Below are 72,089 nucleotides of genomic sequence, written 5' to 3'. Positions count from 1 at the left end.
CATTTCACCCCAACTGGCCCCTGTCTCTCCAAACTTCCTAACAAGCTACAGAGTTGTTCCCTGCCTGAGTTTCCATCTGCTTCTCTGTGGCTGGAAAAATGGAAAAACACCAGGATATTTCAAAGAGATCAGAACACAGCCAGAGCTGTGTAAGGCAGCACGTACCATCTGACCCAGCCAATCAGAGTCTCAGAAACCAACAGAGAGCTAGCAGAGGAGAAAGCCCAGGCCAAATCCCCAGCATCCTGTTTAAGCCACTACCATCCATCATTGCCATTTGCCAGTGACTAAGTGTCTGCTGTGTGGCGGGCTGACAAAGGAGACTGTCCATGAGAGGGGCTGGCAGGAGGCTCTGTGACAGAGCTGTGGGAGCACTGGTCGGCGGTAATGTGTTGCCTCAATGTGTGAGCCTGAACAGGTGGCTCTCCCAAAGTGGGCCTCATGTGTGTGAAAGGCAGAATAATGCCCACTGCCGCCACCAAAGACATCTATGTCCTGGTCTCCAGAATCTTGAATATGAAAAAGGAAGCATGACTCAGAGGGCAGAACCAAAAGAAGAGAAGGAAAAGGAACTTTGCAGATGTGACTAAAGTCAAGGACTTTGAGATGAGATTATCTGGATATGCAGGTGGGTGTAACCTAATCACATGGCTGTAACCTGATCGTGTGGCCCTTAAAAGTGAAGAAGGCTGCACGAGGCCCCGGGTTTAAAAAAAAAAAAAAGTGAAGAAGGCAGAAGAGTGGGTCAGAGAGATGTGACATGAGAAGGATTTGATTTACTGTCACTAGCTTTGAAGATGGAGGAAAGGAGCTATGAGCCAAGGAAGGCAGTGGCCTCTAGAAGCAGGAAATGGCCCTCAGCTCACAGCCAGCAACAAAACAGTGACCTTGGCCCTATAACCACTGGAACTGAATTCTGCCAACAACTCAAATAAGCAGGAAACTGATTCTCCCCTAGAGCCTCCAGAAAGAAATACAGCCTGATGACACCTTGATTTTATTTTCACAGACCCATATTGGACTTCTGATGTGCAGAACTATAATAAATTTGTAGGCATCTTTTTAAGCCCCTAAATTTGTGGTAATTTGTTATAGCAGCACTAGAAAACAAATACATACTATATGATCCTGAGTAAGTCACTCTTCCCAGCTGGACCTGGGTTTTACTGTCCATCAATTGGAATGGATGGACAGGGTGATCTCGAAAGGTCTGGCCAGCTCTCAAAGACTGACTGCTCTCCTGACATCCAACCTCCCCCACAGCCATGTCCCCAGTTCCAGGATGGTCTTGGGTTGAAAGTTGTTAGAGAAAAAACAGAAAAGAGTAAAACGAAGAGAAAACTAATCTTTAAAAAGCCCAAAGGTGTTTCCTAAGGCACCTACTACCTAAGGAAACAAACAGAAAGATTTCCTGTTTTGCTGCTTGTGAATTCCTTGATCATACCCAGAAGAATGAAGTGGGAAGTCTGGGAGAACCGGATGAAAGCTCCAGTATCACCTGGTAGGGGTGTCCAGAGCACTGAGTTAAGAAGCAGTCCAGGGCCTGGTGGTGGGTAAGGAGCAAGGTACTAATTACGAATGTCTGCCTGGGGCAGGGGATTAGCAGTAGAGACTTTTATGCCAGGTTTGCATCGTCATTAATTGAAACTAATTTGAGGAATCCATTTCATTTTCTCTGTCTCTTCTTCTCCTGCCTCTGTTTCATTTTCCAGAATGAATATAGTGGGTCACTAGCAAGAAACATATCCAATCAGCCAATCAGAGTGCAAATCAATAAAATAAGGAAACTCTAGCTCTACACAACTAAGCAATTTAAAGTATACGGTTTAGACGATGAATCTGGCTTGCTGTTGTTTAATGGGCCAGGCAATTGTACTTCTGACCAATTCCCCTTCCTAACTACCTACATCTTAGCCTTTACTGCTAGATGTCTCCGTTCTCTCTTGAGGTTCACCTTGTTTCTCTAGTGAGTTGGAAGGGTACTAGGTCTCTAGAGATCCACTAGAACAGTGTCTATCAAATTCTCACTTAACTTCCTCCAGGTCACCCTGAAAGTAAGTGACAGAGGCAAGATCTGAACCTGATACTCCCAATTCCAATGAAGTTCAGAGGATAGGCCCTGGAGCCAGGCTGCCTTCATTCAAATTACAGCTCTGCCACTTACTTTCTGTGTGATCAAGGGCGAGTTACTCTCTTTGGACCTGTTTCCTCATCTGTAAATGGAGGTGATGACAGTCCCTCCCTAACAGGATTGTAGTAAAGCCTAAATGAATTAATACAAGTAAAATACTTAGAGTTATGCCTAACTTATAGTAAGCACTCAGTAAATGACAAGTATGATCATTATGACATCATTCAGCTTACTGAGCCAGTCAGAGTTTGGGAGGACAATATAGGGTGTGGCAATGCCAACATTTATTACTATACTCCAATAAACTGTGTTTGTGAGTACACGTGCCTATTTTCTATGCCAGTGCCACGCGTGGTAGTGTAAACCCAATCAAGATATCCTCTTTCCTTGGAAGTATTTCCTTTGTTTGCATATTTCAATCCATAGAGGAGAAACAGAGGCAGTGTTTAAAGAAGGATTGGAATATGGCTGGGAAAATATCTGAGGCTGTGACTGGCCCTTATCCCCTTGGTCTGTCACCCCCAAAGGCCCAGGATCTGACCCAACCACAGGCCCCCAGAGTCTCTCATTTGTTTTGTGTCTCTAACACCTCACCACAGCTCAGTGGTTCTCTGGCTGTTCTCTGGGACTCCCCAGACCTTTTGAGGCATGGAGCGTCAGTTCTGAGGTCCGGAGAGGTCAGTGTGTGGAAGACTTCATGAAGCACGACTTGTAACCCCCACAGCATGATTCATAAACCAAGGACAGCTGGGAACAGGAGGTCCCAGTTGGGGCAGGAAAACACTTTTTGGTTTTTTCAGTTGTTACTGCAGAAGCACATGATGTCCTGCCTTGCGTGTGTCTAGAGGGCTGTGCTGCCTCGCGTGTGTCTAGAGGACTGCTGTGCCGCCCACAAAACCAAAGAGCATGCCATGCTCAACCATAGACAAACAAACATCTGTTCCACATCCGCATCTTCATTTTACAGACGTGTGAGGGCATGGCCCAGAGAGGAGAAATGCCTCCATCAAGGTAACTCAGAGGGTCTCCTGACCCCCAGAGAACCATTCTTCCCCCTCCCACCTCCACCCCATTCAGGCATCACCAATCCTTCCAAAACAGGTGCCCACTGCAGTGGCACCAGGCATCATAGCAGATGTTCAAGGAATCTCTGATACTTGTGCGACTGCGCAGGCTTCACCACCACACCCTGGAGCTTTCAGGACCTTAGTATTCACTACAGACGTACGGGAGACGACTCAGCCCCCAGGGGCAGCAGGATTTCAGTTGGTCCAGAAGAAACAAGTGCAGCTGCATGAGTAAGCGCGCAGCCTGGCCCTCAATCAGAATAACAGTCCCTGAAATTTGAATGGATTTGGGGGGTTTACACCTTTCATCCTTTCACTCAGTAGGTATGTATGAAGCACCTACTGTTAGCTGGGCCCTGTGCCAAGAGCTGAAGATGCCTCAGAGATGACGATATACAGGCAGTCCCTACCCTCAAGAAACTGGCATAGGGGAGAGAAGGGAGCAAAAGAACCGGCAACTGGAACAACTACGTCCTCAGGAAAGGGGCAGATAACCAGCAGGAGGGAGAGTGAAGGAAGGCTTCTCTCCAAGATTCTTTTCTCACGTCCTTTCTCGTTTGCTTTCTGCAAGCAAAACAAACACAAAAACAAAAACAAAAATGTTTTCCCCATTTCACTGATGGAAAAATAAGGATGGTAAAGCGACTAGTGACAACCAGGACTGGAACCCACCACTCCGGACTCCAAACTCCTGGCGCCTTCTACGCGAGGCCTGGACAAAAGCGGGACAGAGAAGCAGCTGTCTTGAGTCGTGCAAAGACCCAAATCCAGCGCAGCGCCCAAGCAGGTGCTCAGGCCCGGGCGCTGAACCCTGACGCTGGGCCTGGAGAGCCAGGAGGTGGCAGTCTGCCCGAGGAGGCTTCCAGAGAAGGCAAAGGCAGGGGACCCGGAGAGAAGCCTGTCTCCTAGTGTGGCTGGGGCTCGCCCACCCAAGCTCCGCCTCCCCCAGGCCCAATATTCTGTGCACGAGGTGGCTCGAACTTAGGGGTTGACAGCGGGAGAAAAGGGAGGAGGGGTTGAGGGGAAGAAATGCAAAAGTGATGAAGAGGGAGACATGCGGGAGGAGAGAGAGGACATAAAGAAGAGAGCTGGGAGCCCTGGGGAAGGGGCCGCACGAAAGCGAGGTCGCGAGTCCGAAAGGATCAGCTCTGCCAGAGTCCCACAAACAACCCGCCGGTGGCCCCACTCACCCCAGATCCCGGCGAGTCTGCGGAAATTTCCCAGGGTAGGGATGGCTCGATGCTTCTGAGGGTCCCCAGAACCGCACGAGATCTGGAGGCTGGAAGCGACCCCCAGGCCTGGAACCTCGGCTCCAGGCAGCGCCCGGAACTTGCCCCGGCACCTCCGAGCCCCGGTACGCGCGGCTGGCTCTGGAATGCGCGGCCGCTGGGGACCGCCCCCGGAACGCCCCGGCCCGGGGCCCCGGCACACTCGGCTCAGCTCCTCCTCCAGCGTCCCCTGCGGGCTGCGGAGAGGAAGGAACCTGAGAGGACAGGAGAGACAGGGCGTCTCGGGCTCCCCTCCCACCTTGCACACACTCGCTGCGTGGCCTTGGACAAGTCACTCGGCTTCTCGGGGGTCTCCGCTCTCTGGATTGTAAACCGAGAGAGTTGGCCTAAAATGTGTCCTCCAAGACCCTTCCAGCTGTAGTTTAGACATGGGAAAGAAAGTCTAGCAGGTGGGTTTGGACGGAGGAGCCCGGACTCAGATCCTGCTTTGCAATGTCGGTAGTGTGGGGTCCTTCGGAGGCTTTGCCTCTCTGTTTCATTCTCTGTAAGGTGGGAAAGGTAACACCTGTCTCCCAGCCCTGCTGTGAGGATTGGTTTAGAGGACCAGTGTGAAGCTGGTTGGTTCTCTGCCAGAACATGACTTTGAGCATCCTGTTTATTTTGTGATAACAATGAAATAGCCCAACTCAACGTGATCAACAGCCCAATAGAATCCAGAGGTTTCCCAGGCCACTGTGGGTGGCCCAGCTTCCACTCAGGACATTGCCAATTCTGCAATCTTCTGTCTCCTCCATGTGATCCATGGAGTGCCATCTCGGCACCAACATTTTTTAATTTACAGAAGTTTTCTTTTTTTTTTTCTTGAGACGGAGTTTCGCTCTTGTTACCCAGGCTGGAGTGCAATGGTGCGATCTCGGCTCACCGCAACCTCCGCCTCCTGGGTTCAGGCAATTCTCTTGCCTCAGCCTCCCGAGTAGCTGGAATTACAGGCACGCGCCACCATGCCCAGCTAATTTTTTCTATTTTTAGTAGAGACGGGGTTTCACCATGTTGACCAGGATGGTCTCGATCTCTTGACCTCGTGATCCACCCGCCTCGGCCTCCCAAAGTGCTGGGATTACAGGCGTGAGCCACCGCGCCCGGCTAGAAGTTTTTTTTAATCTTACTCTTCTGAAAAAAGGAGCCCAAGCCTTGAATATCAGTGAGACCCTGGGCAGTCTTGGAGCCCAGTCGTGTTTTGGAGGGTTTGGAAAGAGCCATACTGTCTTCCCCAGGCCTAAACTTGATACGGTGTGGGCCCTGAACTTAGAACTTACTCCCTGCTGTTTCCTCTGATTCAGGGATGAGGTCAGCAGAAATTAGCTCTAAATCATCATTATCAGATACCATCTTCTTAAGCCAAGGACAATGAGGATAAAGGGGATTCACATGGGAAATGATTTGACAAAAACCCTAAGGGTTGTCACCCAACAACATGTTTTATTCAAAAGAGATAATGTGGGATCCTAAAAACAAGGACAACCCAATTCTGAACAGTTTAATACAAAACCCTCATTTAATAGCAAAAAAAAAAAAAAAAGAGTTGAAGGAGGACAGTTTTTTAATTTTTAATTTTTGAGACGGAGTCTTGCTCTGTCACCAGACTAGAGTACAGTGGTGTGATCTTGGCTTACTGTAACAAGAGGACAATCTTAATACAATGTTTTCCCTGGTTAGAAGAGTTCCTTTGGGTGGACAGCTGGTAACTCCATGTGCCCTGCCATGAACATTGACTTCCCTCTGAGACAAGGGGTAGCTTAGGACTGGAGCCAGCTAAGGCCTAGTCTCCCTTTCCATTTAGCAGTTTATTAGTATCTCTTTAACACTGACTTGCCCTGGGACCCTAAAAGAATCCAGAAATAAAGTTTGAATCCCCATGGGATCATACCACGTTAAATCAGCTGCCTTGACTGGACTGATTTTGCTAAGAGAGCACTGAAGGGAAGAATAATGAATGCTGTGTTGGGATGTAGGAGAAGGGAAAATAGCCAATTTCAGCAATCAAGTTTTTGTTACAGCAAAAGCCAGGGAAGACTCACAACTTCCTTGGTCCTCTATTACAACTATTCCAAAGAGAAAACCATCAGGATCCCAAAGAAATAATACTCTCTCAGAGAGCCCCTGAGAGTGGGGGCAACTCATACAGAAGAAGTTGTAGTCTAATGACATTGGCTTCCATCAAAACAAGGCCTTGGCCAGGCGCGGTGGCTCAGGCCTGTAATCCCAGCATTTTGGGAGGCCGGGGCAGGCGGATAACCTGAGGTCAGGAGTTCACCAACATGGTGAAACCCCATTTACTAAAAATACAAAAATTAGCCGGGCATGGTGGCAGGCACCTGTAATCCCAGCTACTGGAGAGGCTGAGGCAGGAGAATCGCTTGAACCCTGGAGGCAGAGGCTGCAGTGAGCCAAATTGCCCCAGTGCACTCCAGCCTAGGTGACAGAGACTCTGTATCCAAAAAACAAACAAACAAGTCATTGCCTAAAGGGACACCCATTAGGATGCAATGCATAGCAAACACCCTCTCTAGGAATCATATCTACACAAGACTTTTTATTTTCATTTTTGACTTGTACAAATATATTTATTTAGTTGTGGGGAATACTATGATATATTGTATTAGAAATCAGAAAACCAAAATTTTGAGTCTGTCATCCAGTAGCTAAAGGATTATTAATGTCTCAGTTTCCTTACTTGTAAAAACAATAAAATGAGACCTATTCCTCACATCTGGTACAATTATGATGAGTAAAGATTTTATTCATGTACAGCAGATCCCTGAATAATATCCTTCCATTATAACGTTGATGAGGAAAAACAATTGGTTCCCCGCTGGGACCATTGTCTGTGTGGAGTTTACATAGTCTCCTCATGTCTTCATGAGTTTTCTTCAGGTACCCCAGTCAGTTTCCTTCCATGTCCCAAAGATGTGCATGTTAGGCAAACTGGCGTATCAAGGTGGTCCCAGTGTGAATGACTGTGTGTGTGTGAGTGTGTTCTGTAATGGGATGATGTCCTGTCCAGGGCTGGTTACTGCCTTGAGCCTTGAGCTGCCAGGACAGGCTCTGGCCACCCGAACTCTAAATTAAAATAAGCAGGTAAATAATTTTCTTCCTTATTTTTACTAATCTTTCTTAAATGTATGTATGGCTCACAATTATTTCAATGTTCAATACTGGAAGTGTTTTAGTCTTTATTTAGAAGTTTGGTGGTTTTTGTTATCAGAAATATGCTGTAGGAACTTAACTCTTCTTTATGTCCATTTGTCTATGGTAAAATTGGTTTCCTTATATATAGCTTCACTTAAAATCAAAGTTTCCAAGAACCTACCAAGGAGGCTGAGTGAAGAATTACTGTATTCCTTTATTCGAAGCTATTTATTCAATATCTCCTACACATTCTAGGCACTAAGGAAGACAAATTATCTTTATTTATTGTGCTTACATCTAGTGGGAAAATATTCACAAAAAAATAAGTAAGCAAATAAATAAGCAAAATGATATCAGTTTGTGAAACCATGAAGAAGATAAAGCAAAATGATGTGAGAGTGATGAAGAGTGTTTTATCGTGGAGATTGTAGTCAATCTGAATTTCCTAAATAGTTTATGTCATCAATCATCAGTGATTATGTTACTCTGTAATATATCAGCTTAAACATAATTTCCAAGGTCTCTAATAAACTGAGAATTTAGATTGATACTAGATCAAGGAAACTGATGAATAATCTTAGCTGCTCAGATAATTTCTAAGAAAGAGGGAATGCAAAAACATTGGTCACCAAGCATGGTATTATACACCATTTGCACACCTTTGCCTCTTATTTTTATATGTTTGAGAGTTGATAAACCTTTGGATTATACTAATGTATATGCTTTATTTTACCACTTAAAGAAATGCAAAAAGGGCCAGCACAGTGGCTCACACCTGTAATCCCAGCACTTTGGGAGGCTGAGGTGGGTGGATCACTTGAGGCCAGGAGTTTGAGACCAGCCTCGCCAACGTGGCAAAAGCCTGTCTGTACGAAACATACAAAAATTAGTCAGGGATGGTGGTGCATGCCTGTAATCCTAGCTACTCAGGAGGCCGAGGCACAAGAATCGCTTGAACCTGGGAGGTAGAGGTTGCAGTGAGCTGAGATCGCACCACTCCACTTCAGCCTGGGTGAGAGAGCAAGACTCTGTATCAAGAAAAAAAAAAAAAAAGAAATGCAAAAGGGATGTGTGTCCACAGGAGACATTATAATGATTGCTTTTGACCTATGCTGGCCTGCTAAATGTTTGTATATTTCTAGTCATACTCAGTTACTTGCCTGCCATTATCTCTGTGAGGAAATAAAAGAGGAAACAGAAATTGGTTAAAAGTTGTAATTTATATGGGTCATTGAGACTATACTAAGAAGTGAAATAGCAAAGAAATAGGAAGGTGCATATACAATTATGAGTGCAACTTGGCTTATTAAGGGAAAAGTGAGTAAATTTTGTCTGGAAGCAAAATGAATGTACCAGACTATGAAAGATTAGTAAATACATATGTTTGTTTGTTTGTTTGTTTTGTTTTGTTTTTTTGAGACAGAGTCTTGCTGTGTCGCCCAGGCTGGAGTGCAGTGGCATGATCTCAGCTCACTGCAGCCTCTGCCTCCCAGGTTCAAGCAATTCTCCTGCCTCAGCCTCCTGAGTAGCTGGGATTACAGGTGTGCACCACCATGCCCAGCTAATTTTTTGTATTTTTTAACAGAGACAGGGTTTCACCATGTTGGTGAGGCTGGTCCTGACATCAGGTGATCTGCCCACCTCGGCCTCCCAAAGTGCTAGGATCCCAGGCATGAGCCACCATGCCCACCCCCTCAATATAGACATATATTTGAATGGGCAAATTGAAGTTTCAGGAAAATAACACTTTGTTTTCCTTGACTTACAGTACCTGCAAATAATGAGTGTGGAAAGAGACAATGAAATATGTTAAAGTTGTGACTCAACTAGCTCTGCTTTAATGGGCTTACTCATAAAACTTTTAAAAAGGATTGTGAATCCTTTACTGGCAATTGTTATATTAATGCAATAATAGAATTTAGTTTTCTTTTTCTTTATGTTAAAATGACAAACTAGTTTTAGACTATTCACTTTGTTCTTAATAAGGGATAGTAACAGTTATTTCTAATTTCTATGTTATCTGCCCAAATAGGTGATGTATATCTAATCAGAATAAATTTCTCCACTTTATGCTGACTTTGTCATGCCCTTGACAACTCAAAAACAAAACAAAACAACAAAAGTTCCTCATTTCTGAAATAGCTGAAGTTCCTTACAATAATACCTTTAGTTGTGTTTACTGAGTGTATTGTCACTCTGGTTAATAGATAGCCAAACTACAATCTTTCATTGTTCCTAGGCATCTATGCTTCTGTCTTATGCTAGCGATAATTCTTCTTTGAAAACTCTTTTTAATGTTGCATTCCCATGATCAGTTCCAGAATTTAGAAAAAATGTAATTTTTACATGTGATTTTACATGTCAAACCATAGTTGGTGCTTCTTAGATGGCTAAAATACTAAGGATTTAGCATTTTAATCTCTCATATTATAACACATGATGTGTTGTTCATAAGAAGGATGCAAGAATTAATTAGGTATTTTGATATGCTCCATATTTCTTTCTTTTCTTTTTTTTTGAGACAGAGTCTTACTCTGTTGCCCAGGCTGGAGTGCAGTGGTGCAATCTTGGCTCACTGCAACCTCTGCCTCTCAGGTTCAAATGATTCTCCTGCTTCAGTCTCCCAAGTAGCTGGGATTACAAGGGCATCATCACATCCAGCTAATTTTTGTATTTGTAGTAGAGACAGGGTTTCACCATGTTGGCCAGGCTGGTCTCGAACTCCTGACCTCAGGTGACCGGCTGCCTCGGCCTCCCAAAATACTGGGATTGCAGGTGTGTGCTGCTGTGCCTGGCCTGCTCCATATTTCCTAATTGGCTCAATAATGTTGTCAGAATTTCATCATATATTAAGCCCACAAGATGTCTAATAAAAAAAGTTAAGTCTTATCTTCTTTATGTTACTTTTTAAAGTAAATTTGTCCTTGTCCCCATGTCCATAGTATACTCTTACCCTTGAGGAAACACTGACAAAATCCACAACACAACAGATTTTATTTTTCCCTATTCTGATATAGTTGTTTACTGTAATAAATCAATAGAGTCTTCAGTTTAATCAACAAAAGATGGTTTTTATTTTTCTTCCATGATTGCCTAAGAGTCTGTAAGCTAAAGAGTCATCAACACAGGACAGCCCCAGAGCCTTGGTGAAAAAGATTGTACCAGATGCTCTTAGCTGAAATAGACTTACAGGGCCAGACTTCTCAGTATTCGCTGACTTCTGACCACAAGTAGCCATCTATAGACTGAACCACAGCACTGAATCAGGATTGCTAGGACTCTTTAGTCCTGAAGCAAAAAGCCATGGAAGTATACTGCTGATCCAAGACTTGTGAGTCAAGAATGAATCACATGAGCCTAATAAGCCAACAAGGGAAATGTAATCATGATTATTTGTTTTGGAATATGGTTAGATTGTTTTTAATGTCCCATTTTCTGATAAGTACAAAAGAAAATCCTTTCTTCTTGATCTACTGCTAACCCTCAATTTAGCAAACAATGCTTACTGCAAACTGAAATAAAATATTTTTAATGATACATTGTTTCCACTGGCCTGTCAGAATTCAAGAATAAATATCTTTACTGAGTCCTTGGCTATGTAATTATTTGAACAGATTCAATGAATCTGCCATCCTTTTTACCAGATTGTATTGAAAAATCAATCATATGATCAAAGCCATCCAAAGAGTTATATTTGAGAATAAATTCATTTAATCAGCTATAATCATATAACCATTAAAGAAGAAGTGCTGTACTTCCTGTGTGGAAGCGACGCTACAAAGCCTTCCAAGGAAACTGGTCTGGCACCTATTATTTGGCTTACAGGGTTTCAGCATTGTGCTAGTAACGTGCATTAAGCTTCTCTTGCATTGTTTTAAAGAAATATCTAAGACTGGGTAATTTATAAAAGAGGCTTAACTGGCTCATGGTTCTGTAGGCTGTACAGGAAGCATCACTTACAATCATGGTGGAAGTGAAGCAGGAGCAGGCACGTCACATGGCGAAAGCAAGAGCAAGAAAGAGAGCGGGGAGGTGTCACACACTTTTAAATGACCAGATCTCAAGAGAACTCATCATCATGAGCGCAGTACCAAGGGGATGGTACTAAACCATTCATGAGAAATCTGCCACTATGATCCAGTCACCTCCTACTGGGTCCCATCTCCAACAGTGGAATTACATTTCAGCGTGAAATTTGGGCAGGGACAACATCCAAACTATATCATAATGCTTACTTACCGTCATGCCAGCAAATTTAGCAAACACTAAGGACCCTGAGAAAAGAGAAAGTCACTCACTTCCAAAGACTGCATATAAAATCAGATGGAAATTAATGTCTTGGCTTTGGTTTTCTGATTTTGGAATAAATGAGCAAAGAAAATAAATTTTAAAATATAAATTATTACTTTAGAAAAATATTCATTTGATGCAAAAGAAAGCAGTCAAGGAAGAATAAGCGTGAACATACTTGAAAGATAGAAAAACAAAAAGTGAAGTAGCAGATGTAAATCCAACTATATCAATAATAACATTAAATGCATATGGATTAAACAGTCCAATCGAAAGGCAGTGATTGCCAGACTGGATTTTAAAAATGCAAAGATCTAACCAATATTCTGTCTTCAGGATCTAACCTACATTCTGTCTTTAGGAGGCACACTTTAGATTCAAAACTATATATAGATTGAAAGCAAAAGAAAGGAAATACATATATATAAACATATATATAAGGCAAACAGCAACCATGGGAAAGCTGAAGTAAAAATAAAAAAGATTATAATTGAGCTGAAAAATTTCTATCACTTAGTGACGTCGTAGCCATTGTAACATGATAGCACAACACATTACTTATGTGTTTGTAGTGATGCTAGTTTAAACAAACCTACTACATTGCCAGACATATAAAAGAACAGCAAATACAATCGTGTATAGTACATAATACTTGATAATCCCAGCACTTTGGGAGGCAGAGGCAGGTGGATCACGAGGTCAAGAGTTCGAGACCAGCATGGCCAATATAGTGAAACCCAGTCTCTACTGAAAATACAAAAAATTAGCCAGGCATGGTGGCAGGCTCCTGTAATCCCAGCTACTCAGGAGGCTGAGGCAGGAGAATTGCTTGAACCCAGGAGGCAGAGGTTGCAGTGAGCCAAGATCACACCATTGCACTCCAGCCTGGGGGACAGAGTGAGACTCCATCTCAAATAATAATAACAATAATAATAATAATAAATGACTATGTTGCTGGTTTAAAAAAAGAAAGAAAGAAAGAAAGCCAAAGTGGCTATATCAGTAATAGAAAACGTAGATTTTTAAAACAAAAAAGGCCTGGCACAGTGTTTCATGCCTGTAATCCCAGCACTTTAGGAGGCCAAGGCAGGTGGATCACTTGAGGTCAGGAGTTCGAGACCAGCCTGGCCAATATGGCAAAATCCTATCTCTGCTAAAAATACAAAAATTGACCAGCCACGGTGGTGCTCACCTGTAATCCCAGTTACTCAAGTGACTGAGATACAAGAATTGCTTGAACCCGGGAGGTGAAGGTTGCAGCGAGCCAAGATTGTACCATTGCACTCCAGCCTGGGTGACAGAACGAGACTCTGTCTCAAAAACAACAAAAACAAACATTACTAGAGATAAAGAAGCACATTTTGTGTTAAAGAGTTAATCCATCAGGAAATTATAACAATTATAAATATATGCACTAACAAAAGAGAAAAAAATAACATAAAGATTGATAGAATTTGGGGAAGAAGTAGACAATTGAACAGTTGTCAAAGATCCCAATATCTAACTGTCAATATTGTATAGAACAAACAGGCAGAGGATCAACAAGAAAGCAGAAGAACTGAACAATACCATATACACTCTAGACCTAAAACACATCCATAGAGCACTCTACCAAACAACAGAGTAATACATACTACATACTCTTCTCACATGTACATAGAATACTATCGAGAATTGGACATATGCAAGGCCACGAAACAAGCTGCAATAAGTTTAAATAGACTGAACTCTTGCCAAGTATATTCTCCAATCATGATAAAGTGAAATTGGAAATCAAGAACAGAAAGAAATTTGGAGTATTAACAGATATATGAAAATAAAACAACATGCTATCAGTGTATCAAAGAAATAATCACACAAAAAATATAAAGTACTTTAAGATGAATGAAAATGAAGACACAGCTATGGGATGCAGCTATGGGATGTAGTTAAAACAGTATGTAGAGGAAAATTTACAGCTATAAATGCCTGCATTAAAAAGGAAGACAGGGCCGGGCACGGTGGCTCACGCCTGTAATCCCAGCACTTTGGGAGGCCTAGGCGGGTGGATCACGAGGTCAAGAGATCGAGACCATCCTGGTCAACATGGTGAAACCCTGTCTCTGCTAAAAATACAAAAAATTAGCTGGGCATGGTGGCACGTGCCTGTAATCCCAGCTACTCAGGAGGCTGAGGCAGGAGAATTGCCTGAACCCAGGAGGCGGAGGTTGCGGTAAGCCAAGATCGCGCCATTGCACTCCAGCCTGGGTAACAAGAGCGAAACTCCATCTCAAAAAAAAAAAAAAAAAAAAAAAACTTTGATTCATGCCTTCTATGTGTGTGTGTATATATACACACACAAATTATATTTTTAACATTTTGAAGACTATACTTTTTTTTTTTTTTTTTGTAGTGATGGGGTTTTGTCATGTTGCCCAGGCTGGTCTCGAACTCCTGGGCTCAAGCGAACCACCTGCTCTGGTCTCCCAAAGTGCTGGGAATACAGGCGTGAGCCACCACTCCCAGCTTAAAGACTATACTTTGACAAACTATTTGAAGAGAACACAATGCTGAAACAGATTTCAGAGTTCTTAAACTCATACCATTCTTCCCAACTGCCAAGAATTCGCAGGAAAAATGAGATAATGCAAGATCATGTAGTTCAGAATTTTTGAAAACTGAGTTTGAATTCTGGTTCTGGCACTTACTAACTGTGACCTTGATGAAGTATTTAATGTCTATGAGACTCTGTTTTCCCTTCTACAAAATGTGAATGCTAATGCCTACCTTAAGGGGCTTTAATGAGGATGAAACAAAATGAAGTTAAATCATGAATGTGAAAGAGCATGTGCTTGGTAAATATTACTTATTTGAAAAGACAGTATATATGAATGACATGCTCATATATAGGATTTTTTTCCTAGGCCCTAAAGTAGAGCCTTCATACTATGTACAATTCTTTCCTTCCTGAATTTTCACTAAATTGAAACACTGCATGTCCAAAATTAAAGGGAAACATTAAAAACAATCTAATCCAAATTCTCCCTTTTACAGATGAGGAAACTGAGGCTCAGGGAGGTTGAGTGACTTGCCAAGGCCACCAGCTGACAATTGTTAGAGCCAAAGTATGAACCCAGGACAGCCTGACTACTGAGCCTAAACTCTTTGTCACTCTGCACTAACAATTTTGAGTGGGGCCTGGTTTTATCACGTTCCTCCCTAAGTTCAAATTTCTGGTTACAGTATTTTTCTTTCTATCAGCAGCACCTAGGTACAGAATAAGTTGAATGAATGAATAAATGAATAAATGAATAATGATGAGAGGTCAAGTAAGACTCCTCTTTCCAGTTCTGAAGTTGTGCCAAAGGCGAAACTGTAAGCTTGAAAAACTATTGTATTAACTCACAGAGTTCTTCAGAGAAACAGAAGTGTGTGTGTGTGTGTGTGTGTGTGTGTGTGTGTGTGTGTCTGTAGAGAGACAGAGAGAGAGAGAGAGAACAAGAGAGATTGATTCTTAAGGAAGTGGCTTGCATGATTGTGAAGGCTAGCAAGTCCAAAATCTGCAGGGTAGCCCAGCAGGCTAGAAACCCAGGGAAGACTTGATGTTGCATCTTGAGTCTGGAAGCAGTTTGCTGGCAGAATTCCCTCTTCCTAGGGAAGGTCTATCTTTTTCTTAAGACCTTCAGTTAATTGGATGAGGTCCACCCACATTATGGAGGATAATCTTTGCTCAAAGTTCACTGTTTTTTGTGGGGGCAGGGTGGGGGTGGGCAGTGAGGACAGAGTCTTGCTCTGTCACTCATGCTGGAGTGCAATGGCACTGTCTCGGCTCACTGCAACCTCCGCCACCCATGTTCAAGCGATTCTCCTGTCTCAGCCTCCCGGGTAGCTGGGATTGCAGGTGTTAGCCACCATGCCCGGCTAATTTTTTTTATTTTTAGTAGAAACAGGGTTTCATCATGTTGGCCAGAATGGTCTCGAACTCCTGACCTCAGGTGATCCACCGGCTTCAGCCTCCCAAAGCGCCAGGATTATAATCATGAGCCACTGCGCCCAGCCTTAAGAGGCAAGGTCTTGCTCTGTCACCCAGGCTGGAATGCAGTGGCACAATCATAGATCACTGCAGCCAAAAAAAGATAGAATTGTAAAAAATACGATGTTTAGTCTAGAGATGGGAGGACTCATGTAGACAATGGAGAATCTGAGCAAACCTCTGAAATATGCCTGGGGCAGAGGAAGCTGACCTAGAGTCAGAGAGTGTCAGCTAAGGAGCAGATCTCAGTTCATCCAGAGAAAGAATGTTTTTAAAGAGCTATCTGAAAATGGACAGAACAGGCTTTCTTGGGATGTCATGGGTTCCCTAACACTGGAGGTATGGAAGCAGAGAGATGTCACAGAAGGGTTTCATTGAGACAGTGGAAGACTGGGAGAAGGGGCAGGGAGTGTGTCACTGGCACAAGGTAAAGGTACTACACAGAATTAAACCATGGCTTCTAGTCCTGGCTCTGTCACTAGTTTGCCATGTGATCTTGAAGAAGTTCCTTCCCCTTTCTAAATCTTCAGGCTCCAGAAGTGAAAAGAAGAGAGTTGAGTTAAATGTTCTCTGGAGTCACTTGTACCTCCAAAATTTTTTTAAAGCTAAGGCTCAAGGATCTTAAGATTACTACAGTTTTGAATTAAAAGCAATACCTATGTGGGGGTGACCTGTTTTGTCTCACTGATGAATCTGTCCTGGCTGGGACATTAGCTCCCTGCTTACAGGCCCCTAAACAGCTCAATTCTTCCCAAAAGTCAGGCAATAAGCACCAGGACTCCTGAAATTACTAGTCTCCCTCCCTTCCCCTTTTTTCCTGAAAAAAATTCCCAAGGTTCCTTTTGTTCCATAAATCCTTGGCCAAAATGCCTTCTTACTGTTTGGGGGACGCTCCACTCACTTGCTAACTCAAAAGAAATAACCAGCCTGGCACGGTGGTTCACGCCTGTAATCCCAGAACTTTGGGTGGCTGAGGCGGGTGGATCACAAGGTCAGGAGTTCAAGACTCAGCCTGGCCAAGATGGTGAAACTCTGTCTCTACTAAAAATACAGAAATTAGCTGGGCGTGGTGGTGGGTGCCTGTAATCCCAGCTACTTGGGAGACTGAGGCAGAGAAGTGCTTGAACCTGGGAGGCGGAGGTTGTGGTGGGCCAAGATTGTGCTGCTGCACTTCAGCCTGGGTGACAAAGCAAGACTCTGTCTCAAAACGAAAAAAAAAAAAAAAAAAAAGAAATAACCTTCTAGACTGAAAATAAGATGCAGGAATTTTTATTTTAATTATAACTTTTGTATTATGGCTGAAATACTTCATTGAATTAATGATTAGGAAGGATGGTAAATGATGACATTTCTCAAACGTGGAATTTGAGATAGAACAAGGTGCTAAGCAGACAGGGAGGAAGAAAAGGAAATGGAAGGATTCCATTTTATAGCTTTGAAGTGGAGTGATAGCCATATGGTCTCATTAGTGTGGTTATAATTATTTGAATCAATTCTCATGGCTTAATTCCAAAGTGTTCAATTATTACACAGTCATGTAGCTAGAGATAATAGAATGTCTATTACCAGCAGATATCTCTGTTCAGTCAGCCTAATTTTTGAAGTAAACTTTGGTCTCAAATATATATATGCATTTGCCTATACTATATTTTTCAAAAAAGATCATTTACTCGAACAAAACATTTATTGGGCACTTACTGTATAGCAAGGATTTTATAAGCATTATACTACTGTTCTAGGGTGAAAATGTTATTAATCCCTATTTTACACATCAGAAAACAGAGGACCAAAGAGGACTGTTAACTTGTCTAAGGTTACCCAACCAGAAGTAAGAGAACTAACTCTAAATGTCTTGCATCTGAATGACTCTTACTGAGTTAGGTCCTCTCTGTGACTCTTTTTCTCCTCACTGAAATGGAGTAATTCCTGATCTAGCTAAGGCACAGTGAGATGCACAGGCACAATGAGAACTGCAATGCACATTGCATAGTGCACAAGCAGAATCAGACAACTAGCTACATGGTTATGAGAGAAGGTAGAGACAGAAATTGTGAGAATAAAAGGGAAAAATTATCGTTTTGAAACCTATACAGTACATCTATATTTAAGAGAGTATTCGTAAATTTTACTTACTAACTTTAAGCATGCACTTAAGTTTTATTTTTGCTTCCAGATTCACCCTCTGCACACTTCTCCATCCAGCCTTGTGAATAGGAAGTTCATCTGAATGTACCCCATCAGAGGGCCTGGTAGCAAACACTGCCAATTCCTGCAAAAACCTCTTGGGCCTTTTCCACCTCAGTGTTTCACAGACTTCCAATTGCCAGTATCTGTATCTTTGTGTCTGAGAGCTTTTCCCAGAACCACAGAAGGTTGGTCTGTCAGTCCAAAAGTATCCAAGAATTAACCCTTTTCTCCAGGAGCAGCCCTCAACCAAAGATATTAGGGGTACAAATACCCCAACTCCCTTACCCTTCAGTGGAACAATTCTGAGAGGTGTGTTTACATTGCTTCCAGAGTTTCTCTGTGCAACTAGGCTCCAGTCACCCTCTATGATAGCTGGCTTAATAACACAATCATAACAGCTGCCTTCACTTCTTTATATCACTTCCTCAGTTCCCTACTGGTGTACCCTGAACCTCTGAACCTCTCAAATAAATGACTTGCACTTAAACCCTTATCCCACTGTCTGTTTCTGAGGGAAACTAAGATAGATTTCCTTGATGTCTAGCTTTCTGGTGAGCTCATCGAAGAGGGAAGCATCTGCAGGAGCTGAGGTGTTTTGCATTCTGCCCCCCAACCCCTACCCCAGGGGCTGCAAGGCTGGCTCTGTGGCCCAATTCCTGTCAGGGGACCCTCTTCATACAGCTCTATTTGTCTCCAGAGTCCAGTAACTGCTCCCACCCTTGCCTCTTCAGGTCTTAGGCCATAAACAGCACCCACCGTTACTAGCCCCGAGGACTATAGTATTCCTTTACATTGCTCTCCCCACCACCCACAATTCCGCAAAAGTTCCTATATTAAACTTTCTTCAAACTATCTATTTTAGCCCATCGTCTGTTTCCTGTTGGTACTGTGACTGATTCAGCTGGTTTAATGACTTCTGGGTTTGCCCTCAGAGAAGACAGTTCATTATGGGAACATGCAGGGAGCGCATGAAGCCGTGAATAGGATAGTGGACGTGGCAGAGATGGAAAGAGAAGTATACAGTGTGGCAGAGGTTAACTGTTACAGTGGTGGTAAGGAAAGCACAAAGTATCCCCAAACTTAGGAGCCTAAACATTTATTATCTCACAGTGTCTGAGGGTCGGAGTCCAGGAGTTGCTTATCTGGGTGGTTCTAGCTCAGGGTCTCTCACAAGTTTGCAGTCAGGCTGTCATCTGGGTCTGTAACCATCTCCATACTCAAGTGGAGCTGGAGAATCCACCTCTGAGCTCACTCGCTGGATACTGGCAGGCCTTCGTCCTCACCAGCTGTGGGCCAGAGGCTTCGGTTTCCTGCCACACGAGACTTGCTATGGGATTGCTCACAAAATGGCGGCTTGCTTCAAACATAAAGGGGCTGTTGTGACAGAGAGAGAGGGGAGAGAGAGAGTTCCAGCAAGAGAGGGCCCAACGCAGAAGCCACAGTCTTTTATAATCTAGTCTCAGAAGTGTCATCCCATCACTTCTGTCGTATGCTGTTGGTCACACAGATCAACCCTGGTACACCAGGGTAGGAACACCAGAAGGCAGTGGCCACTGATGGCTGGCTGAGCGGCTCACTTCCACCAGCGCTCAAGAGTAATAAAACATCCCATTAAACTCTCAGATGGCAGCTGAAAGTCTGAAAGAACTTCCCAGGAATAAATGGTAAGAGGGGCAACAAAGGAAATCTCAATTGTCCAAACAATTTTTTTTTGAGACGAAGTTTCACTCTTTGTTGTCCAGGCTGGAGTGCAGTGGCACTCCAATCTCAGACGGCTCACTGCAAGTTCCGCCTCCTGGATTCAAGCAATTCTCCTGTCTCAGCCTCCCTCCAGAGTAGTTGGGATTACAAGCACCCGCCACCACACCTGGCTAATTACTGTATTTTTAGCAGAGACAGGTTTCACCATGTTGGCCAGGCTGTTCAACAATTTTTTTTAAGAAGCCAACTTAGTGCTGCTCATAAGTAAAGCCGGAGAGCCAGTGTAACTTTAGACAAATGAATTCCTCTCTCTGAACCTGTTTTCTCACTTGTTAATGAAAGGATTGGACTATGCTCCATGGCCTAATAACCAATACTTCCATAGCACTGATAGCACTGACAGTGTGCTGCCCTCTATCCACTTTACTTATATTAATGCATTTTACCTTCACAGCACAGGGAGAAGCTCCTGTGGAGAGCCCTTGGCCCCATTCTAAACAGGCTGGGTTCTCCCACATCCGCATCGCCTCAGCCTGAGCTGGAGCACTGAAGATGTGATTAATGTGTTTAGCAACTGACTGACTGGCTCTTTCTCTGGCCTCTTGTGAAATATGCCTTCCTCTGCGGTCATGACCATGCTTTGGGAGTTGGAACAAAATAAACAAGAGACTAAACAAGTTAGCTTCATTTCCTTCTCTTAAATATAAAAGTGTCTAGTCCTTTCCTGGATGTCTTTATTTTGACCTCAGAGAGAAGAAATAGTCTTTGGTAATTTCTGAGGAAATAAACCCTCAGTGGCTGAATTTGGTCAAACTGAGAAAGGAACTGTCCACTGGCCCAAACAGGACCTCCCTATTGCCTAACTTCAAGCTGTCCCCTCCTATATGGCAATCTACGGGCATCAGGAAATCCCACAGGCTCTATCTTCAAAATACAGCCAGAATCCCTGGTCCATGGTACTATCTTCTTTTGCTTGGATCACTACTGCAATTTGCTAACTGTACCCTGATTCTATCCTTGTCTCTCTACAGTCCATTTCCAAAATGATGTCAGGAGTGACCCTTGTAAAATGTATGTTAGATCACATCACTGCTCTGCTTGAAATCCTGCAATGGTTCCACATTCCCTTCAGAGAAAAACTCAACATCCTTTAAATGCCCTTTGAGATCCTACAAGAGTGCACCCCCAGCTCCCATTACCTCTGGGACCTCATCCCCTAAATCTCCCCCTCCCCGCCGCTCACTCCCTAACAGTGACACAGGTCTCCTTGCCGCTCCTCACTTATGCCTTAGGGACCTTGTTTAGCTCCTTCTGAAAGGCTCCTTTCCCAGATATCCACTGGGTTCTCGCTCTACCTCCTTCAAATCTTTGCTCAAACCTTACCTTTTCAAGAGGGTTACCCTGACTACACAATTTAAAATTGCAACCTTCCTTTCTCCCCGCATTTCCTATTCTGCCTTCTAAAAGAAGGAATTGCTTAAAGGTGAAAAAGAAAAAAAATTGTTTTAGTTGCCAGCTTCCATATGGCAGCAAGTTCCAGACAGTTGAAAATAGTATTCATCCACTCAACAAACACTTATCGAGGGCTTGCTCTGTGCCAGGCACTGAGTTAGGCAGGAAGTCAGTCTTCAGTTCTATTCTGCTCAATCCAGTGAGCAATACACTGGTGCTCTCCTAGAAGCAAGCATTGGGGTTGGGTGGTGAATTGTGCAAGAGGGAAAGTGAGAACATTCTTTGCTTTGCCAAATTTTAGTCAGGCTTCTGAATCTTCTGTAGCCCCATCTGTGCACTTCCTCAAAACAAAGCGGTTTTGGCAAAGAACTCTAAGTCAGTTTACTGAGAACCCCCCATGACTGGGTTCCTCAACCTCTACCATCCCCCAGATGCTGTCTGATTACCCTGGCCTGTCCTCAACAAGAATCCCGTTAGGCGAGTTTAGCCAGAATCCCCCTCACTCCTGATGTTTGCTCTTAGCAATTTTCCTTCCAGTGACCCCACCGTGCTCTTTGTCTATACATTCCCACTGGCCCATGCTATGTTGGGAGTCGAGCCAGCCCAATCTCTCTCCTCTACTGCAAGACCCCACTGTAGTGGTCCCTATACTTATCACAATTGTCCTGAATAAAGTCTTCCTTCCTGTGCTTTAACAAGTATCTTTGAATTTTTTTTTTTTTTTTTTTTTTTTGAGATGGAGTTTCGCTCTTGTTACCCAGGCTGGAGTGCAATGGCGCGATCTCGGCTCACCGCAACCTCCGCCTCCTGGGTTCAGGCAATTCTCCTGCCTCAGCCTCCTGAGTAGCTGGGATTACAGGCACGTGCCACCACGCCCAGCTAATTTTTTGTATTTTTAGTAGAGACGGGGTTTCACCATGTTGACCAGGATGGTCTCGATCTCTTGACCTCGTGATCCACCTGCCTCAGCCTCCCAAAGTGCTGGGATTACAGGTGTGAGCCACCGCACCCGGCCCATCTTTGAATAATTTTTTCTTTGCCAGTCAAATGTAAAAGCAGGAAACTTGGAACCAAGCCCTGAGTTCAAACCCTAGCTTCATCTCCTTCTGTCTTAAAATAAGGGGAGTGGATTAGTTAATCTCTAAGGTCACTTCTGGCTTTACTGTTTCATGATTTTACCCTAATTTCACTGAGAGTTATAGCCCCTTGTTCAGTGTGCGTGCCCAAAGGTGAGTGAGGACAAACATGCAGAAGAAAAAGAGATGAGTGGAATAGAGAGGCATGCGTTAGAGCTATTCAGGTGGTAAAATCAAAGGAAGAAGCCACCAAGGAAGCTCCCAGGTGTTTGGCTGGGGCAGTTAGGTGTGGGTAAGGGTATAGCTACTGTAGGAGCCAGGTATATGGGAAAAAATGATCTCTGTAAAAAAAAAAAAAATCATAGATCGAACGTAGTCAGGCACAATGGCTCACACCTGTAATCCCAACACTTTGGGATGCCAAATTTGCGGAGAATTGCTTGAGCCCAGGAGTTAGAGACCAGCCTGGGCAACATAGCAAGACCCTCCACCGCTACAAAAAAATTAAAAATAAGCTAAGCATGGTGGCATGTGCCTGTAGTCCTAGCTACTTAGGAGGCTGAGGTGGAGGATCATTTGAGCCCAGGAAGTTCAGGTTGCAGTAAACTCTAATAGCCACTGCACTCCAGCCTGGGCAACAGAGCAAGACCCTGTCTCAAAAAAAAAAAAAAAAAAGTTCAAAGTTCAGTTCCATTCAAAAACAAAAACGATTCAAAATATTTTCCCAGAATGAAAACAGCAGCCTTTTGCCATGTTTACACTTGGGAAATAAGCTTTAGCCCTGCCACAACCACATTCCCTGGGCAGAGCCCCCGCAGGGACTAGTATGGATGTTGATGAAACAAGGGCTTCTTTTTTCTTCCCCCTCTGTTCACTTACTATGACTTTTAGATTAACCTGCAGATAGATTCAACACAGGAAAACCTGTCATTAATATAGTTTTCAAGTAGCAAACCACAAGTGAAGAAGGTAGCTAGGGCAGGTGGCCAGCATTGGTGAGAGCAGTTCTCCAGGACTCCTAAACTGTAGAAAACCCTGAGTCTTTGAGGTCAAAGCCCAGATTCAGTTCCCTTCATAAGACCTCATTTGACCAAAGTCTGACTAACTCCCAGCTTTTTCCATTATTATTATGGATTTACTCTGAAGGACTCTTTAAAAAAATGAAAACCAGTTTGGGTTTTTCATATCTGGGATATTTAGGAACCATTTTTTCCATGTGCTTAGTACTTCATAGCTCACAAAGTGCTTTCACAGCCTGGATGATTTTTTATTTTCACCAAGCCAGGGATTATTCTTCTCATTCTATGTGTCTTGAAACAAGACTCGGAGGTGTAAGTGGCTTTTTCAAGATCACATAGCTAGAAAGTGCCAAAACTATCCACTCAAATTTGATAATATTCCAGGTAGGCACAATAGTGGGAAATGGATATCTCATACACTTATGATGAGAGTGTAAATTGGTCTAGCATTTCACAAGGGCTCATTGCCAGTGTTTATTAAATATGGTTATCCTTTGATTTGCCTGTTTAACTTTAGGGTCTCTGTGTTAGCCTGAGCTCCCCCTAGAAAACAGCTCAAAATGAGCTTGCAGGCAGGAAGCCAGTATTGAGAAGTGAATGAGAGTGAGTCCAGGGCTAGGAAGAGTGAAAAGCAACACAAGGCTACATTATCAAGCTGATCACCACTGTGCGTAACTAGAACTCAATCCTGCCAGAACCCTTTAACCATGGGGAATGGGCCTGAGAGAAGGAAGAGGGAACATTTATTTACAGGCTCACATCCTAGACTGGTGAAAAGTTACTCCAAGGAGACTGAGGCAGGAGAATTGCCTGAACTCAGGAGGCGGAGGTTGCGGGGAGCCGAGATCGCGCCATTGCACTCCAGCCTGGGTAACAAGAGCGAAACTCCGTCTCAAAAAAAAAAAAGAAAAGTTACTCCATAGACTGTTAACTCTTCCACACTACCATGTTTGTCAGAGGAATACAAATAATGTATTCATGTATTAATTATATAGTTATTAATAAAAAGATTAGGGGAGAGCCTGGGCCTGGAAACTGGAGTTGGCACTGGAACACAGATCTCCAAAGTCAAGTCTAATTTTCAGAGTCTGGCAGATAGGGTTCTGTGGAACTGGAGTTATCAAGAATAGAATCCAGTTCCCTTGAACGCAGAGAGAGAGACATGGCAACAGAATGTTTCCATTTTCTGCCACAAGTGACTCCATATTCTATGGCAGCCTGGGCACAAAATATCTGATATCCTGCCAGGCAGTGTTATCAATGGTCAAAAGGGATCAGAGATAAGGCCCACCATGTCCAGTTCCAAGGTCAAAGACAGAAAATTAAACAAGTGATTGTCAAAAAGCAGTACTTTTCCAATTTAGTATGCATGAGATTCACCTGGGAGCTTGTTAGAAATTTAGATTCTTGGGCCCCACCCCAGACTTTCCGATTTGAGTCTTGGGCAGAGTCTTGAATCTACATTTATAAATCCCTCAAGTAATTCTTGTGCAGGTGACCCAGGACCACACTTGAGAAACACTGCCTTGGGGCCCAGACTCTGAGCCTTTGAGGACAGAAAGTATCTCATTTATTGCTAGTTCCCTCCCCAGTACCTGGCAAGTAGCAGGGATAAGATAATTGGCCACTGAATTATTCAAAATCAGTGCTCTAAAAAGTGTCTGTTTAATATGGAGTCAGCGCAAGTCTGCAGCCTTTCTGTACCTGCAGGCTCTGGGACTTCATTTTAACAGCATAGCCCAGAAAAGGGAATTTAAACTCCGCAGAGACTAGTTTATAAACTAGAAAGCCAACGAATTCATTAACATAAAGAAATAACTGCAAATCAGTTGGCTAGTAATATATTTTCTCCTAGGAGCAGAAGCCACCTATAAAATTAAATTAGCGCCAGGCTATTGCTTGGTGAACAAGAAATGACTTACTTTTAGGCGCCATTGGTAAAGCATGACACAAATTGTGAGATTAGCACTGTATAAGTTGAAAAGGTCTATATAAATGTAAGGTATTACTAACATCACCATATTAGAAAATATGCTGGAGGCAGTATACATAGGGGTCATGCCTGCAAGCACTGGGGTCAGACAGAACAACATTCTACCTTTATCTATGAAACCTGATAGAGGAGTCACTGCACTTCCCTGATCCTAAGTTTCCTGCTCTGTAAAATAGAAATAATATTGCCACATGCCTTATGGAATTGTAAGAATTAAATTAGACAATGTATGTAAAGTTTTGACACAGTGTGCTGCACTTAAGTGCTCAATAAATGTTAATAGTATTCAGTTCCTTATCTTCTCAATCACCAACTCTAACGTCAGACAGGTAATAATACAACACTACTACAACTATAAAAACAGACCAGGTGGCAGGCAACAGAGGCTCCAGTTTCTGCTAGGCAGTTCTAGACAGTCATTTTACATGCTGTGGAGTCCTAATTAGAAGGGAGTCAGGCTAGTAGGACCAAGGGAAAGCAAAAAGAGCAGATGCACTATAAGTCTGCCTTTCTTCATGGTGCAGGACACATAGCCCTCCTGTGCAAATAATTCACAATCTTCCTGCACCCAGCTATCACGAGACACCTGCAAGTTAGCTCCCTGCAACCTTGGAGTTATCAGTACTGCACAGCACCCTGCAGTCCAAGAACGATCCCATAAAATCTCCATCAAGCCTTTGTTTCCTTGAAATCAGCTCCTTTCTGGCTGGTCTGCCCATTGCAACCTTTCAACGTATTTTCATTCCTTCTCAAATAAATCTGCATTTCTTTACCTAAAACTATCAATAAATTCTTTTATCACCCACGTAATACCAGTCTCACATAGTAGCTGCTCACCCAAGACACAGACCTAAGCCTTAGTTTACACATTAGAAAAATGTAGACGCCTACCAACATTGTTCATTGATTTCATTCCCTCCTTTCGTACTTATTGGAGGTCCACAATATAGGCTTAGACCTAATGCTAACGATGTACTCAAAACCTGCGTAGAGGAACTTACAGCCTAAAGTTTCAAATGAGATAATGTACGTGAAAGTTCCCTAAAGGCCATTGGGAAGACTCAGAAGACAGCTGCTGGTGTGACTATTGTCTTTCAGTCCCCACGGAGCCCTGTCCCTTTGAGAACTTCCATTTGTCTCCTGGATGCTCGCCTGGAAAATGGGGCAGGGGAGGCCGTCGTAAATAACACAAAAGAGCAGCTTTTCATTCTGGAAAAAAAAGAATAAAATGAGCTCACTGAACCTGTATGCATCTAATCTGCCGAGTTCAAACCGAATGACAAAGGGCCGTGGACACTCAAGGAAGCGCTGCGGGGCAGGCCCAAGGTTGGGGAGAAAACTGGGATCCCAGCTGCGCACGCGCGCTCTGGTTTCAGACGCGCTCATAGCCCGACGAGGTGGAAAGCCTAACGACAAAGTCTACGTAGGAAGACGTAGGGAAGGCGGCGACGAAGACGCTGGGCTTCGGGTCACGTGATGCGGCGGGAGTGTCGTCGGCTCCTCCCTCCCCAAGATGGCGTCCTTGCTGCAGTCGGACCGGGTTCTCTATCTAGTCCAGGGAGAAAAGAAGGTTCGGGCCCCGCTCTCGCAGCTCTACTTCTGCCGCTACTGTAGCGAGCTGCGGTCGCTGGAATGTGTGTCTCACGAGGTAACGGAGTCGTCCCATAGAGAGTGGGGGTGGGGGGCGCGGCGTTCATCCTAGTCACTGCCACCGGCAGGCTGGAGCTGTTTTCCTTCCTCACTGATTGGCTATGTTTTCCGTCACTCGGCTTTGCCTGAGGTTTAATTTGCTTATAATTTGTCACTTGGAAAGGAGGAGCAGCTTCGGGTGGGGCTGAGCGGATCTTCTGGTTCTAGAGCGGCCTCTGATTGGACAAACTTGACTTAGGGACCGTGCCTGTCTCCGATGGGGCTTATTAATTGGGTGGACTACGGAGAAAGGTCTGGGAGTGCTTAAGTTCAGCCCACTTGAGGGGCGAAAAAGCTCCTTTCCACTATTGATTACCAGGATGGAGGGAGGCGCAGGCATTCTCATTCATGGCCCTCCCATCCTGGAAGTTCTGCTCCTCTTTTGTCCAGAAACTGGGCCGTCATCGAACTTCCTTGCCCTGTACCTGACTCAGGCCAAGGCCTGCAGCCGGGAGGTGGCTGGGGCGGAGTGAGTTATGTGAAAAGCGCTCAGAATAGAGCATGTCATGTAAGAAGCTGAAACTGTAGTTTATGGATCTGTTCTTCACTGGCACAAGTGGGCGTCCGAAGTTGGATTGCTCAAAAAGAAGACCCTGGCCAGTAAAAAGTCACCAAATAACAAAACCCCAAAACTAATGCAGTGCTTGGCACATCTTGTTTATTCAATAAGCTTTAGGGATTAAAAGGCGAGTAAAACATGAAATGTGCTGTTTAATAAGCCATAATCTAGTAAAGAAAAAGCTAGTGGTAATGATAGTTGCTGCTTATTCAATACTTGCTATATACTATGTGCTTTATGTAATCTTCTCTCCAAACCAATAAAGTGGATACCTTTTTTAAAAAATTTTTTTACAGGTAAAGAAACAAATACAGAGTGTTTGCTGTAAATCACGCTGCCAGTAATTTAGGGGTGGGAGGGAGGACCTGGATTTGAATCTAAACAGCCTGACTCAGAGTTTTTTTTTACTGAAGATCCCAGGACTGTTAAATTGCATATGAAAACCACATACTATAAGCCATTTTATGTATTATTAATTATTACTTTACTGAAGATACTTTTCATAATAGGAATAGTCAAGAAAAGCAATTAAATAATACAAGAAAAATCGTATATATTAAAATATGGCATTCATTTTTCTTCTCATCTCCATTAGCACTTATGTGTATCTCCTTGATGATTCCCTAATCCAGCTCCACCTCCAGAATTTATTGGATCATATTCTCCTATGGTGAATAGAGTGCTCAGTCTCCATTATCTATCTCTAAGGCTCTCTTCAATTAGGACATCCAGTCTGTGATAGCATCTTTTACAGCCTGATGTGTACCTGTGGTGTGGAGGCCATTAGAGTTTAGGGAAAGATGAGGTTCTGAGGGCTGGGGGGCAGGCCATGAAGTTCTAACGGAGAATCTGGTTCTGAAGCTGCATATGAACAGACAAGCACAATTTAGAAAGGGGGCAAAAAAGAATGACTTGTATTTTGCCTTGTTTGATGAATCAGTGCAGATATTAGTTAGCATTACTGTATTTTATGTTCCTGGAGATTATTTGAGCAACAACTTTATTAATCTTTTCAAATTGGCCTGTTTATAGCAGATGATGAAAAAAGCCAGTTTCTATCATAGTATTTATGTTCCAGTGATTGTCTTTTCATTTGCAGTTGACTAGAGTTCTATAATTTTCAAATAAGACCTACATTAAAGAAAATAATTATTGACTTTTAAAAAATAAAATGAATTTAATTTTTAGACTCCAGTTTTTGAATTAAATACAGTAAGACTGTCCCTTTAATTTGTTTAAAAATCTCTGGGCCGGGCGTGGTGGCTTACGCCTGTAATCCCAGCACTTTGAGAGGCCGAGGGTGGTGGATCACGAGGTCAAGAGATGAGACCATCCTGGCCAACATGGTGAATGAACTCCATAGAATTCTATGATAATCTAATGAAGAGATTAATAAAATAGTCCAATTTGTAAAGTTGTGATCAAATATCCTTCTATCTAGCCTCGCTTTATATGACTGTAGAAACGTGACCATACTTTAATTGTTAAAGGAAATGTTTTAAAGATTTCTCATTATTGAAGTAAGTTATAGAACTCTAGTCACCTGCAAATGAAAAGACAATCACTGGTACATAAATACTATGATAGAAACTGACTTTTTTCATTATCTGCTATAAACAGGCCAATTTGAAGAGATTAGTAAAGTTGTTGCTCAGATAATCTCCAGGAACATAAAATACAGTATTGCTAACTAATATCTGCACTGACTCATCAAAAAAGGCAAAATACAAGTCATTCCTTTTTGCCCCTATTCCAAATTCGGCTTGTCTGTTTATTATCCCGTCTGTACAAAAACTACAAAAAATTAGCTGGCCATGGTGGTTTGCACCTATAGTCCCAACTACTCAGGAGGCTGATGCAGGAGAATTGTTTGAACTCAGGACTCTGAGGTTGCAGTGAGCCGAGATCAGGCCACTGCACTCCAGCTTGGCAACAGAATGAGATACTCCGTCTCAGAAAAAAAGAAAAAAAACTCATTGGTTGGCTATAACTGACTATGTAAATATTAATTTATGCTTTTCTTTAGTGAACTTGTATTACTTCCATAATGAGAAATCTTTTAAAAATTTTTCTTTAACAATTAAAGTATAGTCAAGTTTTTATAGTCATATAAAGCTAGCCTAGATAGGAGGATATTTGATCGCAACTTTACAAATTAGATTATTAATCTCTTCATTAGATTATCATAGAATTCTATGGAGTTCAGTTGGAAACTGTAGATTATTAAATAAACATCTTTTAACACATTAAATCCTGATGAGAGGGAATAGGAAAGATCAGAAAAATAGAAGGGTTTTTTAAATCCAGAAGGCAGAAAAACAAAAACAGGTGCCTGAAGAATAAACCCTAAGCTGAAAACAGTCTGCCTTCTGCTACAGTATAACCTATTTTAAAATTCACTGTTTGACAAGACATATACACAAGTTAAGCTGAGTTTCTCCTCTCTTTTTTTTTTTTCCCTTGTTTCTTCCTAGGTGGATTCCCATTATTGTCCCAGTTGCTTAGAAAATATGCCATCGGCTGAAGCCAAACTTAAAAAGAATAGGTAAGACCTGGATCGATTTTTTTTTTCCTGTTTTCCTCAACTGTTTTCTAAAATATCTGGCTAAAAAGACACAGGGAATTAACTTTTTTAACCAGCTGTTTTTCATTTTTAAGCTTCACTACTGCCAAAGATGAAATGCCCTTTGATTTTTGAAATACATTTTCTACTTTAAAACAGTTGTATACTTTAGAATTATTGTGAAAATAGTAGAGAAAGTTCCCATCTACCTCACATCCAGTCTACCCTGTTGTTAACATTTTACACAAGTGTGGTATATTTGTTACAATTTATGATCCAGTATTGATATATTATTACTAAATAAACTACATTTTATTCAGATTTCCTTAGTTTTTCCCTAGTCTCCTTGTTTTCCAGGATTCTTTTCAGGATATCACATTATATTTAGTAGTCACGTCTCCCTAGGCTCCTCTTGAATGTGATAGTTTCTTAAAATTCCCTTGGTTTTGATGACCTCAAAAGTATTGCGTGCTGGAGAGGTATTTTATAGAACGTCATTCCATTAGGATTTGCATCATGTTTTCTTCTCATCAGACCAGGGGAATGTATTTTGGGGAGGAGAACCACAGAGGTAAAGTACCATCTTTCATTATGTCATGTCAAGGGTAAATACCGTGAATGTGACTTACCACTGTTGGTGTTAACCTTGATTATCTGGCGTGAGCTAGTGTTTGTCAGGTTTCTCCACAGTGAAGTTACTGCTTTTCATTCTTTTTTGTACTTTACTCTTTCGAAGGAAAATCACTGTCACAGACCATACGTAAAAGACTACAGAATTTTGTTCCCCTGTCCTTGAGGACTATCTGCATAAATTATTTGGATTAGGAATTCTTTTGCATGGAAGATCTGTGTCTTCTCCCCCATTTATTTATTTTTTAAATCACTTACTTATAGGGCAGTGGGATCATGAATATTCATTTTACACTTTGGATTATAATCTAATTCTACTTTATTTATTTATTTAGTTAGTTTGCTCTAATTATTTCAGCTTTGGCTATTGGGAGCTCTTTCAGTTGACTCCTAGAACCCTTTGGCATACCCCCGTCATTAGGGGCAGGGGAGAGTTCTGTTCATTTTTACTTGATCATTTTCTTGCCAGTACTACAAGATACTCCAGACTCATCTTGTGTGTATATTGTGTGTGGGCGGGGGGCGATGTGTGTTTGAGATAGGGTCTGGCTTTGGTGCCTAGGCTGAAGTGCAGTGGTGCAGTCTTGGCTCACTGCAGCCTCAGCCTCCCAGGCTCAAGCAGTCTTTTCACCTCAGCCTCCTGAATAGCTGAGACTACAGGCACAAGCTACCACACCTGTCTAATTTTTGTATTTTTTGTAGAGACAGGGTTTTGCCATGTTGCCCACGCTGGTCTCAAACTCCTGGGCTCAAGCAGTTCACCCATCTTGGCTTCCCAAAGTGCTGGGATTACAAGTGTGAGCCACTCGCTGTACCTGGCCTCATCTTGTATATTCTTTGTCTCAGCCTTACAGTTGTTTCTCCAAGGAGCCTTGGTTCACTTTATTGGAGAATAGTCTTAGAAACCAAGGTGTGGCTGCTAGGCATGCTTGTTTCTCCTGCATGGTGTTTAGTTTTTAGCTTGAAGTGAAAGTCCTTTTGCTATTAGTCATACCCCCTATACCCTGATGGATGTGAACCACTATTATTTGTCTTTCCTGCCTGAGAAGTAACCCCTGATAACCGGATACTGTTTTGTATGCTTTCTACAAATTAATTTTTATCATTTAATCCTCAAAGCTTCCTTATAAGGTGAGTACTATTATTAACTTCTTTTGATAGTATCCGCATGGGAGACTATAACAGATAATGCAAGTTATGTTATAGAACAGAACTTCAAGGCAAGTACAGGACCACAGGAGAAATAATCTGTGGTGGTGAGAGAGTTAAAAGCATCAAGACATAGGGACCTCCTAAAGAAGAAGTTGGCTGAGCACTAGGGAGAGTAGTGTTTAAGGAGAGAACAGAAAGCCCTGGAAAAGTACTACTTCTCAACCATTCCAGTTCGATAGCATTGTTTGGTATCTGTTTCAGCTCTCTGGCACAGCAGTCAGTTATTTTCTAAACCAGTTTCACAGCTTCTTGTGTTGTGATTCTAAGTTTTCTATAGCACACGGGTCTGTCCTTTCTGAAGGCATAAGCTGTGACTTCAGAATTATTGTGAAGAATTATTTCTCTTTTCCTCAGAAATCTTTATGATCAATAGAGACATAAAAAGAGTCTGGAATAGTAAACTCCATCTGTTAACAATGATTCTCTCTGTGGAGTAGGATTGGGTTGGGCTCAAATTCTTACTTAGGCAATAATTGCATATTTTTTAAAAATAATGAACATATAGTACTTTTGAACTGTTAAAACAAAGTTGGTAAGAATGTTGTTGTTTTTTTCTCGAGAGACACTTGTTTTTATATTTGTTCTCTCTTGAATTCCTAACACCTGGAACAATGTCTGGCACATAGTAGGTGCTTGATAAATATTTGTTGAATGAATGGTTGTGTTTGTCATGTCACAGATGTGCCAATTGCTTTGACTGTCCTGGCTGCATGCACACTCTCTCTACCCGGGCCACAAGCATCTCCACACAGCTTCCAGATGACCCAGCCAAGACCACCATGAAAAAAGCCTACTACCTGGCATGTGGATTTTGTCGCTGGACATCTAGAGATGTGGGCATGGCAGACAAATCTGTAGGTGAGTGAGGTGGACTTTAACATGAAATTTTGTGCAAATGACAGTACTATAATTGCTCTTAGGTAATTATTTCTGTAACCTGTTGGGGCAATGAGAGCTAAATTCAAAATATTTTTTCATTGACTCTTCTGTGTTCCCATATTTTCACATTTATAAACCTTAGTGTTTTCTTGGTTTTGTTTTTGTTTTTTTCTTTTTGAGACAGAGTCTTGCCCTGTCACCCAGGCCGGAATGCAGTGGCATGATCTTGGCTCACTGCAACCTCTGCCTCCCAGGTTCAAGCGATTCTCCTGCCTTAGACTCTTGAGTAGCTGGGATTACAGGCATGTGCCACCGTACCCGGCTAATTTTTGTATTTTTAGTAGAGACAGGGTTTCACTGTGTTGATTAGGCTGATCTAGAAATCCTGACCTCGTGATCCACCCGCCTCAGCAGTGGATAAATAAATAAAGTGCTAGGATTACAGACATGAGCCATCATGCCCGGCCGACCTTAGGGTTTTATCTGAAATTGGATAAGATTTAGTTTTCTTAGAGTTGATAAAATAGCCTTTATAAATCTGGTACTTTCTTGTGATCAGAATATTAATGCTCTTCATGAAAAGCATTCATGTTAAAACACATAGATAAAATTAAAAGGTATAAATGACAGACTAAGAAAAATAGGTATATAACAGGCTAAAGATGAATATTCAAAAATGAGGAACCTTATAAGTCAATAAGAAAAAGACTTAGTAGAAAAACAGGCAACAGATATAAACAGCAGATTTCATAGTAGAAATAAAAATGGTCAATAAATATGCAAAAAGATATATTCAGCTTCCCTAGTAATCATGTAAATGCATATTAAAACTTCCATTTATTTGGCAGAACATTTTTAATCCGGTTGTGTCAAGTGTTAGCTGGAACATGGGAGAATAGTTCTCTCATACGCTACCATCTTGGACACCAATTTTAAAACATTTATCAAAATTTTAAATTGCTTATATCTTTCTACGCAGTAATTCCATGTCCAAGTGTCTGGAGCATTCAAACATGTGCTCACAAGCATGTCCTGGAGCATTCAAACGTGTGCTCAAAAACTTTTACATATATATATAAAATGTTTATCAATGAAAGAGAAAAATTGTGTATGGTTGGATTTAAGGACCACTTAAGGCATTATATACCTACATCATTTGAGTGTTTGAGTGTTTTAGAATAGAGATTGCCTTTAACTTCATCAGGAAACTTTCTTTTTACAAATTCCGTGTTTATGGTTAACATCAGAAAGTGGAAACATTCTCTGTATAGTCAGTTCAAAATCTTGAGTTGCTTTTGATTTAAGTGATCCAGAGTTTAAAAAAAATGAATAAAATCTTGAGTTGCTATTAATGCTTTATATAAGTAGTAGCATCACTAACTCCCTATTGTTTTCATTCTGAAGTTTCATTGTTTTAATTTTCTAAAAATATTTTAAACTTGTAAAAATTCTCATTTTGGGATTTTCATAAAAAGTACAGATTATTGACTAATAAATGGGGAAGCTTATAACCAACATTTGACATAACTAAAATGAAGACAGACTAGCTAAAACCTTTCTATAGATTTACACAATTTGAAAGTAAAATGAATGAAGTTTCTTTAGATTCAACTATGTTCTTAAAAATTAATCCTCGATGCTATTGAGTTTGCTCTTTGGTTTAGAATGCTTTGAGCTGTTGATGGTTTTTCTTACTTTGTACATTGAGTTGAAAAAATACATACTCTTTTCTTTGTTTTTTTTTTCTTTTTTTGAAAAATTAGAAATTCTACGATACACCCATTTCTTTTTTTTTTTTTAATAAAGACGGGCTTTCACCATGTTGGTCAGGCTGGTCTTGAACTCCCGACCTCAGGTGATCCGCCTGCCTTGACCTCCAAAGTGCTTGGATTACAGGCGTGAGCCACCACGCTCAGCTCATACTCTTTTCGAAAACGGGAAATTAAATAAGTGTATCTTAGTTCCTTAAAAATGCTCATTGGTGAATAACTACCTAAAGTGTGACTGAAAATAGAAAAATTCTATAACATCTTTTTAAATTGCCAGTAAATATTTGCGTGTATGTTTTAGTGTCAGTATAGGAGGTAAGTTAGTTTATCAAAGAAAGTAAGTTAAATGTTAAAAGCAACCTCAGAGTGGCATAATGTAGGCCTCAGTGAATTAAAGTATTGTTTTTTCATGTTTGTATTTTGTGTCTTTTTATCAAGTAAAAGAAACAGCCCAGAAATCCAAGTAGATTTCTCAGTTTGTTACTCTGTTAGTGAATGTTTATGCTTTTTGGATTATGAGTCATGAAGACTGGAGAATTTATATTTCAGTACTATAAACTTGTGCTGGCTTCTAGAACTCTATCTCCTCTAGGGTATCTTGACAGTGATAATTGAATACCAGGAGCTCTTAAAGAGTACGCATAATTTCATTTCCTCCATGATGTCATTGGCATCTCAGAAACCCCAAAGCCACTTAAGTTAGAACTGTTTATTTATAAGTCCTTGTCTATAATGTACAGAGAAAAACTCACAATGAGATCATTTTGTATCCCAAATTGCTATTTAGAATAAATTACCAGTTCAGAAGAAGCAATTAGATAAAATATTCAGATGTTTAAAAATATCACAACTGAAACATTTCTTTCACATAATTATTTTTCATGATTGCCTTAAGTGAGGCAACTTCTAAAATATTAATATTATACGAAAATGTTATTTCTGCCATTTCTTGCAAGAGGATGCAATGTCACCTTCAGCAAGGTAATTGAGTCCTTTTTGTTTTGAAAAAAGTGATTTTATATAAAATATGTATATTGATGTACTTATCACCCAATTTAAGAAATGAAACATAGCCAAAACAGTTTAAGCCCTTTCCCCTACTGTATCTGTCTTCCTGTCTGCCCGCTAGAGATAATAATCACAATCCTGAATTCAGTGTTCATTAGCATCTGTGCATGTCTTTATACTTCTTCACATATGTATGTAGCTACAAATAATATTTTTCACTATTAAGCAAATGGAAACATACTGTATGTTCCTGCTACAACTTTATCAACATTATGTTTCTGATACACAGTTGATTCCTATATGACTCACCACAGTTTACTTATTCCGCCTTCTCTTGATGAACATTTATGTTGTTTTCATTTTCTTTGCTTTTGAAAAAACAGAGCTGCTGGAGTCAATCTTTTATGTGTTTCCTAAAGCACAAGGGTAAGGGCTTTCTATATAACTAGAAGTAAAATTGCCAGTCATAAGTTGTGTACATCCTTAGCGCTCCAAAATGGTTTAGCAGTCTTTGCTCCCAGTAGTAACATATGCGTAAACTACCTGTTGCTCCAGTGCCTTGTCAGCTCTTACTCTTTTTGGACTCTAAAGTTTTTCCAGACAATGGTTATGAAATGGTATCTCATTATACTTTATTTTTTCCCTTTATTTGGTTAGCTTTATCAAGATATAATTTATGTATAATAAAGCTCACCAATTTTAATGTAGAATTCTGTGATGTTTGATAAATGTATAGTCACATAGCCACCACCATAATCATGATGGTGGCTATTTCTATCCCCCTAGAGTTTCCTCATGCCCTTTTGCAGTCAGTTTCTTCTCCCCGCTCCCTGGCCCCTGACTAGACTGATATGCTTTCTGTCACTAGAATTTTGCCTTTTCTAGAAGTATATATACTTGGAGTCTTATATTACATAGTCTTGTATCTCACTTCTTTTATTTAACATAATGCTGTTGAGGTTCATCCGTGTTTCTTCTTTATACTCTCCTTATTGTTGAGTAGTATTCTGTTGTATGGACATACTTTGCTTTATTTATTCATTCTCCACCTGATAGACATTTGGATTGTTTTCGGGTTTTGGCTTATATGAATAAAGGTGCTGTGAACATTTGCCTATAAGTCTTTGTGTGAATATATGTTTTCGTTTTTCTTGAGTAAGTGCCAAGGAGTGAAATTATTAGGTCGTAGGATAAGTGTATGTTTAATTTGGCTACAAGCTGCCAAACTTTTTTTTTTTTAATTTATCTATTTTTAAAGTAGAGTTGGGGTTTCTCCACATTACCCAGGCTGGTCTTCAACTCTTGAACTCTGGTAATTCTGCCTCAGCCTCCCAAAGCGCTGGGATTAAAGGCATGAGCCATTGCACCCGGCCAATGCCAAACTGTTTTCCAAAGTGACAGAACAATTTTGGATCCTCACCAGCAAATTAGGAGAGTTCTAATCCCTTGACAACCCTTGATACTGTCAGCCTTTCTCATTTTAGCCATTCTAACACACGTACAGCAGTGCGGTTTTAATTTGCATTTTCTCAGTATGTTTATTTACCATCCATATATCTTTGGTGAAATGTCTGTACAAATCTTTTCCCTACTTTTTAACTGAGTTGTTGTTGGTGGTGGTGGTGGTTTGTTTTGATTTGGTTTTTTAAACTGAGTTGTAAGGGTTCTGTATTGTGTGTACAAGTCCTTTGTTGAATATATGTTTTGCAAATATTTACTACCGGTCTGTGGCTTGCCTTTTCCTTTTCTCAGCAGTGTCTATTGAAGAACTCAAGTTTATAATTTCAATGAAGTCTAATTTATCATTTTTTAAAATTGTATAGTTTGTGCTTTTTGTGTCCTATTAAAGAAACTTTAGCCTAACCCAGTGTAACTAAGATATACCCATGTTTTCTTCCAGAAATGCTGTAGTTTTAGCACTTATATTTAGGTCTTGCTCATTTCAAGGTAAATTTTATATAAATGTTGTGAAGTAAGGATCCTTTCGTTTTTTGTTTTTTGTGGGGTTTTTTTTTGGAGGGGTATGTGGATATTTCATTGTTGCAGCACCATTTGTTAAAAGTATTCATTATAGTTTTACTTTCAGTACTTTCAGTTTTCTTTAATAAACTTTTCCTTTGTGATTTATGCTGTGTATTTCTTACGTAAGAAATTCTTCTCTAAGCCAATGTCATAGAACATAGAAAATGCACAGTATTACAGATAAGAGCAAAGTCTCTGGAGTCAGACTGAGTTTGAATCCTGGCTTTACCGCTTACTGTCCATGTGACTTTGAGCAAGTTATTTAACATCTCTGAGCCTCAGTTTCCTCATATATGAAATGAGACTAATAAGAGTCCTTATCTCAGTGAGTTGTTATTAGAATAAAAGAAAATGTAATACATTTCAAGTGCCTGGCACAGAGGCTGTGCATTGGTGGTGGTGGTGGTGATCATTATCACCATTATTCTATGTTTTTTTAAAATTTTGTTCTGACCATTCTGGTATATATAACTTATGTTTTAAGTTTCATTTTATGGCCTGAAGAAGACTTGTTTTATAAAAATAAAATTATCAAATTGTGAAAGTCTTATTTAATATTCTTTTATTTTGTAGCTAGTGGCGGTTGGCAGGAACCTGAAAATCCTCACACCCAACGAGTAAGTAAAGGGTCATCAGAGAAAGGGATAAAAATCAGAAAAAATTGAGTAAAAGACTGAAGATATTAGATTTTATCAGTGGGTATGACCTGTGTTTAGAAGTCCGTGATATGTATTTTTGTGTCTGTTGCACGTAGAAAGTGCTTCTCATTGTAAGACATAGAAATACTATGTCACTTTTTTCCAGGTGACTTAAAATAATGGAGAAACCTAGGTGTAGCTTTAGTTCTGTATTTGATTTGTACCTCAGGAAAAGGAACCAAGTTTTTGTTTTTTCTTCACACACCCACCAGTAAGTTAAGGTTCCATTTGTTCTCAGATACTCTTAGAAATGTCATAAACGGCCAAGTGTGGTGGCTCATGCCTGTAATCCCAGTACTTTGGGAGGCTTTCCTTTGTCTTGACTTTAGATAACCTGATGACTATGCACCTAGGTGATGATCTTTTTGTGATGAATTTCCCAGGTCTTCTTTGAGCTGCTTGTATTTGGATGTCTAGATCTCTAGCAAGGCCAGGGAAGTTTTCTCTGATCCTAAGTTTTCCAAACCTTTAGATTTCTCTTCCTCAGGAACACCAATTATTCTTAGTTTTGGTCACTTAATATAATCGCAGACTTCTTGGAGGCTTTATTTTTTACATTATTCTTTTTTCTCTGCCTTTGTCAGATTGGGTTAATTCAAAAGCCTGTTTAAATGTGTCTTTCATTTCCAAAATTGTGATTATTATTTATGCTGTTTCTCTGGAGATGTTTTTTTTGTCCATAACCTATATATTTTTTTTAATTTCCTTAAGTTGGTTTTCACCTTTCTCTGATGCCCCTTTGAGTAGCTTAATAATTGACCTTCTGAATTCTTTCTCTTCTAAATTTTTTTCCTTCTAAACAATTCAGAGATTTCTTCTTGGTTTGCTGGTGAGCTAGTGTGATCTTTTGGGGGTGTTGAACCCTGTTTTGTCATATTACCAGAATTGTTTTTTCTGGTTCCTTCTCATTTGGGTAGAATATGTCAGGAAAGATCTGGGACTTGAGGGCTACTGTTGAGATTCTTTTGTCCCACGGCATGGTTCCTCGAAGGTGCTCTTTCCCTTCCCCTAGGGATGCAGCTTCCTGAGAACTGGACTGCAGTTATTGTTATTGCTGCTCTGGGTCTACCGGTCTCTGAGCTGGTACTGGGGAGTGTCTGCAAAGAGTCCTGTGATGCAATCTGTCTTCAGGTCTCTCAATTGTGGATATCAGCACCTGCCCTGGTGGAGGTAGCAGGGGAGTTAGGTGGGCTCTGTGAGGGTCCTTGGTTGTAGTTTAGTGTGCTAGTTTTCCTGAATGTTGATTGTGCTAGCAGTGACTTGTCACGTGGACAAATTCAGGACCTCTGGTTAGCCAGGATGTTACAGGGTGGTGGAATTAGCTGTTGTTTTCTCCTTTTGTGGGGGCAGGGTTCTTTTATGAGTTGCTGTAATGGCTTGAGTTTTTTGGCCTCCAGCCAGGACGTGGTGCTTTCAAGAAAGCAACAGCTTGCAGCAGTGTGGTGGGGATACAAGCTTGCCCTAAAATTGCCTGGATAAATATTTGAGTTTCTGAGGTGATCAGTGGGGCCATAGAGCACCCCAAGAGTTTAGTCTTTTGTCTTGGGCTACTAGGGCAGGTAGTGAAAGGTGGGGACGTGTCTAAGCTCAGACTCTCCTTGGGCAGGGCTTGCTGCGGCCACCACTGTGGAGGTTGTGTGATTCTCAGGCCAATGAAGTTATGTTCTTAGGGGGATTATGGCTGCCTCTGCTGTGTCATACAGGTGGCCGGGAAGTAGGGGAAATCCAGCAGTGACAGGCCTCACCCAGCTGTCATGCAGCCAGCAAGACCAGTCTCACTCCCACTGTGCCCCATCTTGCCTCAGGCTATAAGCCTACCTGCTGAGAAAGCAAGCCAGGCTTTTGGGCTCCGCCCCTTCCCGACTGCTTATATGCTCATATCTGTACTTCCCCTTCACACTGTCCCCATCTCAGTTCTGCCCAGGAAAATTTGCTCTCAGTCAAAATTATTACAAAATTCACCTGGAAGTTCCATCTCCCTGTGGTCCTACCTCAGTTCTACTGGCAGCACTCCCCAAGGACCCCTGTAAGGTTAAAGTCAGAAATGGCTTCCCTGGGAACCAGGAGTGCCTACAGGGCTCTTCTCTCTGTTGTTTCTTCTACATTTATGTTTCACTCGGCTCTCTAAATTTGTTTCAGCACTAGATAAGGTTAAACTTTTCTCCCATGATCTGGATTTTTAGGTTTTCCAATGAGGATGTGTGTTTAGAGGTAGACTTTCCCCCTCTCACACTTTGGGCACTCACCGTTTTTCTGCTATCTCACAGATTTTGCAGTGGCAGGCCACATCTTTCAAAGGGTCTGTGAACTTTTTCAGTTTTCCTAGTATGTTCCTGCAGTAGTTCTTGGAGTAACAGTTTACAGCTTGAGTCACCGCATGTTGTTCTGTCTGTCTGAGGGGAAGCTGTAAGTTAGTCCAACTGCCTATCTGCCATTTTTTTCACCACCTCATCCTCTTGAGTAGCTAGGACTATCGGCATACGCCACCATGCCCAGCTAACTTTTGCATTTTTTATAGAGACAAGGGCTCACTCTGTTGCCCAGGCTGGTTTTGAACTCCAGGCCCCAAGCAGTCCACTCACCTCGGCCTCCCAAAGTGCTAGAATTAGAGTGAGCCACCGTGCCCAGCCTTGTCTGAACTTTTTATGATTAATATATATACCTTTCATAATTGACATGTATTTTAAAAATTAAAAAGTGTGATGGAGTTGGGGAATAAAATACAGTATAAAATGTCATGTTCTTAGAGAGAAATGGTCCTGTGGCCATGCAGAAAAAAAAAAAAAGAGCAGTTGTGAGGGAAATAAGTAATGAAGTAAGAGAGCAAGACATTTCCAAGTCTTTTCACTGCCCATTTCTTCCTGTCCTTGAGCTTCAGTTTTCCACTTTGGTTTGGAAAACAGATCACATAGCAAAGAAAATTCTCTGAAGAAAAAGGGCAAACTTGCCCATCTTCATTTGTCTTCTCTATTCATTATGTGTCTAGTCAGTGTAGTCGATTAATTTGGTATGTTTTCTGTTAGCTTTTTTGTGTACTGAGTCTGTGATTTTTTTACAGATGAACAAATTGATTGAATATTACCAGCAGCTTGCTCAGAAAGAGAAGGTCGAGCGAGATCGCAAGAAACTGGCACGACGTAGAAACTATATGCCTCTGGCTTTTTCGGTGAGAATTTGGTACTAAAAGGATTTGCAAGACCTGTAGGGCCTAAGAACAGTGATCATTTTAGAAAGTGGCCATTGTCCTAGATTTCTGAATGGTGGATAGCTGAGAGAGGTATCCTTCAAATTATAGATGTTTAAATCCAATAGTTATGCCTTTGCCATATCATTAGTTCATTTGAGTTCTTTGTGTTTTAAGGACATTTGTGTTTCTTTCTCCATCACTCCCCTTTATCTTCTGATCATTTCCCCAGAAAAGCTGTTAATTTCGTAGGTACTCCAGAACTCTACGTACAGCTTTTACATATTACAGAAAGTCTGAGAAGAGGGATGTGAGCAAGTGGTAGATTTTAGTCATGTTACCCATGTAGCCCACCTTTGACATCCTGGCAGTAGTGGTTTCTCAGCTTTAGTTATAATTTTTTTTTAACATCCTCCCCTGTTTCTCCAAGGTGAAAAACACTGACTTTACATAGTGCATTTGTGTGGTTAAATAGTAATACATGCAAGTAGAATTTGTGATAAGAATTATTTATGAGACTCATTCTCTACCAGTTTATGTACTGCTAGTAAGAAACGAGAAATTAAGATTTGGATTTTTTTGTTATTTTCCCCCAAGTTTTATTTGCTCTCATAGTACAGTTTGTTTTCTGTGTGCTTGCTTGGGGCCCAGCAGATTGACATTCAATAAAAAACTTTTATTGAATGACAATGATGTGTCAAGCTCTGTGCTAAACACTTTACACATATTACTTTATTTATTCCTCACAAAATCTTGTGAGGTATCATATCCCCATTTTACGCTAGAGGAAATGAGACTTAGTTAAGCAACTTGTCATACTACATTCACATGAAAATTAGTTAAGTCGTTGAAACCCTAAGGGTTGGTAAAGTCTATATAAAAATATCTAGATTAAGCTGGGCATGGTGGCTCATGCCTGTAATCCCAGCACTCTGAGAGGCTGAAGCGGGAGGATCACTTGAGGTCAGCAGTTCAAGACCAGTCTGGCCAATGTGGTGAAACCCTGTCTCTACTAAAAATCCAAAAAAAAATTTGCTGGGCATGGTGGCACATGCCTGTAATCCCAGTTACTTGGGAGGCTGAGGCATGAGAATCACTTATACCCAGGAGGCAGAGGTTGCAGTGAGCTGAGATCACACCACTGCACTCCAGCCTGGGTGACGGAGCAAGACTCTGTCTTAAAATAAAAAAAAAAAATCTAGATTAGAATTTAAAAACATTAACCCTTGCAAAGCACCTACATTTGCAAAAGAAGTGAGTTTTTCTGAATAGTCCAGTGGTACAGTCAGCATATGCAATAATGTATGTTATATTTAGGAGTGGAATTTGAATTAAATGCATTATTCTTCCAATTTTCCCATATAACCTGCCTGCTATATGCATTTGCTTTTATCTTATGCTGCATTTTTTGTCTCTGTTGCAACCTGCTGCTATTTTGGGGCTCTACAGCAACATACTATTCATGTAGTGGTAAGTTCTCCTTTATGATTCTTGCTGACCCTGAAGAAGTTAGCAGGTGACCACCGGTGTTCCAGGAAGACATCCGTTGTGTATCTTAGACACTCCACATAGTTCTTGCCTGAGCCGTAGCTTAGATATTTTTAGATTAATACTAGAAGCTCACATTTGGTTCATTTTTACTGTATTAATGTAGTTTCGATCTCTATGTTTAGTGCTGTTATTATTAAGACTAGAATAATGATGTGGGGCTACAAATTGCTTTCTTTAAAAGAAGCCTTTAAATTAGCTTTTTTTTTGCTTATTTCCCTGAGCTTCTCATGCTGTCCTACCCAAAATTTTTTCTTTTGATAAATAGGATGTGTAAATACGGACTTTCTAATAGGAATTTCTGAACTTTGTTTAGGACAAATATGGTCTTGGAACCAGGCTTCAGCGACCACGAGCTGGTGCATCCATCAGTACCCTTGCCGGACTTTCGTAAGTTTAGACATTAAATGACTTTGAGGAGAACAGCAGATATCAAAATGAATGTCAAAGGAATGAGATTAAAACACACACACACACACACACACACAGAGTTGGCAATGGAAAAGAAGATTTTTATACTTAGAAAAGACCTACACTGAACAGATACTCTATGACAGAGGAATACTTCAATTACTGATATCATAAACTGAAGACAATCAGATGGATCCTTGAGAAATTACTGCTTTTTTTTTTTTTTTTTTTTTAATCTTTTAGCCTTAAAGAAGGAGAGGATCAGAAAGAGATAAAGATTGAGCCAGCTCAGGCTGTAGATGAAGTGGAACCTCTACCTGAAGACTATTATACAAGACCAGTAAATTTAACAGAGGGTAATTTTCTACATTATTCTACTTTGTTTCTAGTCTGCAACTAATTCTGTTTTTATTTATATACCTTGTGATTTGAGATTTTTAATGGAATAGTTGGTAGTAGTAAAATGATATGTAGAAAATCAAACGGCTGTAATAGATGTAATTGTTTGAAATCTAAAATGTCAGATTTCTTTTCATTTTTCTGAACAACACTCTTCATAAAGGCAGTATTGCTTCATGTAATTGCTGCTACATGAAAGTCCGATATTAAAGTCACTGTAAACTAAGCCTAGTTTCTGCCTTTCTTTCTAGTAACCACCCTTCAGCAGCGTCTGTTACAGCCTGACTTCCAGCCGGTCTGCGCTTCACAGCTGTATCCTCGCCACAAACATCTTCTGATCAAACGGTCCCTGCGCTGCCGTGTAAGTATTCCATTCTGTAGAACTGCCATTTGTAGAAGAGGAAAGCAGAATTAATGTGGCTGGTGTCTGACCATGGCAAAACCTTTGGAATGTAGTAACTACAGAAAATACTCGTAGAGAGCGTACCAGTTGCCCAGGCACTATTTTAAATGCCTTCAATATAAACAACTCTTACAACTCTGTGAGGTAGGTACCACTGTGAAACCTGTTTTACAGATGTAGAAAATGAAGTATCTGAAGGTTAAGTACATAGGGTTAATCCCTAAAAGAATACTGAAAGACCTAAAATGCAATAAAATGCAAAAAAAAAAAAAAAAAAGTATTGATAACAAAACCAAATGAATTCTAAATTGACCTCCAATAATATGATTTTAGTTATGTTTTCAATTGTATTATCAATGCATATCAATTTACACATTCTAAAAATCTGATATAACATGTCATATGTTTTTGTTAAGATATAAAATTGTTAAGAATAAAATTTAAAAAAAAAGAATACTGAAAGACTATATAACTTTTAGGCTAGTGTTCAGGCTCAGGGAGGACCAGTAAAAAATAATCAATTTAAAAGAAAGCAAGAAAAAAGAAAAATTAGTAAAATCCAGGCTCTGGTAATCTACAGAACACGTGACAGCATTTCTTCAGTAAATAAATTGTATAAACAAAATCGAAAAAAAAGCTTTTAGATCAGTACTATCCAACAGAACTTTCTGTGGTGATGGAAGTATTCTGTGTCTGTACAATCCCGCATGTTAGCCACTAGGCACATGTAGTGGCTATTGAGCACATGAAATGTGATAGTGCAGCTGAGGTACTGAGTCTATCTTTAATTTCATTTAAATAACCACATGTTGCTAGTGGCTAAGGTTACTTAATCATTCTGTATATTAGAAGATACTTAAAAGTTTACCAACCAAACACAATGTATAGGTATTGTGTAGATTCTGAGTTCAAACAAAACAGAAAGAAAGGGCCCAGGGGAGGAGGGAAGAAGGGAAAGAGGAAAGAAGGAAAGAAAAGTTTGTGAAATCTTTGGGAAAATTTGAACACTGGTAGAATTTTTGATGCTATTAAAGAACTATGCAGCAGGGCACAGTGATAAGCACTTGTAGTCTCAGCTACTCTGGAGGCTGAGGCAGGAGAATCCTTGAGCCAGAGGAGTTTGAGACTGTAGTGTGTGATGATCATGCCTGTGTATAGCCACTGTACTTTAGCCTAGGCAACATAGTAAAACCTTGTCTCGTGGGGAAAAAAAAAACAAAAAAGATGTATTTTTCCTTTTTTAGGAATATGTTAGTACTGGATTTTGTTTTTTTTTAATGTGTTTATCTTTTGGAGATACACACAGAAATATTTATGAAGGAAATGACATGATGTTTGTTGCAAAATAATCAGGGATGAGCAGTAGTTAAGAGTATAAATGAAAGGCTGGGCATGGTGGCTCACACCTGTAATCCCAGCACTTTGGGAGGCTGAGGCGGGTGGATCATGAGGGCAGTAGTTCAAGGCCAGCCTGTCCAATATGGTGAAACCCCGTCTCCACTAAAAATACAAAAAATTAGCAGGGTGTGGTGGCACGCATCTGTAGTCCCAGCTACTCGGGAGGCTGAGGCAGGAGAATCGCTTGAACCCGGGAGGTGGAGGTTGCGGTGAGCCAAGATCACACCACTGCACTCCACCCTAGGCAACAGAGTGAGACTCTGTCTCAAAAAAAAAAAAGAAGAGTATAAATGAAACAAGATTTGCCATTGTTGCTAATTTTTTTTTTTTAATAGAGATGGGATTTCACCATGTTGGCCAGGCTGGTTTCAAACTCCTGATCTCAGGTGATCCGCCCACCTCAGCCTCCCAAAGTACTGGGATTACAGGCCTACCATGCCCAACCCATTGTTGCTAATTTTTAATAACAAGTTGCTGATTCTTTTTGTTTGTTTAACCTGGGAGCATAGATTCAAGTCCTGCATATATATTCCTAAGTTGATAATTGTTGAAGTTGGGTGCTAAGTACCTGGAGATTTATAACATCATTCTATATTTTTGTACATGTTAGAAAATTTCAATAATGAAAAACCTTTATAAAAGAAAGAAAAAGAAGGGACAAAGGAACATAGAACTGATGGTTCATATAGAAAGTCTGGGCTTGTGCCTGTAATTGCAACACTTTAAGAGGCCAAGGCAGGAAGATCACTTGAGCCCATGAGTTTGAGATCAGACTAGGCAACATAGTGAGACCCTGTCTCTACCAAAAAAAAAGGCCAGTGTTGTGGCCCACACCTGTAGTCCCTGCAACTCAGGAGACTGAGGCAGGAGAATCACTTGAGCCCAGGAGATTGAGGCTGCTGTGAGCCATAATCACACTACTGCACTCCAGCCTGGGTGACAAAGCCAAAAGACCCTGTTTCTTAAAAAAAAAAAAAAAAAAAGAATGTGTGTAGTAAGATAGTAGATTAAAATATAGATGTATCAGTATTTACATTAAATACCAGTGAACTAAATGCTTCTATTAAAAGACAAACATTGTCAGTCTAAATAATAAAGCAAATTACAGTGAGCCATCTATATGCTTATTATAAGAGGCACACACATGAGAATTCAGAAAGGTTGAAAGTAGAGAGAGATGAGAAAGATATTGCACAAACACTAATTTTTTTAAAAGAGGGATAATTTGTTTAAAAAAAAGATTCAGTTTACAAAGAAGATACAACTGTCTAAAGTCATATGCACCAAATAATAAGACTCCAGATATGCTAACATTTGAGAAAATTACGTAGTGGACAAATCATTTTGGAAAATTTTAACATACTTCTCTCAGTAAGTGAAAGAACAAATAGTTGAAAATCAGTTAGAATATAGAACATTTGGACAATTTAACTAGCAAACTTGACCAAATGGGCATTTATAGACCCTGTACCCAATATCTGCAGAATATATGCATTCTTTTCAAGTATTCACAGAACGCTTATAAAGGTTGACTATATACGAGGTTATTATAAAGTAAGTCTGAGCATTTTTCAGAAGATGAAATTTTTTTTGTCAGTTAAAAGAAAGTTTTTATTAACAAGAAATGGTTTCCTTAATTCAAGTTAATACTTTAATAATAATAAATAGGTTAAGATGCTCAATAGCACAAGGGTTTCTCTTTTGAATACTTTATTTCCGTTTAGTCCTCTTAAATACATTTGCTTGTTGTGTGTTTATATCATAACAAGTAAAAGTTATGAATTACCAGCTGTTTTGGTATTTAACCGTACTGGAAAATGAAAATTAATGGAACTTTATCATTAGATCAGAGTTTTAAAAATCAAAGGAAAAGGATTTGTTTAACATCTTTTAATATTAGGACATTATACCTTTTTTTTTTAGAACAAATATAATTTACAGAAATTTTACAAGACAATTTTTTAATCAAATATTAATATTTAACAATGCTTTATTTAACTGAAACGTTATTTCAGTTGGAAAAACTATCTCCAGTTACAAAAAAAAAAAATCAGAAACCTTATTGGATTTAATCTGCTTTAGAAATGTCCTAAGAAAAGTCTTATTTTAAATATTTTAAGTAGAAAAATGGTAATTATAAAATAGTTATACTATTTCTGTGGTCTATGTACATATATTAAATAGTCTCTTTCATAGGAAACATGACTAGAAGTTTATCACATTAAGCGTTGTAAAATTAAAGGCAAGAGCTAATCACCTTTTAGCAAAAATAGTCTGTATGCAACAGTTGCAAATATCAAAGCTATTATTTAGCAGTTGATAATTGTCTGGTACAAAATATAAACAAAGTACATCTACTGGATTGTTTTCAGCTTGCAGCTGCCCTCGAATATCCCAAATAAGGATTTCCCATAAATAAAAGCTGCAGTACAATTCACTTAGTGATTAGTTAGGCCAATCCTCCCTGACCATTATCCTTGTTCTTCTGCACTGCCCCCAACCCCTGCAGTGGCACCATATTATTAAAAACATTAAGTACCTGGGGTTTATGCTTCAGATCAAGACATCATTTGCATAATTTCAAATCATGTATAACTCTTCATGTAAAAAAGGATGTTTTGTGGTCACAATTACTTCAAAAAATAATTGTTTTCAAATAACCTGACATATCATACCTTAGCAATTACAAAATCATGATTTTGACACAGGGTAGTTTGTAAGGTAGACAAATGTGAATTGCTAAAAGATGTGAACAGCTGTTTTTCTGCTTATGTTTAGAGTGCTGCAAAACTTGCATAATGACTTTATTTTTTCAATTAATGTAACCAGCCCACAGTACAGCATACTAAATCACAAAGTACAAATCCAAGGAAGGTAATACCTTTGCTAAGTTGCGGAATTTTGGCAAATCAATACAGTTCTCTTTAATATGATAAAACCATATTTTTGTGGGAGTCATATATTACTTTAGTGATAATTTTCACTCCAAAAATATTTAAGTGCCAAATCATATTATTAAAAACATTATAATGGTTTTTAATGGTGGTTTATAACAGAGCAATTTATTTTACACAAATTAATGTATTTTAAACTACACAATATCTCTTTTTAAGTGAGCTCCTTTGTGCAAGCTGTTGGAGTATCCAGCAGCAGAGCAATGCATGTCTAGAGGACGTGGCTCTGCTCGGTTGTGGAGTTGGTCCAAAGCTAGGGAGAGTTGCAGTGTGTTGAAAAGCTTTGAAATTCTATTTTAAGGAGATTGATTGTCAATGCCAATTTCCAAGGACTTCTTTAAAAATTGTTGAATTTTCACACAAATACTGAAACCCTCAAAATTAGACAGTTATTTCAAACAACGTGGATTTCAGATGATCCCTTATATTTAGAAGCCCTGTATCTCGTTGTTTTGATCAAAAGTCATGTAGCCTCACACCAACTTTTTTTTTTAATTCTACTTAAAATATAGGTTTGTTGGGAGGCTGAGGCAGGAGAATTGCTTGAACCTGGGAGGCGGAGGTTGCAGTGAGCTGAGATCGCTCCATTGCACTCCAGCCTGGGCAACAAGAGCGAAACTCCGTCTCAAAATAAATCAACAAGAGTGAAACTCCGTCTCAAAATAAATAAATAAATAAATAAAATAAAATAAAATAAAATAAAATAAAATAAATATATATATGTCTGCTTGGAGAGACCTGGGGCACCCACCCAACATTGTCTACCAACTTTCATAATCGTTTCTTTGTACATGCTGCTGCTGCCATTGGAGTCCCTGTGCTTTCTCTTGGTGAGGCTGTCAGTTGGAAGATGAAATTATAAAAGTATATTATTCTGTCACAATGCAGTTAAGTTAGAAATCAATAATTTCTTTATAGCAAAACTTATAGGATACAACTAAGGCCATGCTTAGCTATACAGTATATATATTAGAAAAGAAGAAGTATTAAAAGATTAGTGATGTCAGCATCCATTTCAGGAAGTTAGAAAAAGAATAGCAAAGTCCAAAGACAATAGGAGAGCAAGTATTAATAAATTAAGAAACCAGTATAGAGTACAAAAGAACAACAAAATCAGAAGTTGATTTCTTAAAAAAGTTTAGTAATAGAAATAGTTATATAAATTAAATTGATATAAATTTATATAAATATGGTTAGTTATCTAATACACCATTAATATAGCAATATCTACCAAAAGTAAAGTTACCTTTTGTCTCATCAACTTATAGGAGTCTACCTTACACCTCCACAAATACAAACCAAAATACGCAGAGATCATGGTATATCCACACAATGAGTACTATAAATTTATTTAAAAGAATGTGCTAATAAGGGATACATTTTTAAATGCAAAAAGCAAAGTGCATGGTAGGTATGTAACTTTTTGTATAAAAATGGAGGGAAAATACAAACATACATATAAACAAAAAAAAGTGTGTCTATACATATATATATATGCAGATATAGGCCAATGCATGTGAGAAAATTTGTTATATACTAAGTATAGCATTTTAGATCATTAGGGAAAGAATAGGCTATTAAATTTTGCTAGGTCGAGTGATTATATGGAAAAAAATAAAATTGAGTTGCTCATACCCTACACAGACGTTAATATCAGGAACATTGGAAATTTGAAAAGCAAAACTTCTAGAAGGAAATACAGGAAAATACCTTCATGACTTCTAGGTAGGAGATGTTTCATAAGTAAGACAAATAAGCACAAACTATGATGTATAGTTACATATTTTACATCATTAAAAGTAAAACTTGGCTTGGCACAGTGGCTCACACCTGTAATCCCAGCACTTTGGGAGGCTGAGACAGGCAGATCATGAGGTCAGTAGTTTGAGACCAGCCTGACTAACATGATGATACCCTATCTCTACTGAAAATACAAAAATTAGTTGGACGTGGTGGCGGGCGCCTATAATCTCAGCTACTCAGGAAGCTGAGGCAGGAGAATCGCTTGAACCTGGGAGGCGGAGGTTGCAGTGAGCTGAGATTGCACCACTGCACTCCAGCCTGGTGATAGAGTGAGACTCTGTCTCAAAAAAAAAAAAAAAAAGTAAAACTTGTACCCTCATGCCAAAGAAAATCCAGAAAGAAATAAAAAGATAAGCCACGACTGAGAAAAGTAGTTTGCAAGGTATATTATTAACAATAGATTAATGTCTAGAGTGTGTAAAGAACTTCAGCAAATCAGCAAGGAAATAAAAATAACCAGTAGATCCTAACATGCAAGTTATGGCAGAAGAAATCCCAATAGCCAATAAATATGAAAGAAATTCAAATTTATACACTAATCAGGGAAATGTACATTAAAACTGCAATGAGAAAATGAAAAATTTTAAAAATTTTAACTGCAACGGGATATCATGTCATAATCATCAGATTAGTCAGTTATATTGCAGTATCCATTAAAATAGCAAATACATACACCCTTTGATCTACTCTTAGGAAATTATCTTATAGATACTTAAGACATTTGGGAAATGATTCATGTACAAGAACACTCATTGTTGCATTTCTTACCATAGCAAAATAATGGAAACATCCTGAATGTCCATCAATTTCTGTCTTCTATAAGTTATAGAAATTGTTACAGTGGGACACAGAGGCTCCTCTATGTGTACTGAAATGGAACTAATTACAAGTTAGATTAAAGGAAAAAAGCAAAGGGCAAAAAAATAAATATAAAATGTTCCCTTTTGTGTTACTGTGAAAAAAGCAAGGTGATGTATGCTTGTACTTTTATGTGCATTAGGCTATCTGGGGAGAGGAACGGGACAGACAGATAACAGGTAATCTTTACGCTGCACACCTTTTTTGTACTGTTAAAAAATATTTTAACCAGGTGTATGTAGTACATATTTAAGAAAGTAGTAAATAGTTGTTACTGGCTTGGTGCAGTGACTCATGCCTGTAATTCCAGCACTTTGGGAGGCCAAGGCAGGAGGATTGCTTGAGCCCAGGAGTTGGAGGCTGTAGTGAGCTTTGGTTGTGCCACTGCACTCCAGCCTGGGTAACAGAGTGATATCCTATCTCAAAACAAATAATTCTTACTCTACTTTAAGCATAGGATCTGGAATTATACTACCTGGATTTAAATCCCAGTATCCATTTTTATTGGCTCCATGAAGTTACACAGGTAGCTTACCATTCCTGTATACCATTTTAATCATCTATAAAATGCCAACCTTAATATAATACCTGTACCTACCTCAAAAAGTTGATGTGATGTTTAAATCCATTTAAACCAGTGAGCACATTGCTCAGCACATACAGTAAGTATTCAGTATGTGTTAGTTATTTTTGTAGTTTTTAAGTAGCACAGAGGTATCATAATATTGGATAGTGTGATTGTACATATCAGGAAGTCCAGACATCTTGTGTAAACTTTGGTTGGTATAAACTATTTCAAAAACATATGGTCATATAGCAGATTAAAACCAAGCAAAATTCTCATAAATGCTATCCTTCTGAATTTAGCAGCTCTATGGATTAGCAAAATGTGGTGTTGTCTTCTGATACATGTTATATTTGTTTTCTTTTTAGAAATGTGAACATAATTTGAGCAAGCCAGAATTTAACCCAACATCAATCAAATTCAAAATCCAGCTGGTCGCTGTGTAAGTATTTTGGGATTAGTGTTTTCGGTTATTGTTTTGAGTTATTTTGGTTTATTCTTCTTCCCCAGTGTGAAGTGTGTTTACTCCTGGCCTAAAAAAATAAAAAAAAAAAAAATCATATCAAAATAATCTTGACATTCTGTTCCTGTTTAGGTTTTGAATTCAGTTACATGCCATGAAGTTTAAGATGAATCTATAGACATAGATTCAGATATGTTGGTGTCAGGGACACAGTGACCTAGTATGATCTGGGGCAACGAGGCATGTTATTTGGTGGAGAGTCTCTAGTCTTTCATTACAAATTATAAAATATCTTAGTTTGGGAATAATCCTTCAAAAAATTAAAAAGTAATAATGTATAGCTAATTGAAGAGTATCCCTGTAACTGTTCATTTTTTACCTGTGTTATGATAACACTTCATTGACTGGGGTGAAAGTGATTAAGTTATTGTTAACTCTCTGGGACTTGTAAGTAGAAGAGAATTTTGTGTTTAAAAACTACTTATCAGGCTATCTGAATAGTTCTCATTAGAGACAAATACAGCCACTTAAAACTTACCCATTAAATTTTTCATTTCTCATCATACTTTACTAATACATTAATTTTTTAAATTACCTGGCAAACAAGAAAAATATTTTCAAAATTAGGAAGGTATTGTCTAGCTTTGGAGTAAGAAAGCCCTTCTTTAGCAAGGCAGGAAACCCAGAAGCCATTAAGGAAAAGAAACACCTTTGACCATAGCAAAAAGAAATAGGCATTATAAAAGATTAAATTAAAGCCAGGCTTTTGAATGTTGACTCGATAAACAATGAAATGAAGGCAAAAATAAAGATGTTCTTCAAAACCAATGAGAATGAAGACACAACGTACCAGAATCACTGGGACACATTTAAAGCAGTGTCTAGAGGAAAACTGGTAGCAATAAATGCCCACACGAGAAGCAAGGAAAGATCTAAAATCGACACCCTATTGTCAAAATTGAAAGAGCTAGAGAAGCAAGATCAAAAAAACTCAAAAGCTAGCAGAAGACAAGAAATAACTAAGATCAGAGCAGAACTGAAGGAGATAGAGACACAAAAAACACTTCAAAAAAATCAATAAATCCAGGAACTGGTTTTTTGAAAAGATCAACAAAATAGACCACTAGCCAGATTAATAAAAAAGAAAAGAGAATAATTAAATAGATGTAATAAAAAACAATATGGGGGATATCACCACAGATTCCACAGAAATACACAGCACCATCAGAGATTACTACAAACAACTCTATGCACATAAACCAGTAAACCTGGAAGAAATGGATAGATTCCTGGACACTTAACACCCTCCCAAGCCTAAACCAGGAAGAATTTGAAACCCTGAATAGACCAATAACAAGGGCTGAAGTTGAGGCAGCAATTAATAGCTTACCAGCAAAAAAAAGCCCAGGTCCAGATGGATTCACAGCCGAATTCTACCAGACATACAAAGAGGAGCTGGTGCCACTCCTTCTGAAACTATTCCAAACAATCCAAAAAGAGGGAATCTTTCCCAAATCATTTTATGAGACCAACATCATCCTGATACCAAAACCTGGCAGAGACTCAACAAGAAAAGAAAACTTCAAGCCAATTTCCATGATGAACATAGATGCAAAAATCTTCAATAAAATACTGGCAAACCGATTGCAACAGCATATCAAAAAGCTTATCCATCACGATCAAGTAGGCTTCATCCCGGGAATGCAAGGCTGGTTCAACATACACAAGTCTATAAACGTAATTCACCACATAAACAGAACCAAAGACAAAAACCACATGATTATCTCAATAGATGCAGAGAAGGCCTTCGACAAAATTCAACAGCCCTTTATGCTAAAAACTCTCAATAAACTCGGTATCGATGGAATATATCTCAAAATAATAAAAGCTATTTATGACAAACCAACAGCCAATATCATACTGAATGGGCAAAAACTGGAAGCATTCCCTTTGAAATCTAGCAGTAGACAAGGATGCCCTTTCTCACCACTCCTATTCAATATAGTACTGGAAGTTCTAGCCAGAGCAATCAGGCAAGAAAAAGAAATAAAGGGTATTCAATTAGGAAAGGAGGAAGTCAAATTGTCTCTATTTGCAGATGACATGATTGTATATTTAGAAGACCCTATCATCTAAGCCCAAAATCTCCTTAAACTAATAAGCAACTTCAGCAAAGTCTCAGGATACAAAATCAATGTGCAAAAGTCACAAGCATTCCTATATACCAATAACAGACTTAGAGCCAAATCAAGAACAAAATGCCATTCACAATTGCTACAAAGAGAATAAAATACCTAGGAATACAACTAACAAAGGATGTAAAGGACCTCTTTAAGGAGAACTACAAACCACTGCTCAACGAAAGAAGAGAGGACACAAACAGATGGAGAAACATTCCATGCTCATGGTTAGGAAGAATCAATATTGTGAAAATGGCCATACTGCCCAAAGTAATTTATAGATTCAACGCTATCCCCATCAAACTACCAATTACCTTCTTCACAGAACTGGAAAAAACCACTTTAAACTTCATATGGAACCAAAAGAGAGCCCGCATAGCCAAGTCAATTCTAAGCAAAAAGAACAAAACTGGAGGCATCACACTACCTGACTTCAAACTATACTACAAGGCTACAGTAATCAAAACAGCATGGTACTGGTACCAGAGATTTACACCAATGGAACAGAACAGAGGCCTCAGAAGTAATGTCACACATCTACAACCATCTGATCTTTGACAAACCTGACAAAAACAAGCAATGGGGAAAGGATTCCCTGTTTAATAAATGGTGTTGGGAAAACTGGCTAGCCATGTGCAGAAAGCTGAAACTGAACTCCTTCCTTACACCTTACACTAAAATTAACTCCAGATGGATTAAAGACTTAAAACATAAGACCTAACACCATAAAAACCTTAGAAGAAAACTTAGGCAAAACCATTCAGGACATAGGCATAGGCAAAGACTTCATGACTAAAACACCAAAAGCATTGGCAACAAAAGCCAGAATAGACAAATGGGATCTAATTAAACTCCAGAGCTTCTGCACAGCAAAATCATTAGAGTGAACTGGCAACCAGCAGAATGGGAAAAAAATTTTGCAGTCTACCCATCTGACAAAGGACTTACATCCAAAATCTACAAAGAACTAAAACAGATTTACAAGAAACAAGCAAACCCATTCAAAAGTGAGCAAAGGACATGAACAGACACTTTTCAAAAGAAGACATATATGAGGCCAAAAAACATGAAAAAATGCTCATCATCACTGGTCATTAGAGAAATGCAAATCAAAACTACATTGAGATACCATCTCACGCCAGTTAGAATGGTGGTCATTAAAAAATCTGGAGACAACAGATGCTGGAGAGGATGTGGAGAAATAGGAACACTTTTACACTGTTGGTGGGAGTGTAATTTAGTTCAACCATTGTGGAAGACAGGGTGGCAATTCCTCAAGGACCTAGAAATAGAAATTCCATTTGACCCAGCAATCTCATTACTGGGCATATATCCAAAGGATTATAAATCATTCTGTTATAAGGACACATGCACACAAATGTTCATTGCAGCACTGTTTACAATAGCAAAGACTTGGAACCAACCCAAACGCCCATTGATGATAGATTGGACAGGGAAAATGTGGCACATATACACCATGGAATACTATGCAGCCATAAAAAACGATGAGTTGGTGTCCTTTATAGGGACATGGATGAACCTGGAAACCATCATTCTCAGCAAACTGACACAAGAACAGAAAATCAGACACCGCATGTTCTCACTCATAGACGGGTGTTGAACAATGAGAACATATGGACACAGGGAGGGGAGCATCACACACTGAGGTCTGTTGTGGGGGACTAGGGGAGGGACAGTGGGGCATAGGGAGTTGGGGAGGAATAACATGGGGAGAAATGCCAAATATAGGTGATGGGGATGGAGGTAGCAAACCACATTGCCATGTGTGTACCTATGCAACAGTCCTGCATGTTCTTTACGTGTACTCCAGAACCCATAATGCAATAAAATATATATATGTGAAATTAAAGCCAGGAACAGTGGCTCACACCTGTAATCCCAGCACTTTGGAAGCCTGAGTCAGGAAGATCTCTTGAGCCCATGAGTTCAAGACCAGCCTGGGCAACATAGTAAGACCCCATCTCTACAAAAAAATTTTTAAATTAGCCAGGTGTGATGGCATACCTGTAGTCCTAGCTACTTGGGAGGCTGAGGTGAGTGGACCCCTTGAGCCCAGGAAGTCGAGGCTGCAGTGAGCTATGGTTGTGCCACAGCACTCCAGCCTAGATAGTGGAGCAGGACTCTCTCTAATGAAAAAAAATTCTAAAAGACAAAATTAGCATCGAAGTCCTGAGACAAATAGTAAAGCAAGAAAGAATATTTGGCAGTTGTGATAAAGTTTAATATCCCAGGTATAGAGAATTCCGGAAATTGAAAGGATAAAAATAGAGGGAGGCAGTAAAGTGGAATGTGGAACAAGGGATTTGAACAGGTAGCTTTTGGAAGAGGAATTTCAAATGGTCAGAAGATAGACTGTATATGGAAAGAAATTAAGACTTGATAGGAAAAGTTTTAAAAAGTAATTAGCATCTAGTGCTCATGAGAATGTGGGTAAATTTTTTAATACATATTTGCATACATTGTTGGTAGGATCTTGAATTGCTAGTCTTTTTGGACAGTGGTCTGGGAATATCAAAACAAATTACATAGACATTTTAACCAGCAATATTATCTCAGGAAGGTATTCTGTAGAAACAAAAGCACCAATGTAAAAAGATACATTTCCAAGGATGTGTCTTAGAATATTTTAATGGCAAAAAGCTGCTAACAGTTTAACCAACAGTTAATCAGTGTCAAACTGATTAACCATTAACAAGGAAGTAGTTGATTAAATTGAGATAACTTGTACTGTAGAATATTATGCAGCAATTAAAAATAAGTCAGGAAACAAAAAGATTGGGAAGTACATGTCTGGTGAGTCAGAAGGATCTAGGAGGGCCAGGTAGGGGGTCTGTCACTGTTTTTGTCTAAACCTACTTCCCTTCTCTCTCAAATGGGAATAATGCCTTCCTGTTGGGGTTCTTGAAAAGAATCAGAGTAATTATGTTTGCAAATGCCTTGTAACTCACTATAAAATATGTTCATTTTTCTTTTTTTTGAGACGGAGTTTCGCTCTTGTTACCCAGGCTGGAGTGCAATGGCGCGATCTCGGCTCACCGCAACCTCCGCCTCCTGGGTTCAGGCAATTCTCCTGCCTCAGCCTCCTGAGTAGCTGGAATTACAGGCATCCGCCACCATGCCCAGCTAATTTTTTGTATTTTTAGTAGAGACAGGTTTTCACCATGTTGACCAGGATGGTCTTAATCTCTTGACCTCGTGATCCACCTGCCTCGGCCTCCGAAAGTGCTGGGATTACAGGCGTGAGCCACCGCATCCGGCAATATGTTCATTTTTCTAATTACTCTTATTTAATACATGATTAGTTAGGAATAGAGACCTAGAAATGGTACATGTGAAATCTGGGATTAACTCCTTTCTTACTTAAGAATTACACTCATTACAGAAACACTGAATGGTAGCCTGTGTTTGGCATCAATTTCTTAAGTTTGCTTTGAGAAAAAGTGTTTTTTTCTGACATCATTTTAGAATTGCCTGGCTGTCTTAATACAGATGCTCTGAGACCAGGTGTGTGGCTCACACCTGTAATCTCAACACTTGGGGAGGCCAAGGCTGGATGATCTCTTGAGCCTTAGGAGTTCAAGCCCAGCCTGGGCAACATAGTAAAACCTCATCTGTACAAAAAAGCAAAAAATTAGCTGAGCATGGTGGCACACACCTGTACTCCCAGCTACTTGGGAGATTGAGGTGGGAATATCACTTCAGCCTGGGAATTCGAGGCTTCAGTGAGTCATGATTGTGCCATTACACTCCAGCCTGGGCGACAGCAACACCCTGTCTCAAAAAAAAAAAAAGAACACAAAAAACTACAGATTCCCTAGCATCAAACCTCAGACTTGCTGAATTCAAATTCTTAGAAGTGGGGTCCTTACATTTCTTTTTATTGTTGCATTTGTATGTGTGTGTATTTGTTTTTTTGAGATTAAGAAAGACAAAAGTTCCTTAAATTTCTGTTGTTACTCAGGTAATCCTGGTTGTCACCATGAAAAATAGCTCGTTTAAAGTGTAAATGTCTTACTGCCTTGATTCTAAGATGTACTTTTTTCTCCGACATTTAGTGTTTCTGCAATAGATTTTGTATTACATTAATGTATGCACAGTAGTTAACATTTATGTGAGCTTTGTTCGAAGCATTTTTCAAAGCATTTTTGCATGTTTTATTCAATTTATTCTTCACAGTAACCTCAAGTGATAGATATCATTATTTTCCTCATTTTATAATTGGGAAAACCAAGGCACAAGGAGATAATTATCTTGCCTTAGTCATTGCTACGCAATATCTTGATAAATAAATGCTAGTCCAGGGCCTGGGCAGTTTAAACTAGAAATGCATATAAGATTTCAGAAGGAACTCATACCAGTTTGGTCTTATGTCTTTTCTTAAGTTCTTACTGTGATGATATGGTTCATTAAAATTATTGTTCTCTAGCCAGGCGTGGTGGCTCACACCCATAATCCCAGCACTTTGGGAGACTGAGGCAGGTGGATCACAAGGTCAAGAGATCGAGACCATCCTGGTCAACATGGTGAAACCCTGTCTCTACTAAAAGTACAAAAAATTAGCTGGGCATGGTGGCGCGTGCCTGTAATCCCAGCTACTCGGGAGGCTGAGGCAGGAGAATTGCCTGAACCCAGGAGGCGGAGGTTGCGGTGAGCCAAGATCACGCCATTACACTCCAGCCTGGGTAACAAGAGCGAAACTCTGTCTCAAAAAAAAATAAATAAATAAAATAAAATAAAATTATTGTTCTCTGATATGTTCTAATTAACATGAAGAAATCCTTTATTTACTGCACTAGATTTTTAAAAAGTAATAATTTTAAGAGACGCCAATGAACATTAATGCATTTTTTTATTTATGCATAGCAATTATATTCCAGAAGTGAGAATCATGTCAATTCCCAATCTTCGCTACATGAAGGTTAGTACCTTGCTTATTAATAAGAAAAAGGATTGATCAATGATATGTGCATATATATATGTGAATGTCTGTGTGAGTATTTGGCACAGGATCCAGTGAGCAAGGGATAGAAAAGAAGACAGTTTGGGATTAAAAAGGGATTGAGACTTTAAATTTATGGACACTGAGATTCTTAACAACAGCATCTTTTAAAAGTAGGGAGAAGGAGCAGGGTACACATTATATTAAGGTGAAATTATAGGTGGGGAAAATAAAGGAGAGAATTTTGGATCCCACAGGCATCTTTTGCTCTTCTCCAGCCTAGAGATTCCCCTCAATCTCCTGTATGTTATGTTTCAGGTACTAGGAGTCAGCTAGATTTCTTCTGGATGACAGCCCTTCTCTTCCTTGGAGTCCTCTTCTACTCCCCTTCCTTCCACACACACACCCCCAGTGAATTATAGAATATTCTGCAGCAACCTCTTTAGCTCTTTTTTTCCATGCTGCTCCTGATAATATAAATGTTTATTATATGGTCCTTCATTTGAAAGATTTTTTTTTTTTTTTTCTTATCTAGAGAGAGTACCAAATAAGGGTGGATTATCACAATTCAAGAAGTCTTAAAAAGTTTTTATAAGGCCGGGCACAGTGGCTCACACCTGTAATTCAAGAACTTTGAGATGCCAAGAAAAGTAGATTACTTAGTCCCAAGAGGTCAAGACCAGCCTGGGCAACATGGGGAAACCCCATCTCTACAAAAAATATAAAAAATTTGCCAGACGTGGTGGCTCACACCTGTGGTCCTAGCTACTCAGGAGGCTGAGATGGGAGGATCACCTGAGCTCAGGAGGTCCAGGCTTCAGTGAGCCATGATCATGCCACTGCACTCCAGCCTGGGTGACAGAGTGAGACCTTGTCTCAAAAATAAAGAAATAATAAAAAATTTTAAAAGTTTTTGGGCTCGGCGCGGTGGCTCACGCCTGTAATCCCAGCACTTTGGGAGGCCGAGGTGGGTGGATCACGAGGTCAAGAGATTGAGACCATCCTGGTCAACATGGTGAAACCCCGTCTCTAGTAAAAATACAAAAAATTAGCTGGGCATGGTGGCGCGTGCCTGTAATCCCAGCTACTCGGGAGGCTGAGGCAGGAGAATTGCCTGAACCCAGGAGGCGAAGGTTGCGGTGAGCCAAGATCGCGCCATTGCACTCGAGCCTGGGTAACAAGAGCGAAACTCCGTCTCAGAAAAAAAAAAAAAAAGTTTTTATAGTCTTGATGTGCCATTTTTTCTGTTAATGCATCTGACTGGCCTGTGGCTCCCACATTTTATTTATGAGGGTCTTCTTTTCAGTCCTTAAATGTCAACCTGGGTGGGACAAGAGTTTTAACTTTAAACAATCACTTAGATAATGAACATTCCTCAATTTCTGGATCTAGTTACTGGCCTTTTCAGTAGAACCTGTCCCATTTCCTCAGTGAGATAGCAACTCCAGAAAGAATTTAGTCTAACATATAGGTAATAGAATAGATAGTAATAGTAAGCACGTAGAGAACACAGTCATGTAGAGGTATAGGTAAGGTGTCATTGCTCAGGAGTAATGGGGGGGACAGTAATTTTGTGAAATATTTGGCATAGCAGCTAAGAAAGTGGCGAATGTATGAGAGACGTATTTCCTATTCCCAGGAAAGCCAGGTCCTCCTGACTCTTACGAATCCAGTTGAGAACCTCACCCATGTGACTCTGTTGGAGTGTGAGGAGGGGGACCCTGATGATATCAATAGCACTGCTAAGGTAGGAGCATTTTGCCTCAGCCTGACTGACCCTCACTTTGCCTGGAGTGGCTTAAAACACTCCACACTTTGCCAGGTGCATTGGCTCACTCCTGTAATCCTAGCACTTTGGGAGGCAGAGGTGGGCGGATCACCTGAGGTAGGGAGCTCGAGACCAGCCTGACCAACATGGAGAAACCCTGTCTCTACTAAAAATACAAAATTAGCCGGGCATGGTGGTGCGTGCCTGTAATCCCAGCTACTTGGGAGACTGAGGCGGGAGAATCGCTTGAACCCAGGAGGCGGAGGTTGTGGTGAGCTGAGATTGCGCCATTCCAGCCTGGGTGGCAAAAGTGAAACTCCGTCTCAAAAAAAATCCACTCTGCACTCTCCTTTCCACATCTAGTCAGCAAGTGCTTTTGATTCCACCTCCTAAGTTTTTTCACTTTATCCTGAAACACACTGCCCTGTTTGAAGGTCCCATCGTTTCTTACCTGGACCGTGACAGTAACTTCCTAACTAACCTTGCTATTTTTACACCACCACCTCCATTTCAACACATTTCTTCTCTACTGCCACCAGGGCGATCCTTCTCAAATCCAACTCTGTGCATGCTGGTCATTTAGCATCGCTCTTGACTGAGATGAAGTCCAGATTTTTGGCATAGCATAAGAGCTCCTTGACGACATTACTTCTGTCTGTTTCTCCAGTGTGGTCTTCCTTCAGATCCTCAAATTTAGCATTCTCTGAATTGTATATATATTAGTCGTTGTGATTCAGACAGATCCAGTAGGTTATAAACTTGAACACTGGAGAATTGTGTATGCTATTCGTTGTACCTAGAATGCCTCCTTCCTATCCTGACTCCCCTAATATACATGCCCTTTCAGCCTCTCAGTCTCATACATTCATTCTTCAACACTTGTGAAATACTGTTTCCTTTTAGAAATTATATGCTTGAAATCATTTAGAAGCTGGTATGCTTCCTCTAGATTCCTCTACCTTACAAAGAGTATACATACAGCGCTAACTAGGCCAGTGCAATGTTTCACACCTGTAATCCTAGCAATCTGGGAGGCTGAGGCGGGCGGATGACCTGAGGTCAGGAGTTCGAGACCAGCCTGGCCAACATAGTAAAACCCCATCTCTACTAAAATACAAAAATTAGCTGGGCATGATGGAGGGTGCCTGTAATCCCATCTACTTGGGAGGCTGAGACAGGAGAATCGCTTGAACCCGAGAAGACGGTGGTTTCAGTGAACTGAGATCGCACCACTACACTCCAGCCTGGGTGACTGAGTGAGACTCTGTCTCAAGAAAAAGAAAAAACAAAAAAACACAGCACTGAGTAAATATTAAAGTGGTTGATTTTGACCCTTAGTGTTAGTTGAATGAATGTAATATGGTCTCTTTATATTTTGCTACTTTGTAATTCATTTAGTACTTGAAATTTTAGAACAAGAGGTTTTCTCTATAGATCATGTATTACTGATTCATAATTCAGCATCATATTTATAATAAAAATGATTAAAAAGGATACCTATATCTTTAGCTGTGACTGAAATACTATTATTAGAGAATTTCTGTTCTCTTTTTCTTTTTTTCATGATTTCACTTACTAGCATCACCTCCAAAGACAGATAACACTTATCTGGTCCTTGCTGCTTTTTTCTTTATTAACGCTAATAAGCAGCTCAGCAGCTTCAGTTAAGACAGAAACAGAAGTAAGTACCTGATACATAAGCACAGCTTGTCTTTATCTCTCTTTATACCTCCCCTCCCACATTTGTATCCATAATTAGAAATTTGATTGACATTGTTAACTGTTAACCTCTGATGGAGCAAAGTTGAGGCCTAATTATTACACAAGTCTGAAGAATGCTAATTTTTTTCCATGACCGTAAACACCTACTATCTCATGTGAGTTTATGTATCAGGTACCACGAATCTGCCGATACCATGTCAGAAAACAATGTGATGGAACCAGTATTTCTCTTTTGTGTTGTTCTTCATGATGGACTATTTCAGGTGTATCGAAAAATATAAAAAATAATATGGCAAACACCCATTTCTCCCCATCCTCTTAAGAAATAAAAAAGACACAATTGAACCCCTCATGTTCTCCCCAGTTCCTCATTGCAGACCCCATGAAGTAAGTACTCACTTACCTTTCTCTTAAAACCTTTGTTCTTATAAACTCCATGTAAGTAGTATATGTTTCCTGAAACTTGCTGCGTGCTTCCATATGTCTAAATCAGTGTCATACTTTGCTATATTCTGTCACACTGGTCTCTTCTCAGACAGGCCTCTCTGTGTTGCTCTCCAGGTGGTGGTGCCTCCCAAGGAGCTCGTTTTAGCTGGCAAGGATGCAGCAGCAGAGTACGATGAGTTGGCAGAACCCCAAGACTTTCAGGATGATCCCGAGTAAGTGATCTTTTCGTGATCCCCATACCACAATTGGCTGATACAGAATGCCCATTTATATATCCATTTTTTTGTCTGGATTTTTTTGTTTGTTTGTTTTTTTGTTTTTTTTTGAGACGGAGTTTCGCTCTTGTTACCCACGCTGGAGTGCAGTGGCACGATCTCGGCTCACCGCAACCTCTGCCTCCTGGGTTCAAGCAATTCTCCTGCCTCAGCCTCCCGAGTAGCTGGGACTACAGGCGCACACCACCATGCCCAGCTAATTTTTGTATTTTTAGTAGAGACGGGGTTTCACCGTGTTGACCAGAATGGTCTCGATCTCTTGACCTCGTGATCCACCCGCCTCGGCCTCCCAAAGTGCTGGGATTATAGGCATGAGCCACTGCGCCCAGCCTTTGTCTGGATTTTTTTAAATAACTTTTTTCTTCCTGTTTCTAAAAATAATTATTGTAGAAAATTGGGGAAATATATGTAAAACAATGAAGAAGAAAATAAAATTATCCCACCACCAGAGATAAACATCATTAACATTTTTGGCATTTGTCCTTTCAGATATTTCTCCCCTCATTGGGATCATTCTGTAAATACAGTTTTTTTGCCTTTGTTTTTCACTTGAATATGTTTTCCCATGTTAATAAAAAAACTTTTAAGTATATGATTTTAATGGTTGTGGAGAGGATGCAATATTCTATCCCTACAGATTTATCATTGGGTTTGTTCCCACCTCTACCCCCTTAGAGTAATTAATAGATTTTACTCCCTCATACCCAATAACTGAAAAGTAAGAACCAAACCTTCCACTAACTGGGAACTATGTTTATCAGAGAATTCAGTTTATAGGCTGAATGATTTTCAATAATTTGAACAGACATTTTAATATAAAGAATTGTTCACTTGCGTAACTTAAAAAGTGAAAAAGAACACTAAAGTAGCAATTTTATGCTACTTCATGGGAATGAATTTCAAAGATAGCTATTTTATGAGGCAGCTACCACCCCTAGGGTGGCAGTAACAAAGGGAAATAGAATTATTAAAATTTAGAAATTAAAGAAGAAGCTCCACGTAGCTGAAACTCAGGCCTCCGGTGAGCTGAAGGGGAACACTGCTTGCCTGGTCCTGGCATCTCATGATGGCAAAGGAGGGGTGGCATGATGAAACTGGTTATACAAGCATTAGAAAACTTCAACTGCATACTGCCGCTTACTGGGTCAAGAAGCATTGCTGGGCTGAGCATGGTGGCCCACCCTTGTATTCTCAACATTTCGGGAGGCCGAAGCAGGAAGATCACTTCAGCCCAGGAGTTTGAAACCAGCCTGGGAATACAGTGAGACCCCGTCTCTACAAAAAAATTTTTTAAATTAGGCAGGTGTAGCAGCGCATGCTTGTAGTCCCTCCCAGCTACTCAAGGGACAGGGATGGGAAGATCGCTTGAGCCCTGGAGGCAGAGGTTGCTTTGAGCCGTGATTGTGCCACTGCACTCCAGCCTGAGCAACAGAACCAGACCCTGTCTCAAAAAAAAAAAAAAAAAAGACATTTTTGGAGTGATGCCCATAGGGAACAGGGACCACAAGCAAACGGGAATCTCTAAAGGAAGAGCAAGACCCTTCCTCCTCCAGACTTCTAGTCTCCCTTTAGAGCCTGCTACTGACAAAACCTCGCAAGGAGCCAGCCGACCAAGCAGAAACAGTCGGAGCAGAATCTTGTATCACAAAGCAAAACAGAGAGAGGTGTACTGGAGCTGAAAAACAGTAGCTTAATAAACTGGCACAGAGAACATTTACAGTTTTTGTTTTGTTTTTTGAGACGGAATCTCACTCTGTCACCCAGGCTGGAGTAGTGCAGTGGCGCAATCTCCTGCTCACTGCAACCTCCACCTCCCGAGCTCAAGCGATTCTCCTACCTCAGCCTCCCAAGTAGCTTGGATTACAGGCAAGCGCCACCATGCCCAGCTAATTTTTCTATTTTTTTTTTTTTTTTTGAGACGGAGTTTCGCTCTTGTTACCCAGGCTCGAGTGCAATGGCACGATCTCGGCTCACCGCAACCTCCGCCTCCTGGGTTCAGGCAATTCTCCTGCCTCAGCCTCCTGAGTAGCTGGGATTACAGGCACGCACCACCACGCCCAGCAAATTTTTTGTATTTTTAGTAGAGACGGGGTTTCACCATGTTGACCAGGATGGTCTCGATCTCTTGACCTTGTGATCCACTCGCCTCGGCCTCCCAAAGTGCTGGGATTACAGGCGTGAGCCACCGCGCCCGGCCCTTAATTTTTGTATTTTTAGTAGGGATGGGGTTTCACCAGGTTGCCAAGGCTGGTATCAAACTCCTGACCTAAAGTGATCCGCCTGCCTTGGCCTCCCAGAGTGCTGGGATTACAGGCATGACACACCGTGCCTGGCCCATTTATGGTTTTTAACAGAATGATCAAAAGCTTTCTCAACAAGATACTGGAGAGATGAGATAATATAAAGTAGGTTAGAAAAATAAAGCCAGGCACAGTGGCTCACTCCTGTAATCCCAGCACTTGGGGAAGCTGAGGCGGGCAGATGACTTGAGGTCAGGCATTCGAGACCAGCCTGGCCAACATGGCAAAATCCTGTCTCTACTAAAAATACAAAAATTAGCCAGGCATGGTGGCACACACCTGTAATCCCAGCTGAGACAGGAAAATCGCTTGACCCCTGGAGGTTCAAATGTGGGTTAACTTCAGAAAGCACCAGGTCAAGTGTTGTGTTTTGTTTTGTTTATTCTATAATATTCCAGACCCCAACCCAAGAGGATTTTTTTTAGCAGGTCTAGCTAGGGACCAGAAATCCAAATTTATTTGGGAAAAGCTTCCCAGGTATCAGTGGTTGCCTGGGAAATTAAGGACAAAAAGAAAGACTGACGTTTTCCTTTTTACCATTTTAAACTATATGAGTTTTTTTTTTTTTTACATGACTCATAGAAATCAAAGGTTTGGTTAGTTACCGTAATACAGCATGTACTGAATTGTACAGTACAAAATGTATTCTCTGAAATCCTTGCTTTATGTGAGTCCTTAAATTAATTAGGTACAGAAATGCGTTAAGCCAAGGTATACTTCTGGAAAGATTGTCTGGGATACCAGATTTCAGTCTGATTACATGATAGAGTAATTAAAAACTGAATAATTCATTATATTTCACATTGGATTTAATGGAACTTTCAGATTTCTAGAAACTAACACTGTATAAATGTATAAATGTGTAATTCCAGTAACCTTTCTTAGAGTAACTGAATATCGTTTGGATCATTCGGATAGTAGACAGATGCGGTTTATTTCATTGCCCTTTTACTTTCAGAAACTAAGTTATTAAAGCACAAACTTTATGCACAAATGAGGGGAAATTGAAATGGAAACCCCAAAGAAGAGATATTTTTATGCTACAATTCCTAATTACATAGGTTATTTACAAAAACACTCTGATTTATTGTATTCCAAAATTTCCCTTAAAGCGTTGAGTTATTAAAACTTCCCACAGTATGGCCAGGCATGGTGGCTCATGCCTGTATCCCAGCACTTTGGGAGGCTGAGGCAGGAGAATTGTTTGAGCTTAGGAAGTCAAGGCTACCGTGAGCAATGATCGTGCCACTGCTTTCCAGCCTGGGTGACAGAGCAAAACCTTGTCTCTAAAAAATAAAAGTAAATAACTTTCCACAGTGTGAGTCTATGTTCTGTAGAAATATTACCACATTTGCACAGAGGTAAATGTAAAGGGATGTTTGCAGCACCATTGTTTATAATAGAGAAAAATTGGCAGCACCTCAGTATATGCCAATTATGGTAAATACATAATTGAAAACTATGCAACCATTACATAGAATGTAGGTGATCTATGTATACCAACATAGAAAGGTGTTTGTGATAAACATAGTGAAAAAAATCAAGTTATGGAATAGTGTGTACCATCTATATTGGTTAAAAAAGCAGAAAAGTATAAGCTCATAGAAAAATATATGGCCGGCGCACTGGGTTATACCCGTAATCCCAGCACTTTCGGAGGCCAAGGCGAGCAGATCACTTGAGCCCTGATGTTCAAGACCAGCCTGGGCAACATGGTGAAACCCCATCTCTACCAAAAAGTATATATATTGATATATAAAGCTAGCCAGGAGAGGTGGTACGTGCCTGTAGTCCCAGTTACTCAGAAGGCTGATATAGGAGAATTACTTGAGCCTGCGAAACAGAGGTTGCAGTGAGCCGAGATCAAGCCATTGTACCCCAGCCTGGGTGACAGAGCGAGACTCTGTCTCAAAAATACAAAGCAAAAATACTTGGTAGGTTAAGAACAAAGTGTTTATAGGTTTTCTGTGTGTGCTGCAGGAAAGAATAAGGTGAAAGACTACTTTTACTATAAGTCTTAGTGGTTTGGCTGATTTTTTATCTACCTAATACTTCCTTTTTTTTTTTTCCATAGCATTATAGCCTTCAGAAAGGCCAACAAAGTGGGTATTTTCATCAAAGTTACCCCACAGCGTGAGGAGGGTGAAGTGACCGTGTGCTTCAAGATGAAGCATGATTTTAAAAACCTGGCAGCCCCCATTCGCCCCATTGAAGAAAGTGACCAGGGCACAGAAGTCATCTGGCTCACCCAGCATGTGGAACTTAGCTTGGGCCCACTGCTTCCTTAAAAGGTTCCCTTGGAGGGCAGATCCCAAAGGACAGTGTCACCATACACCTGCGTTAAAATGTGGAAGCTGCTGCTTCATTAGGCCTTGTTTATAATGATGTACCCATGCACTACAGAATTCTATTGCTAGGAAAGTGGGAGCATAGGTGAGGCATTGGGAACACAGGGTAATTACTGTTCCTCTTGCTCTCACCTCTGTTGACACCGGTAAGTCTGTGTCTCCCTCACTGAGCCCTGCACGTTGAATAACAACAGCATAATTCCATCCCAGGAAAGGGGACGGATATTCCTTGGAGTGGCATTGTATTTACCACCTGAGAAACTCTGTACTGTACTGTCTCTTGATCTGATCTCACTAAAAGATCACAATGTCACAGATGAAACTTAAATGATAACCCAAAGGTGGACCTGCTATTAATGATCCAGCATTGGTGGCAATGTACCAACTGCTTTCTGCATTCCATTAAATATAATCTAACAGTCTGAAACATATCCCTTCACTTGCCATAATGGCTGCCGTTTTGCCGTAGATTCCTATGTAACAGAAAAATTGAATTGTCACATCATCTTTAGTATTATGATGATTGGAACAGCCTGTGAAGTTGTTAAGGCACTCTCATTTGCCCTCTTTTTCTAAGTGAATACAGGACACTTACTAGTTGTCTTAATTTTTTTCCCAGTAAAATATGGGACCTTTCAAGAAGAATTTGAGAAGCAAGCAATCACATGTCATGTCAAGGGGGTGGCAAATTCCATTCGTTTTAAATATTGCCACAACACCCAGGGATTAATGCTGCCACAGGGGGGCAATCTTTATTTGTCTTACTTCTTACGCTTTCTCTGTTCTGCCTCTGTAACTCAGTAAGTTCTATTTGGGACCTGGAAAAGAACCCAAAGAAAACCTGAGTGGACAGGTTCACTTCTGGAATGCAGAAAACATTTTAAAGGTTAGATTTTTAGCATATTCTCAACGAGCATTCTTTCCATTGATTTGAAGGGGAAGTTAACTGTTAAAATCTCTTGAATCCAAAACTGGATATGAAGAACTTTGCCCCTTACTAAGTTTAAGATTTTGTCATATGGTGAGTCAAATAAGACCATTTTGATTGTAAACCATAAAATAGTTAAGCAAGTAGCCCACAACTGTGGCCCAATTTTCACTTGGTATCCTGGTGTTGGGTTGCTAACCTTAATTTCTATGATGTTTTCTAAAATGAAACTTGACAAAGTAGACCACCAGCTGCACCGTGTTTTCTGTAAAGGTATTGTTAGTAAGTGGCCAAGAGACTTGAGGAAAAGATAAATTTTCTGTTTACCTTGTTCTTAAGTCTTCAGTTAAAAAACGTAATTAAAGATACAATATAATGTAGAATACAGATGGGAGATAGTCCTTGTAAGCTTCCCTTGAAAATGTTGTAAATATTTAGGAAGCTTGTAAAAGATACTAAATCGTGCTCTTAAGGTCTAGCCAATTTTATGAAATAGTCCCACAGAGTAATATATGTGATGCAGTGTAAGAAAGAAAATACTCATCTCTAACATTATGGTAATAATAAGGTTTAGCCTCTTAGGAGTGGGAGCACAGGGATGGGTAATTACAGATTCGCAGACTATAGAGAGTTTAGCTTTTGTTCTGACTCCACAGAGTCTTGGATTTTTATTTTACTACCTGCTAGGGCTTACTGTGAAGTCACTGCTCCATATTTGCCAGTGGAGGAAATGGGCATCAAAGTAGAGAATACCTTCATATGTTTACACTTTTGCATAGACTACATACATGTCATATGTTTATGGCAGGTAGCTGGTCTTTGTTCCCAAAAGTAATAATGTTGAAGTATGGGTCTTATTCCTGTAGGACACAGAAACACAAAATACTTTGATTGTAAACTTTTTTTCTTCAGAAGCCAAACTAACTTGAAGAATAACAGAGCAATTGGTTTAATGTTTCCTCAAGATAGGTTTTAGGGCAAGCTAGTATTCCACGTGTTTGTAAAAATGATTCAACACCTGCAGCTGGTGAATTAGGAATTGTATTTGTTGCCTTTTTTATATTAGATGAGGTGCAAAACTTTTAATGCTAGTCAGTATGCACCACCACGGGAAAGTTAGTTCTCCTTAGCATTTGAAACTACAGTTTTGGAAACTTAGGCTAAGTTAATTTGGATTTGTTATTTGATTCGCCCACTAACGTCGTCTTTTGTTGGAAGTGCTTATCAGCATAATGAGCTAAGTGTCATGCATATTTGTGAGGAAACATCCCTTTTGGGAAGGAGAGGTACTCCTTGATCTTAATGAATCACAGGTTACTGTTTTGCCTTACTGCTTAACTTAATGTAGTGAAATAAAGCAGACAAAGCTTGAGTGTGTCTTTTGTTTGGTTTCATGTAGACACTAAGTAGCAAGGCCAAGAACCAACCAAAAGATAGGAGTGGAGTTAAGAGAGTTGGTGGGGCATGCTCCCTTCCATTTCTTTTTTTTTTTTTTTTTTGAGACGGAGTTTCGCTCTTGTTACCCAGGCTGGAGTGCAATGGCGCGATCTTGGCTCACCGCAACCTCCGCCTCCTGGGTTCAGGCAATTCTCCTGCCTCAGCCTTCTGAGTAGCTGGGATTACAGGCACGCGCCACCATGCCCAGCTAATTTTTTGTATTTTTAGTAGAGACGGGGTTTCACCATGTTGACCGGGATGGTCTCGATCTCTTGACCTCGTGATCCGCCCACCTTGGCCTCCCAAAGTGCTGGGATTACAGGCGTGAGCCACCGCGCCCGGCCCCCATTTCTTTAAATGAAGTAATCTAAACTCTCTTAGCAGGTTAGTTCACCATAATCTATGAGAGATGTTGCTTTGAGCTTCTTACATACATATTCGCAGAACCTTTATATAAATGTTGTTAGACTTCTACCAGTTTTTATCCTGGGTCATTGCTTCTAAAGATACCCTTTGCAGTATACACAGTGGTCTGCCTCCACCAATGGCCACTGATCCACCTTTATCTGTACCTTCATAACTCTTCCTTCCCTCCTGTTACTTAGATGAATTGTTCACACTCTTCCTGTCTGAAGCCAGCCCCACCTCTTAACAGTCAAGCACATCCTCTTACCTATTCTCAGATAGCATCGGCAGCTCTCCCCTTCCTTTTTCCATCAGCATGTGATTTATCTCATCTTAAAAAAGAAATTAGCCTCACTCTCCTCTTCAGCTGCCACCCCATTTTTCCACTCCCTTCACAGCAAAGCTCCTCTAACTTTGGCTGGGCACAATCGCTCACACCTGTAATGCCAGCACTTTGGGAGGCCGAAGCAGGAGGATCACTTGAGCCCAGGAGTTTGAGACAAGACTGGACACTGTAACAAGACCTTGTCTTTATTTAAGTAAAAGTTTTTCAAAAAACAGAAACCCTAACTCAACCTTCCAGTTCTTCCATTCTCACCTGAACCCATTCCAGTTAGAGTGTTCACCCCCACCCCTTGGTCAAAACTGCTTTTGTCAAGGTCACCAATGATCACCACAGTTAATTATGGGGTCAGTTCTCAGTCCTTAACTATGTGATATTTTCAGTAGATCTGACAGTTTATCACTCCCTTCTTGAAAGGCTTTACTTGGTTTCCAGAACGCAACACTCCTGGTTTTGAGGCAGAACAGGGACCCCCTCAGGAGGCTTGTGGGCCCCTCCACACATGGAAACAAAGGAAAATCTTGAGTTCCTTCAACGGAATTGTAGGCACCAAGCTAGCTGGGAGAAGTTAGCAACTTGATAAGCAAGAAGGTAATAGTAGCTGAAAACAATAGC

The 72,089-nt window shown here is 40.3% G+C and overlaps 2 protein-coding genes across 3 annotated transcripts in view; one reads left to right on the top strand and one right to left on the bottom strand.

Annotated features, from left to right (window-relative positions):
• SMIM3 (small integral membrane protein 3) overlaps window positions 1-4,477 on the bottom strand; it is a 21,020-nt gene extending 16,543 nt beyond the window's left edge. Inside the window, exon 1 of the mRNA XM_012448549.2 lies at window positions 4,389-4,477. The gene's annotated coding sequence lies outside the window, so the exon portion shown is untranslated. The remainder of the gene's footprint in view (window positions 1-4,388) is intronic.
• Window positions 4,478-26,816: 22,339 nt separating this feature from the next.
• DCTN4 (dynactin subunit 4) lies at window positions 26,817-70,661 on the top strand. Of its 2 annotated transcripts, XM_064366527.1 has the most exons (14): window positions 26,817-26,994; window positions 30,069-30,139; window positions 32,679-32,857; window positions 38,251-38,294; window positions 41,434-41,541; window positions 43,009-43,029; window positions 43,424-43,497; window positions 43,762-43,874; window positions 44,169-44,278; window positions 52,267-52,340; window positions 59,426-59,480; window positions 61,141-61,248; window positions 63,553-63,650; window positions 68,088-70,661. In XM_064366527.1, the coding sequence occupies exons 1-14, from the start codon at window positions 26,860-26,862 to the stop codon at window positions 68,299-68,301; spliced, it is 1,404 nt and encodes a 467-aa protein (XP_064222597.1). In that variant the 5' UTR covers window positions 26,817-26,859; the 3' UTR covers window positions 68,302-70,661. The 2 variants fall into 2 exon arrangements, with proteins under 2 accessions (XP_064222597.1, XP_064222598.1); XM_064366528.1 differs by lacking the exon at window positions 43,009-43,029 and having other exon boundaries at window positions 26,818-26,994.
• Window positions 70,662-72,089: the final 1,428 nt, after the last annotated feature.

The sequence above is a fragment of the Aotus nancymaae genome, unplaced genomic scaffold (assembly GCF_030222135.1).
Source record: "Aotus nancymaae isolate 86718 unplaced genomic scaffold, 86718_ANA_hifiasm-v0.15.2.pri h1tg000064l_1, whole genome shotgun sequence".
Lineage (NCBI taxonomy): Eukaryota > Metazoa > Chordata > Mammalia > Primates > Aotidae > Aotus > Aotus nancymaae.
The sequence above is the reverse complement of the archived record's forward strand: the minus strand, read 5'-3'. Positions and strand labels throughout refer to the sequence as shown.

Coding starts and splice junctions, on each gene's coding strand:
- DCTN4 (XM_064366527.1), top strand. CDS start 26,860: ATGGCGTCCTTGCTGCAGTCGGACCGGGTTCTCTATCTAGTCCAGGGA. Junction 26,995..30,068: donor TGGAATGTGTGTCTCACGAG/GTAACGGAGTCG, acceptor GTTTCTTCCTAG/GTGGATTCCCATTATTGTCC. Junction 41,542..43,008: donor ATATGCCTCTGGCTTTTTCG/GTGAGAATTTGG, acceptor GGGGCTCTACAG/CAACATACTATTCATGTAGT.